A 72,089-nucleotide genomic window follows, 5' to 3' on the forward strand; every position below is an offset into this window, starting at 1 on the left:
TTACAAATCTCCTACTATCATTATATCTTATTCTTGGATTGTTTTCTTTACAAGTATGAAGTGACCTTCTTCATCTCTTCTGATTAATTTTGGTGGAAGTCATTTTTTTTTCTATCTATAGCTACTCCTGCTTATTTGGGGCTAGATTTGCATGGTATATCAATTTCCTTCCTTTCACTTTCAGGCTGTTGCTGTAAGGTGAGTCTCATGCAAACAATGCACATATAATTGAGCCTTATTTTTCAATCCATTCAGTCTTTGTATTTTAATTGGAGAGTTAAGACCTTTACTTCAGTGTTATTATAGAGAGATGTTTATTAATTCCTCCTATTTTAATTTATTTCTAAAGTTTAATTTTGTCCTATTCTAAAATGGAAAGTTTTGGTGGCTGGAGTTTAGCTTTAATCAGGTGCCTGGGACTTTGTGGGGTTGAATCTGCCCTGGAGAGATTAGATCAACACATCCCCTAGTGCTAAGCAGATGTTGATCTCTGTGGGCATCTGGACCTCAGGGACTTCCTAAGAATGCAACTTATAGGGCAGCCCTCTACAGTCTACCACCCAGGAATACCAACTTTTGATGCTCAGACTCCTTGTGTTATATGTAACCTACTCAGTTTCCTTACCCACCTCAGATGGTCATGTGAGCTGCCTTCCCCTCCATGTCTCTAAGTTGACTCCCTCTGGGTATGACCAATTCTGTGCCTTGTTCAATCATGTTCTTTTAGGCACAGCCTAGGCCATGCAGTAGATGCTTCCTGGTACAGTATGCAATATTTTCTATGATCTGGAATCCCACAGCAGCAAGCTGCAATGTGACCTCCTCAAGAGGGTTCTCAGCTCTCTATTTGCTAGTTGAAAAGTACAGAGCACTATTCAAGCACCAGCTTGCTGTCCAGCTTCCGGTTCAGGCAAGTCCAGACTGCTTTCCTGTTCTAAAGGACTCTCCATGCCAAACTTATCCATTGTGTTTCTCTGCGTTTGTGTTAACCCTCTCTTCTATGATTCCAAAATATTCTTTCCTATTCATTTAATGCAACTGAATTTTTTAGTCTCTTGAGAGTCTCTGAGTGTCCAATATTGATTTTCGTTTATTCTCTCTTTTACCCATCTTGCTGAGAAGCAGTATTCTTGGGGTTTGAATCCTGAGCCATGGAGGACCTGGAAATGCAGCCTTCTTGTAATCTGATTTTGAATCTCCCTATGTATTTTTTTAAATGACAAAACTATTAATTTTAGTGTGAGGAATTTGATGAAACTTTTTTTTTGTAAGTGAAAAAATATTTATTGGATGTATTAAGGTACAGTTGTTCTAGTATTTGGTTCTAAGTTCACTTAGTTTCTCTACATGATTCTATTATATGCCATAACTGAAAATGACAGTTCATAAAGGGACATGGGTCTAAATGAGAAAAGTACTTCACTGGTACTACTTAATACACTTATTTACTTAGCTTTATCCTTTGCTATTTATTATCTAAACTTTTATGTAAAAATCAGTTTTGAATGCTGCTGTAATGCTGTTTGAAGCTTGTAATACAAGTGAAACATGTTGCATTTTTTGTGTTTTTACAAAGTAGCTTTGATACTAAGGTAGAATTTTATCATTAGGAACTTCAATGGAACATTTTGAGTAGAGTCGAATCTTTTGTTTTCTAACTAAAATGCATAAACATGAATTTTAAAAGATGACACAGGTGTGTAGTTTTTGGTAACAAAATCATTTAAAATGAAAAGATTGTCAAGCACTTGCAAACTTTCAACAAATTGTGTTTTTTTAAAAATAGTTTTATTCTCCTATGTGGTGAAGTCTTTCATTTTTAACTTGAGAAAATGTTAGATGAATGTTTTTATTTGCCAATATATCTTCTATAAATTAAAGCAAGCCAGAAAAAAAATGGGGTCATATCCAAGGAACACAGAATACAAACTGAATGACTCAGATGACAAATAAGTGTATTGGATCATAGCCCGAAGAATAAATAAATATCCTTATGATATAAATATGAGTATATACTTATATCAATAAATAATTGAATAAATAACTATACAAATAACACAAATAAATGGTAAATAACAGCTCTTCTATACAGAAGAATTCCAGTTAATAAAATAAAAAAATTTAGGGGAGTCTAGTTGATTTCACTATGTGTAGAATACAGTAATAATTGTTACAAGAAAGACTTGCTGATGAACCTGCCAAATCAGTAAAAAAAAAAAGGAAGGAGGAAAATAATATCCATATTGTCTCAAAGTGAATATATAAAACCATATGTATCTGCTATAAAGGGAAACAACCTTAACTTTATAGTATAGAAATCAGGAAAACTGTGTTAACCAGGTGATCAAAATTAACATCACATGCAAAATAAACACTGGTTGATAAAATATGCCTAATAAAGACGCACATAGTTTGTGGTATTCTTGACAAAAGAAGAATCATGAGAAAATATTGGACTACCTCAAACTAACATTCTAGATAAGAGTCATAAAAGGCGATGAAGAATTGAAATAGCTTGGAGGAGACTAAGGATATATGAAAACCAGATGCAATGTCATATCCTAGATTGTATGCTGGAACATAATTATATTATTAAAAGAAAGATAGTGAAATTCAAATAAAATATATGGTTTTCTTAATGTAGTCATTCATTGCTTAAGCTTGAGGATATTTAGATTTTGTAGTTGTGCAAACATCATATAGAGTGTTTACACAAACTTTTATATTATGTTGTACTACACACCTAGGCTACAATTCATACACACAAACACATACAGTATAGACATGCACAGCATACATACTTCATAAAGCCTATTGCTCTGGGGACCATGATCAACAAAGCAACATGAAATTATATCAAGCACAGAAGAACAGGATATTATTAGTGGTAAACATGAAATGTATGAAGCTATTTTTGGCATAATACTATATACCATTCCATAGTAGCTTTTTAAAAAATGTACATTAGAGTACACTCTAAAATAATAATATACAGTACAGTAAATATGTACACAAGCAATGTAATTTCTTATTATTGTTTTCACTAATTAAGACCTGTACGTAATTGTGTGTGCTATAAATGACTCATGGCAAAGTAGGAATTGTCCACACCTGCATCATCATAAACAAGTGAGTACTGCAATTTCACTTTATATTACAAAGGTTACGTGGTCACCAAGCAACAGGGAGTTTTCATCTAATCTTACAAAATAATCATTATATTTATGAACTGTCACTGACCAAAATGCTATTATGTAGTACAACATTGTACCAGTGTTTATTTTGTTGTTTGTTGTTTTGATAATTATTGTTATGAAAACTCTTACCATTAGGAAAAAGTAAATCCAGGTTATACATAAACTCTCTGCAACACATTTTCAACTTTTATGTGAGCTTAAAATCATTTCCAAGTGAAAATCTAAAACTAAGACATCTTCTGGGGAAAATGTGACTGCTTGCTTCTTGTCAGCACAGAAAAGGGCAACAAATTTGGAGCTTGGGCCTTTGTTATAAAAGAAAAATAAAAGCACAAGTCATCCTCAGTTGAACAGTACTTTAACATTACATCATGAGATACCAGTAAACTTTGTGCTTTATGAAGGGATGTCATGATTAACCCAACTTCACTTCAGAGTGCTATAGATATTGCTGTATTTAAAAGGTTTTGTTTTGCTAAACTTAGGCATTTTCCAAAATAACTACTAAGCATTTCATCTACCTGTGACTTCATCTTTATTCCTGTAATGGATTTCCAAATTAGTTCTACTTGTGTTAAAACATTTTAATGTTAGCCCCCCAAAATATTTTATCTTATTCAATGAATTGTTTTTAGTTAGAAACACCCAGTTCTTCTCATAATATTTTCATTAATGATATACCTTACTGTTGTGAATATACTTTCATTGTTAATCTTTCTTTTAGTGCTTACAAGATGCAGTTAATCATTCATATTTATACTTTTATTCAACTATAGGACAAACCTTCCACATTTTGTGATTGGTATGGCACTTCTTACTTCTAGATTCTAGCTGGGGTTTTTTTGATTTTGTATCTTTGTTTGTTTCTGACTCTTCTGACAATATTTGCCTTCAAATATTGTCTTCATTTCCACCATATTTTCTCCTGGTTATTATTTCAAATTGCAGAAATCAAGAATATACTAAAATATACAAGTGTTATCTTTTGTTTTGATGTAAATCACAAATGAAGCATATTTTTGTTTTTCAAGTTGAATATCAGATAACTTAGAAATCATTGAGTAAATCTAATTGTTGAACTTGGTCTTTATGAGCTGGATGCTTGGTTGACAGATCCCAGCTACTCCCTAGTGCGTACTTCAACCATTATCACCAACTTCCAAAGGTATTGTATGATCAGGACAAGGCTCAATCTTAACATCTTGATAGTTCAAGTTCCTTTGCTTTTTGGATTTAATTATGTGGTCATTGTTTCCTAATACCCAGACGGAGGAAGAACTTATCAGCTCAGCCATTTTCTCTTCATTCTCTCCTGTGTGCATCTTTAATGTTATATTCCGTTAGAAGCTCCCTTGAAGGATACTTTCCAAGCAAGCTACCTCTCCATTATTTTTGAGGTTTTGACTTCTTAAAAAGGATCACACAATCTGTAGATCCATTGAGTCAGGCTTATATTGTGCTCATTGAGCTCCAGTGTTAAACCCCTCCTCAATAGGTTTATCTTCTGTTTCTCTCTTGTGACACTTTCGCCTACATTCCTGATTATGGCCTCCTTACATTGCAAGTGTGCAAATTGTGTCTAAATTCTCACAAAATATAAGTAAAGCTTAATGCCGGTGTTACTTTTTAAATAAAAAATTAAATGTAAACTTTAATGTTATCTTTTAGAAATGCCAATGGATGGGTTTGTACACTCTCTGAAATGTTCCTCTCCTACTTTGGGGAAAAATGGCTTGGAGTATGAGTATTAGAGAGTCTATGGGGTTTCAAAAGTTTCAGGCCAGGGCTACTTGGTCATATAACATCTTGACGGGGAGCATGTGGTAGATCAAAGCTGCTCACCTCATGGCAGCTGGGAAGCTAACTATGAGAGAGTGGGGCCCAATATTCCCTTTCAGGGCACATCTCCAGTGATCCACTCTCCCTTCATTAGGCCCCACTTTCCAAAGATTTTACTACCTTCCAGCAACATCATAAGCTTATAACCAAGCCTTTAACACATAAGTCTTGGCAGGGGCATGTAAGATTCAAGCCATAACATCCAGTTTATTAACCATATTTAAGGTTCATTAACTTACTTAACTCCCAACTTAACTAGGGGAAGTGTTACTGTGACTATCCTCATTTTACAAATGAAACCAGAGAAGAGGATGTTGAGAAAATGGCCCATATCTCACAATTAATGGATGGTAGAGCCAGGATATTGCCCTTCCAGCCTGACTTCAGAGCCCCTACTGGTTAAAAACACACTTGACTGCCTCTGCAACATTCATAGATGATAAGGAACAATCAGAATTATATTTCAACAGAGGTTCACCTATTTAACTAAGTGAAGATAAAATAATAGCAAGTTAAAACATTCTGAAAGGCAAGAGGAGGTTAATGGTGCCTACTTCAAAAAGAGAGGTTAAAGAGAGGGGAATGGGAGGGGCTGGCACTTTATTACCTTCTATGTTTGATATTTCTAAGTGAGTGTTCATTATAATAGGGAAAAAATATAATATAAACAAAGAATTAGGGCTGGGGTTGTAGCTCAGTGGTGGAGCAATTGCCTCGCGTACTCGAGGCCCTGGGTTCGATCCTTAGCACCACATAAGAATAAATAAATAAAATAAAGATATTGTGTCCATCTACAACTAAAAAAAAATTTAAAGTGAATTAGTTCTTAATCCTATCTCTGCAATAAATCTCTTCTAGTATAGTGTACTTTGACATACATACATGGAGTATAATTCTAATTAGGATCCCATTCTTATTGCTGTACATGATGTGGAGATTCATTGTGGTGGGAAAGTTATGTCCAATTCATTCTACTGTCTTTCCTATTCTCATCTCCAATCTCTTCCTTTCATCTCCGTTTGTCTAGTCCAATGAATTTATATTTTTCCCTCACCCATGTGTTAACATCTGGATAATCAGAGAAAACTTTTGACTTTTTTTTTGAGATTGACATATTTCACTTAGCATGATGGTCTCCAGATTCATCCATTTACTGGGAAATGACTAATATTTTATTAGTTTTTATGACTGACTAATATTCCATTGCGTGTATATATCACATTTTCTTTTCCATTTATCTGTTGAAGGGAACCTACATTGGTTCCATAGTTTGAGGGTGGATCTCAAATGTCTTTATTGTCCTTTTTTCATTTCAAAGATCTCTGTTCTCAGAAATCTTCTCTGATTAAGGCCCAAAATTTTCAGATGTGAACAACAAAAAAATTATTCTCCCTAACTTTTTACTATTTTGGCATTTAGCTTTCAATTACTATATATGAGCATTCAGGATAATGTGGGAAGAAGCCTGAAGAATACCATGGTTTTAAAAAAATGATAGAATATTTATAATATGGGGATCTTAAGAAAGTCCCACTTTGTTCTTCTACATTAAAAGTCCCTGGTTTTGTGATGCATCTAAGGTGACATAATTAATAATAGATTTCCTAAATTAATTTAGTCTTATGATAACTTCTCTTGACAGCAGTAGCCCCTTTTCTGTACAAACAGCACATGTTATTATTTTTATTAAACCTTCCCTTCTTTGTTTCAAAGTGTTCTTTCCATGTTAGCTCTCATAGTTTTCCTGACAATAGCAGTCCTTCAGTGTTGTCCTTCTTTCAGGGGGCTCTCAAGGTCAAAACCATTTGTCCAATTATAGTAAAATTGTCTTATTCCTTTCTTTCCTTCTTTCATCTGCTTTGTGGAACTTACTTGAAGCTATGGTGTAAGATACTAGAGCACAGTGAATTCAGAAGCAATGAATGCAGATATGAGAATTTTGTCATATTTGAGAAGCCCAATATCAAAGAAATTAACCAAAATGTAGAACAATATTATTCATTCCATGGTGGTTATTTTGTAAAGTATAAGCATTTTTTTTCAATAGGATAGCTTATTTATGTAAGGAAATAATGAATTATAGTATTATTTAAAAATAAATTTATAGGTTAACTTTTTTTTTAACTCTCAACTCTATTTCTAATATAACAAATATTACTATATAACAGTCATATAAACAAAAGCTCCTTAGAATCCTCAAATCACATAAAAATAATAAAATAACAAGAGGAAAACACTTGAGAATTGTTGCTTGATGTCATTATTTTCAAATATCCCTGGACCAAGGTAAAATACAGGGAAATATGTCATAACCATAGAAGATAGTATCTAATGTAAAAGTATTAATTAATAGAAATGTTCATATCTGTCTCATCCATTGTTTTTTGGATCTGTGAAGAGTTATGCATTATTTTTGTGTCTCGGTATCCTCAGCATTGATTTGTAGTTGGTACTTTGGGCAAACTTTTTCACGTATCTTCATCTTAATATCCCAATTTATAACCTAGTAATAATCTCACTAATTTCAATAGTTTTTTTTTACAAAAATACTAAACAAAATAAGACATTGCAAAATGAATCACAGTGCTCTATTTTGTAAATACACACATAACACGCAGCAGTGTATAATATTAAGCAGTATTGAATAAGTGCATAATTGGGTATCATCTGAAGAAAATGATTGCCTTCTTTCAAATCTTGATTCAAGTGTTCATTTCATGTTAGATTATTTCCAGCTACCCTATGTAAAATTATAATTCTTGCTCTGATATTTTATGACACTATTCTTCCAAGTTAATTTTTTCTCATACACTCTTAAAATTTTCTAATAATTTCTGTAATTGTCTGATTTACCTTGGTCATTGTATATCCTTCCCAATAGAATAAAATTTACATGAAGACAGAGTGTTTTATTCATGCTTTTGTGCTCAGGACTTAGAAGATGATATGACTTAGTAATTGCTCTTTAGATATTTGTTTAACAAGTTTTGAAAAAAGGATAGGTTTAAAAAACATAGATAAGGAAAATGAATAATTAAACCACATTATAATTATACATATTAAATTATGAAAAGTGGACATAAGAATTGCTTCGTAGCTTGCTTTCTTTTTATATTTTTGTCTGTTGTAGATTTTCCAATGGTATTTATTCAATAAATTATGTTAAGGAAAAGCAATAATGAAAACATGACAGGGAAGACATGCAGCATGATTATCCTAGTTGCCACATGACCTGAGAATGCATGGTGACAAAAAGCTAATCTGATAATTAATTAATCCATAATGACTTGTCAGGTTCCTGTAGTATGGTAATATCCTAATCCCTCTGCGCCTCAAATGCCAGTATATTTTAACTGACCTTTTGAATTTCATTTTTATCCACAAATTCATGTCTAATGACAAGAACTTTCCAACTCAAAACCAGAACAGATGGATTGTTGCTGAATTATTTTATAGGCTATGTGAAAAAACAAATGGGTTAGGTCAAGAATTTCAAATAAATGAATTCAGAGACAAATAGACAAATTTGTAAAATAGAACTGCTCCAGATGATAAATAATGACTTGTTAGGAGGCTTTGAAATACAAGACGGATTCAACAATGGGCAATGAAGACAATTGTGGTGAGCAAAGTCACACATGACTCATCTCAAGGTTAGAAACTATTGTTCAGCTCTTGTCATCCATTTCCAGGTGAGGACACAGACCCACAGTCACCATATCCCACATTTTAAAATTTCCCAGAAAATACAAAAACCTATGTGTGATATTCCAATCTCTAAATTTTTACATGCAATTTAAATGCACAGTCATGTGGTCAACAGTTTGTGGAGGGAAGAAAGCATACCCATAGACTGGTATAATGTAGTCACAGTCACCCCTTTGGCCTTCTGATCTTGTTTGTCAGTGTTGATTCATAAATGCATGTATAAATTAAACACTCATTCATGTAAACACAGGTTCAAAAGACAGAAAACACAATTATCTAGGGTTGTAATGTGTATTAAAAAATATATTCATAGATTCAAATGACTATTTCAAGAGGAGATACTTTATTATTTTTTTTCTTTTTATTTGCTCTTCACTTAGAAGGCATTCCTAAAATGTTAATATTAATTTCTACTGCCTGCAGTATCTTTGCCAAGTCATAAATGATATATTTGCTCTTTAGATACACTCTTTTAAGTCTACTATCCTAATTTATTTATTCTGATATCCAATTTTTATTCAGATTTTAAAATTAGTGTGTACTTCAAATGATGAATCAATTTAATTGAGCCTTTCTTTGCCTGTTCTTGTGGGTTATTAAGCAAAGCTGATGATATGCCTTATGCGTACTTTTAAATTTTACTTGAAAACACATATTGTCGTTGCATATACTATCTGATTCATTCTCTCTCTAAAGTACAGCCAATTTCCCAGCATCTTAATCATTTTCACTGCCTACTCCTGGATTGTCTCCAAAGTATCTGTATCCTTGAACTTGTAGAGCTTGTGAGGGAGCATAATCTATAGAGATAATTAAAGCAAAAATTAAGTATCACTGAGTCCTCTTTTGACAGTGATTGTAAAAGTCCATATTTCATAAAAATGATGTAAAACACAGTAATTTTTCACTCTCCCTCACTTGCCCTCTACCTTTGGAGTTATCATCTATTTGAAATAATTTGATAATTTGCAATAGCAGGAGGTCAGGATGTAGAGTGTATGAGATGAAGATGGTGAGGAATGAGAAATGATTAATGGAGGGGAGGAGAACTCTGTCTCCTCCAATCAGAGAACCTTCACAAGGAAAAGGGCATTATCTCCTTTCAGTCTCGCCACATTTTTTTTTTGTGTTGTGACTCAGACGTTTATTATGCATGATGAGTGATGAAATACTTCTTCCCTCTCAAAGCACTCCATTTCCTTTTGAATTGGCTGAAATTATCAAAAACCCGTTTCTTACTTTGTGCCCATCCACTTTCTTCTTGCAAGTAGCACTCAGTGATTAAGGAAGAAGGTTGAGAATGATCCCATGGTTGTATGAAATACATCAGACCCTTGGATAGCCTGTCTAAATTCTCACATTTGGCACACAAGGAATTAAATAGCTCACCCATAATCCCAAGCAATTATTACATGCTTTAGTTTTATATGAATACTAGAAAACTCCAGGATGTCTGTTCTCATCTTGCAATCATATAATGTCAGTGTACTCAAAATGCAGAAAACTGCATGAGAAGTCAGAGACAGTAATCATGAACAACTTCCTGATTTACTAAAAATGACCAATTAAAAAGTGTAGCTTTTTTTATCATCGTACTTTCAGTTGAACAGTTAAAGAAAAAAAAAATCAAAACTGTGTTTTCTTAGTGTAAAAGTTACCTATTAAATTTGTAACTCCCTGCTAAAATCCTTTGGTAAGTCTAGAGGCATAAAATAAATGTATATTTGAAACTGAAATATATATATTTTTTCAATTCATTTCTACACTGTATGGTATAAAAATACAGACATAGTGTACCATGGAATGTGACTGTCAGGGGGGATGTTGTCTCATGAACTTGAATAATGAAATCCACAGAAAAAAGGGGTGAGAGCAAATCAACAGCATTTATTCAAATAATAGAAAGAAAGCAGAGCCCCTGAAGAGGGAGGGGTCCCAAGAGGGGGTTGGAAGTGGGTATCTGTTGTCTAAGGGTTTTATGGGCTTGCTCTATCACTAGACTTGATTGGGATGGTAGGATTCAGAAAGGGTCCAATCAACTCTCCCGATTTTGTCTTTTTCAGCAAATCTGAAGAAAAGTGATTCATAAACCTTTATTATCACAAGGATAGAAGGAGGGGTGTCTATTGGCCAAAGAGTAAGTACCTTTTCCAGTTGCTCACAGCTAGGGGCTGTTAAGGAACTGTCTTAGTAGCTAGGAATAGCTGGGGTTTTAAACTTGATTTCCCAATCCTCTATTCCTCCTTTTCTTCTTTAAGACCCTTTCCTAAGCTGACCATGGATGGTCTTCTGTCTTAATAGAAAGCACAGTGTTTAAGCAATACAAATGTATTGTGAGCTGCAAGTATTTTTCTTGTTGAGTGAAAATTGTGCATACATTAAAACTCTCCTATTTTTATTATGCAGTTGTTTCATTAAATTACAGTTGAGGGCATGGAGAGGTAGCTGTGGAGTTGACTTACTAGTACTGGGATCCTCAGCTGGAGCTGCAATATGGCCACAGAAGTTAGTGTGAGAAACACTGCAGTGGATGAATGAGATGCAATGAAACCAAGGCTCACTGATTCCTGGACCTCACCTTAAAAATTCTCAATGGGAATCTTTGGGGTTGAGGAATTGCTATTCAAGATAGCTCCCACAGGGAAATGGAGAAGCACAGAAAAAAAATACAGTGAAAGAACAGCTGACAGGAGAGATGGGTGACAATATAAATGCTCTAAAACACAAAATTTGACAGTCCTATCCTAGACTTAGAGAGCCTTGAAGTTTGGTTACCAGAAGTAAAAATAAGGATGAGGTCCTTAAACCCTAACCCAGGCCAGGGTGGGTGGAGGGGCAACATAGCTAAAAATAAAAATAGCTAGAAAGAAAAGTAGATTGAATTAAACTGTGACAGGGGCAGTAGGATCATTGAAGGAGACAAAGTTTAACCCAAATTGCAGATAGAAAGTCATCCTGGGCATGGCAGCCAATTTGTGGAGCCCATAGCTGGTCAGCCAACCTAGAAGAAATTAAATTAACATGGCATCTCCTCACCTTCAAATAGAACAAATACTCCCGGAGGGACTACACCTGCAATGGAAGGTCTCAATAATCCATCTAGAAGGAACTCATGGAGGAATAACTATTAGCCAAAAGTCACTGGAACCCTCTTCCTCTCCATATCCTGAGCTCCACATCCAACAGACACAGCAACAGAGTTTCCAGAGTCAGGCCCCTGGACTGATAAATGAGAACCCACTGAATGGAAGTCTATAGCAAGTCGGGGAGTGGCTCCTATGCCCCAGTTCCTCTGGCACGATGAAAGCCAAAGAGTGATGGATATCTTCTACAGGTTCCAAATTCTTCTGAAATCTAGACTGAATAAGAATTTCCTTCCCCTTGGCAAGACTTGATACAAATAGCTATAATGTTAACTTTGATCAATATCTACATGTATATCACACTTCATTTTGATTTGATAGTTGTGACACTAGTATTCAATATTGTGCCCTCAACCCATTAGATTGTATTTCTTCTAATGTTTTAAAGCATTAATTAGAAAAATTCTCTGTATCTCTGATTTTTTTTACTCAGATTTCCACTTGTTCAACTTAACCCTCTTTTCTGATATACAAACTAAGGGATGCACAATCTTTTTAATAAAGTAATAGAAAAAGTTCCAAATCTTAGAAATAGATAGAAATACAAATGTAAGAGTCATATAGCACTCAAAAAAGCAATATCAAAAGAGATCCTAACTAAGATACATTATAATGAAAATGAATAATATACTGAATAAAGATAGAATTTTAAGTCAGAGGAGAGAAACAGCAGGTTATACTTACCATTAAACAAATTTAGATTTCAACTGATTTCTCAATCTAGTCCCTAAATACAAGGTTCAATTGGAATAATATTTGCCAAGCCTTGAAAGAAAACAGTGCCAACCAAGACTACTATATCAAGCAAAATTACCATTCAGAAATGAAGATGAAATAAAAACCTTCCATGATGCAGAAAATAAGTCATAACCACTAAGCCTGTAGAATAAAACATATTTAATGAATATTTCATGCAGAAGAAATAAAAATAAAATGAAAACCAGCATAGGGATAAATTACACTAGAATAATAGTTCTTAAAAGTAGAATCAATTTTGAATTAAGCATTAGAAATAAATAAAAAAGGCAGGAAATAAAAATCATATCTCTTTAATACCATTGAATATAAATGGTCTAAACTCTTCAATCAAAATACACAGATTGTCTGATTGAAATAAAAAACAAGACCCAACCATCTTTTGTTTACACAACCTCCTTACAAAGACATCCATAGACTAAAGGTGAAAATGGGAAAAGATATACCAAATGAATGGAAAGCAAAAGCAACAAGAGTACTCACATATCAGGAAACGTAGGCTTCAAGAAAAAAATTGGTCAGAAGAAACAAAGAAAGTTACTTAATACTGGTTAAGGAACTCCTACAATGACAAGAAATAATAAGTATAAATATTTATGTATTGGTCACTGGTCATCTACATATATTAAATAAATCTATCTCAAGATAATGAATCAAATAGACCAGAATTTAATAATACTGGATAATTCCAACATACCTCTCTCTTCATTAAATAGATCATCTAGACAAAAACTAAGTAAAGACTCTTTGTGGGCTGGGGTTGTAGCTCAGCAGTAGAGCACTTGCCCTGTACATGTGAGGCACTGGGTTTGATCCTCAGCACCACATTAAAAAAAAAGTACTGTGTCCATCTACAACTAAAAATACTATTAATCAAATGGCCTGAGAATCCATATAATGTTTATATGTCACATATTTATATTTACATACATATTTATATGTGACATATAAATATTATATATTAACATAATAAATATTGACAACTGAATACTCTTCTCATTAGCACATGGAACATTCTTTAAAATAGATGATATTTTAGGGCAAAAAGCAAATATTTTTAATATGAAAAATAGAGATAATTCATCCCATCCTACTAGATCATAATGGAATAAAACTAGAAATCAACAGTAAGATAAAAACATAAAATATTCTAACAACTGGAAAATAAATGATACACTTTAAAATGAGGAATGGATCACAGAAAAAATCAGGGAAGAAAAATATTCTTAGAAAGAAATGAAAATAATGATACAGCATTATCAAAATCTCTGGGGGAAGTATGAAGGCAGTTCTAAGAATAAAGATTATAGGACTGAATCCCTCCACTATAAAGGAATAGAAAGACATAAATAAATGATTTAATGTCACACCCCAAGGCCTTAGAAAAAGAACAAATTAATGACAAAATCAGTGAAACACAGGGCATAATTAATACCAGAGCAAGAATTAATAAAATTGAGAATAAAAAGTGCAACAGATCAATAAAAGAGAATTGGTCTTTTTAAAAGATAAATAAGATTGATAAACCCTTAGCCAAGTTAACCAAAAGAAATAGAGACAAGATCCAAATTAATAAAATTGTACTGAAAAAGTAGACATTGCCCCAGACACTACTGAAATCCAGAGGATCATTAGAAACTATTTTGAAAATTTATACTCCAATAAGGTAGAAAGCCTTGAAGATATTGACAGATTCCTAGACATATGACCTACTCAAATTGAATTATGGGGTTATAGAATACTTAAACAGAGAAATATCAAGTAATGAAATTGCAGTGGCTATAAAAGCCTTCCAACAAAGGAAAGCCGAGGACCAGATGGATTCTCAGCTAAGTTCTAACAGATCTTCAAAGAAGAACCAATGCCAATTCTCCTCAAATTATTTCATGAAGTAGAAAAGGAGGGAATACTGCCAAATTGATTCTATGAAGTCAGCACGAACTTCTTTAACAATAGCACTGAATTTCAAGAAACAAAAATCAACAATCAATGACGGGAGCCTGGCATGGTGGCTCACACCTCTAATCCCATCGGTTCTGGAGGCTGAGATAAGAGGATCTCAAGTTCAAAGCCAGCCTCATCAATGGCGGGTGCTAGGCAACTCAGTGAGACCTTGTTTCCAAATAAAATACAAAATAGGGCTGGGGATGTGGCTCAGTGGTCAAGTGCCCCCTAGTTCAATCCCCAGCACACACACACAAAAAAAAGTCAGTGAGGGGGGTCAGCATCAACTAGAAATCTTCAGCAGAGTAAATTAAACAAGTGCATGAAGAGAGAGCCTGCAGAATGGGAGGAGATTTTTGTCACCTGCTCCTCAGAAAAAGGATTACTATCAAGAATATATAAACAATTTTAAAAACTTAACTCCCCCAAAACAAATAATCTAAGGAAGAAATGGGATAAAAAACTAAAGAGAAATTTCTCAAAAGAAGAAAAACAAAGATCAACAAATACATGAAAAAATTTTCATTATCTCTAGCAATCGAGGAAATGCAAATCAAATACAATGAGATATCAACGTGCTCCAGTTAGGATGCTAATTATCAAGAATACAAATGATAATAAATGTTGGTCAGAATGTGCAGAGAAAGGTACACTCATACATTTTTGGTGGGACTGCAAATCAGTACAATCAGTCTAGGAAGCAGTATGAATCTTCCTTAAAAAAAACTAGTAATGGATCTACCATCTAACCTAGCTATCCCACGTCTAGGTATATCCAAAATATCTGAAATGAGCCTGCTATAGAAATGCAACCACATCAATGTGTATAGCAGCACAATTCGCAACATCCAAGCTATGAAACCAAAATAGGTGCCCTTCAACAGATGAATGAATAAAGAAAATGTGGTATATACACACAATGAAATATTACTCAGTCATAGAGAAGAACGATATTATGTCATGTGCTGATCAATGGATGAACTGGAGAACATCGTACTAAGTGAAATAAGCCAGATTCAATAAATAGTAAATGAACAGTTAAATTTTTTCTTTCATATGACAAAGAGAGATCAAAACATGGGAAAAAATGTAAAAGGATGAGGGAACCCATGAAAACAGAAGAGAGATCTATTGAGTAAAGAAAGGGGATTAAAGAGGAAGGAGCCTAGTGAATTTCACTGTTATTATATAATGCATTAATAAAAAAACTGTAAATAAAAGAAAGATTAATAGAGGAAAGGGAATAAGAAGTATGGAAGAAAGAGTAAGAGGAAGACCTGGGGATTTAATTGGAACAAATTTTATTCCATGCTTGTATAATTATGTCAAAGTGAACCTCAATTTTATCTGTATCTATAATGAACTAAAAAAATCCCTGCAACTGAATATATGCAATAATTCCTAAAATTAATTAACTCATTTGAATGCAAAGTTTTGTATAGAAATCAGAAGTATATCACTTTATAAAGTATAACTGCTTTTATATGTGATTTAATTCAATATTTAATTTCTGATGCCTCTCAAAAAGAATATTGATTTGTATGTTTGTTTTTTAATGAATGAATCAGTACAAATATCTTGAAAATGCAATTCACTCTTTTACTTTATAAATAATCGACCTGGTTTTGGAGTAAAATATTTCTAACAAAGGAAGAGAAGAAAGAAATCACCTGCATTATTTTCAGGAATGAAAATGTTTTAAAAGGAGCAATGCAGATTCTATAAATTATAGATATATATTTGCATTTGAGATTTTATTTTAACATCAGTGTCATTCTTGGGAACTATGCTTCCTCTGCTGTGAAAATAATTGCAGGACTATTTACTTCTTATTTATCATATACTACATTTCAAATATCATGAGGATCACCTGGTTAAAAAACAATTAGACTGTATTTCTTCCTGCAACCAGTATAGGGCTATATTTTTAATGGAGATGTCACATTTAACCACATTATTATTTTTTGCAATCAATTTCATATTACTGTAAAGAAAATGAACACAATGTGATATATTATCCATGTAATGAAAAATAATAATCTCAAGTAAGTCATTGGAATAATGACATGATCTAAAACTTCCTAATATTGATTAAAAACTAAAAATGTTTTCATACAGAGTGTTTGACTTCCCTCTCCCAGTTTATGTGAGACACAAAAGTTATCCCTCTACTGCTTGAACTTGACCACTTTGCAGTTACAAGAATAAATTCCTGGAAGGGCCCAGAAGCCAGGGAGCAAGTGCAGAAGCTAACTTGCTTGTTCCTGTCATAGCCCAGAGCCCTACCCATAGTCAACACTGCAGTCACAGATAGTAGACCAACAAGCAAGGCAGCTCCTGTTTTGAAGCAGAGAAAAATAAGCTGCCACAAATGCCTCACAACTTTATGATTGCCATTGATCACATTTATGAAGACCTCATAAAGTTGCAAACAGTTATAATACAAAAAGGCAGTTATAACAATGCAAAGTGGTCTATCATCGCCTCTTGATGACAACTTTATTACTGCTGTGGACCAATATTGTACAGGGAATCTAGTAGCCATAAGTTATTTTGAAGTGAAGCAGCACAGCAGGCTAGAGGATTACAGTATAAAATTTATTTTTTATGAGACACAATAATTATATCAAATAGTTACCAAAATGTGTGGGAACTACAGGATCTATTAAGATACCACAACAGAGACATCTCCTTTATGTTCCTTGGGAACGGCAATAAGCATTATTACCTGGAAAGAGAGACAGGCACTCACAACTCATTCCTGGTGTGCCAGCAAGTGACTGTTGCAGGTGACTGACAAAGATGAAGTTTAATAACATGCAATCCCATGGAACTCAGCTGAGCATGCTAAGGGGTCTCCCGCCAGGATAAGGGATTTGGCATTCACAGAATCTAATTAGGCTATTCAATTTCTCATGGTAAGAGTCAGAAGGAAAGTTTATTATCACCTGTAGACTATTGCCTTTTCATTCCTTAGCATTCATAGTCTTTTATTAAAAAGAACAGAAACAAAAGAAACAAAGAAGAGCATAATTAACTTTCTTAGAAGCTTTATTATAAACAAATATTTCATCCTTCTGATGAATGGGATAATTAAAATATTGTAATGGGAATTTCCTGTATGTTGAATGCTCTTCAAATCTTTCTGGGATTCATCCCAGCAATTACCAAATTCCTAGAATTGTGCTGAATTTATTTGGAGTCACTTCAATACTCTTTTCCTAACTATGTAATGATTTAGATTTTTTATTACTCTTTAAAAATATTTATTATTTGTCTACTCTGTGTCATACTTTAGTCTGTGCAAAATAAGCATCAAATTAGATTTATTTATGAAAAGTATGACTACAAGGGGATTTGTATTGCAAAATTTTTGAAAAAATATTTTTTATACTTATCATTTGAATCTTTTGAATGAATATAGTAATGATGTAAAGAAAACAATGGTGTGTTCTTTGTATAACTAACATTGAACTATTATATAAACCTGAGCATATAAATAATCAAATCACATGCCCATAAATTTAAGTAGCTTATATTAACTGCTTTTTGAGTAAATTGCTCAAGTACCTGCCTCTGCTTGATCTGGAGTTTGTCCCATTCTATTTTGTTATCCTGATAACAATTTCCCTTGTCTATATCTTGGTCCCTGTCTCTTTGGTTTCTATTGTATTGGGTAGTGTGACATTCTAATTCTCACACAGACTTGACTTTTGGCTTCTGTAGCAGACTATTTTCTCTATTTTGTGACAAATGCACAGGATCCTCAAAATAATACTTTTGTTTCCCTTAATTTTTCATCTTTATTTTTCCATAAACTTAACTCTATTTATAAATTGTCAAAAATATAGATAATCTCTTTTGTCCAGTTTCTGATGAGATTAATCACTTGAAGTTAAAATGGTGTGTTCTTCTCCTACATCTGATCTAACTCAGGTTGGTCTGAACAAGGGTTCCTCTGTCTGTACCTGACTCTCCTAGAGACTAAACCAATAAGGCCAATAGACATGGAAGTTACTCAGTCTTCAAACACTAATACTAGAGAAACACAAATATCTTCAAAAAAGATATATATTTTTTCCTCTCTTACATTCTCTTTTCAATTCAAAATCCCCAATCATAAAAACATATCAATCGCCTACCTTGTGTAGTTTTCCTGTTAATCATACGGGTGAAAAAATTCTTTTAGACAATTTAAGCCAGGTGTCCAAAATCACACAGATAATTAATGATTAACATGGTACTAAAAGAAAATAGAATTCACAGGAAAGGGTATTCGTTTTAAAAGTATGAAACTTGCTTACATTCTTGCTTTATCATTCTTTTTGATCAATATCATGATTAATTGGCAACTATTCATATTATTCTGTTAATTCAATTTTGAGATTTGAAAATAAGAAAAAAAAATACCCTTACCATAAAGGATTTGACATGGGTGAATTGAAACTATGCACATGGAGACCTGCAAACTCATCAGCCAGTTGATTCCCATGCTTTTCTGCCTTAACATGCTGCTTATTTCTTCTATTCTTTATGTATAATCTTTGAGTGCTACCAGTTTTAAGATACTACTCATTTAATAGGAATATTAAGTTGATCATTATCATTCAGTATGTCACCTATGTTAATGTCTATTTTATATGACAGTGATAAGTTATTTAATCCTTTTATATATTTTTATTTTTTAAAAAAATTGATTTAGTAAAGAATCCTCAGAGTATTAAAAACAATTTAATTTCATCACTGTCTCCTATTGCATAAATGTTTTCTGTTTATGATTTTTAAAATTATTTAATCTGTACTCTGATATACTCAGTCCCAACAATTATGTTTAAAAGAATATGCATTTTTATTGCTGATTTTACCAAAAAAAAGTAATTATTGGTGAAAAATATAGTTTGATAGTATTTTGAAAGAATATAATATATATATATATATATATATATATATATATATACACATAAATGAATTTTTCTCTCTTTTACTTTAAGCTTGATGATATAAAATAAAATGAGCACTTTCAACATGCACTTTTTATTAAACTGCCTCAGGGAAATGTGTCAACTAATAAATATTAATTAAAGTTTAATATAAAAGCTATTAAGAAGAATTATAGTCTTTGGAGTGAAATAGGTCTTGTTATGGGGAACACTTAGATGGGAATTTAACTTTGCCATGCTTTTGAGGGATTTATATTTTTAATCAATATGCCATACCTGGGTGTGACACTTTTCTTGGAGCCTATCATTTCAAACTTTCATTTATTCATCAGACGCATTCATTGTCTCAGATAAATAAGTACACAGATGGCCTGTTTTTCATTCTTTATTTTATTCATTTTTTCCATTATTTTATGAGTAAATTTTAAGAATACATTTTTTCATTATTTTATGATATCAAGGTAACAACTAATTTTGGAAAAAAGGGGCGAATAATCGGGAAAATTTATGGCTTTCTTCAGGTTGGAAATGAGAACACAGGGTAAAGTTTCCTATTGAAATATTTCCTTTTTTCTAGCTACTTTTAGTTCACTGATTACGTTAAGGCTGCAACCCAATCATTTCTCCTTCAAACTTTCTTGCATTCTCTCACATGTGAGCTTTTGAGGATACCTCACATCCAAACCATAACGAATGTGTAAGTACTTCCCCTGACTCAGAAGCATGGGTATATGTACCATCAGGATGCAAGATACTGGCTAAATCCATTACAGCAGAGCTCAGCTCCACTCTGATCCTCTGGAGTCCAAATATCAATTTAAGATCCTGTGTTTGTTCAGGTTGTTCTAAGGTTATGATCCCTGAATTGCTTTATTTTTAAAATTTTCTTTTTTCATTGTTGCATTATAAGTATAGGTAATAGTGGAACCCATTGTTACATATTTGTCCATACACAAAATATAACAATATAATTTGGTCAATTTAATTTCCCCATACCTGGATTGTTTTAGAAAACTTCATCTTTCCCCCTCTGGGTTAAATTTATTTCTAAGATCTTTCTCTTTAGCTACTTTCAATGGGATTGGTTTCTTGGTTTCTTTTTCAAATAGTGCTCATTAGTGTACAGAATACTACCAATTTTTGCTTTTGAAATTTGTTTCCTGCAAATTTACTGATTTTCTTGATTGATTCCAACAGTACTTTTTAGTGGAATTTTTAGGATTTTCCATACATGCCTTAGTGTCTGCAAACAAGTACAATTTACCTTCTTTCTTTCTAATTTGGATATATTTACTTTTCTGTGCCTAGTTTCTCTGACTAGGACTTTCAGTACTTTGTTGAAAGGAGTACCAAAAATGTGCGTCCTTATCTTGTTCCAGATCTTAAAGTAAAAGCTTGCAACCTTTTTCTGTTCAGTCTGCTATCACATGTGGCTTCCTCAGATTTGGCTTCTGTTGTTATGAGGTACATTCCTTCTGTACCTGAATGATGTTGAGTTTTGTCAAATGCTGTTTTGCATCTGTTGACATGATCATATGTTCTTGTTTCATTATTCTGCAAGTGTGATGTGTTGTGTTTCATTGATTGCATCTCAAGTTAGAAAATGGGTAAGAAACAACAATAATACACATTTCTCCAAATAAGTCATATCAATTGTCAAAAATATATGAAAAATATATACTGATCATCAGGGATATAATTGCAAGTCAAAAACCACAATAAGATACAACTTTGTCCCTATTAGAATGAGTATTTATGAAAAAGGCAAAAACGAACACATGCTGGCAGGGAAGTGAAGAAACAGAAACTCTTATACTCTGTTGGTGGGAATATAAATTAGTGTTGTCATTATGGCAAACAGTATGGAGAATTCTCAAAAAAATTAAAAATAGAATTACCATACGATCCAGCAATCCCTCTATTTATTATTTATCCAAAAAAATGAAATCAGTATATTAAGGATATTTTTGTTTATTGTAAACTACTTATAATAGTCAAGATCAACTCAAATGTCCTACAACTGATGGATGGACAAAGGAAATGTATATGTACAAAATGAAATATATTGCAGCCATGAAAAATAAGATCCTAACTTTTGTGGTAACATGGATGAACCTGAGGACATTACATTAAATGAAATGATCCAGGTACAGAAAGACAAATACTGCATGTTCTTTCTCATCTGTAGACTCTAAAGAAGCCTATCTCATAGAAGTAGAGAGTAGAGTAGAAGAGTGGTAGCCACATACTGAGGAGGACAGTCAGGGATAAGGACAGGTTGGCCAAGAGATGTAGAGTTATAGTTAAATTCTGGAGGAATACATTCTGATACTCTATTGCACAAAAGACAAAGTAGAAAGTGATTTATACATAGAAATAAATATGTTTCCTATGTTTCCCCTTATTTGTGGGGTATTACATTCCAAAATCCCCACTGGGTTCCTGCAACCTCATATAGTACTGACCCATGTAAGTACTATGTTTTTCCTACACAATCATGCAATGATTAATTTATAAATTATGCACAGTAAGGGATTTTCAACAATAGTTCACAATAGAGTAGTACTAATAAAAATTATATGAATGTGGTTCCTATTTATCTCTGTCTTTCTGTTTCTTTCTCTGTCTCTCTTAAAATATGCTAATTCAGGCGGGGGATATAGCTCAGTTGGTAGAGTGCTTGCCTTGCATGCACAAAGCCCTGGGTTCAATACCCGCCAAAAAAGATAAGCTAATTCATCATTGCACTATAGCAATATCTTTAGACCACTGTTGACCATAGCTAAGTGGAACTATAGATAACAGAAGGAAAATTTTATTTATGAAATCCCTGCCATGAGTAAAATGACAGGATCTTGCTGCAGTATCCAGAAATGATTCCCAGCTTAGCATCTAGCCAACCAAGGCAACTAGAAGGGGGAATCCAAGTACAGCTAGAGTCCTCTTGCTTTCTAGAATGTGCTTTTGTAGCTATTGCTGCTGCTACTGCTGCTGTTCTCACTTCTGATACCATGTTGCTGAATCACCCTTGGACTCTCAGAAAAATAGTCACTGAAATGCTGCTACATAAAGACCCTCCCTGTCTCTATTATTCAATAGCAGTTGTAAAAACAACTGCCAGATGGCCTATTCTCCCTTTCTGATTTTATGCAAGCACCTCATTTGTAGAAACATATTCCTGTGCAGAGTTGGAGCTCTAAGGGAGTCTAAGAAATACTCATTTGAGCTTTCAAGAGTCTGCAGTACGGGGGACAAATCTAACTGTACAGTGAAATTAATTCCATCAATTTTTCTTATACAGCATGTTCTTTGTGTTCAACATGGTGTGTCTTTGTTCAAAGGCTTCTCAACAGGTTCCATACACTCCCAGAGAATTCAAGTACAGCATCAGCACCATAGCCAACAAGTTGACATTATTTATCAATTTTCCCCCTCATCCTCTTGTTATGAATATTACCACACACTCTTTTGTGGAAAATCTCTCTGTTCCGTGCACTGAGATGCAAACTTTCTAGCATAAAAGCCATGAAAGCCATCCAGGGAAGTAAATATTTGTGTCACTACTTCGAAATATTTCTTCCCACTTCTGTTACACAAATAGACCTCTGTTATTCTGGGGAAGCATGATTTCTTACAGGTCTTTAGTAGTCTTGAGTCACTACTTTATTTTTAAGTATTAACACATGAATGACTGTAACGACCACTGTAATTATAGCTGTGATGTTTATACCTGGTAAACTTGTTGATTCTGATCTGGAGGCAATTTGATATGAACTTCATTTGTAAACTTCTTTGTTTTTTCCTTTCCATACTAGAGATGAGATAATATCTCTGTGGGTATGGGATATTTACAGAAAACACAAATATTTAGAGGATTTTATTTTTTGCAGGACATAGTGAAGAATATGGAAGTGAAGAGGATATTGTTGTTTAGTATTGATAACCTCAATATCAGACAGTGAGTCTACTACCATAACCTGTCATGGAAAGTGTTGGCTGTATTTTGGACTTCCTCCCACATATGTCAATCTTTCACTTACTTCATGACCTTTTCTTTTATTTATTTATTCATTGTATAAGAGATGGGACCCAGGGGGGCTTAACCACTTAGCCACATCTCTAGCCGTTTTTAATTTTTATTTTGATACAGGGACTCAGTAAGTTGCTGAGGCTGCCTTGGAACTTGTGATCCTTCTCTCTCTGCCTCCCACGTCACTGAGATTATAGGTGTGCACCACCATACTCAGGCTTTTTCTATTATTGTTTATTGATGATATCACTGATCATTTTTTTCTAGAGTAGAGTCCTATCATCAGAAAAAAAATTATACGGCATAGAATATTTACAGTCCAAAAATATGAAGAACATTCAGGAGTATGGATTTTCCCTTGCATGCTGACAAATTGATAAGAACAGCAATTCTCATTTATTACAGTCCTTTTAAACCAAATGGAAGAAATAAGAAATATGTTTACCTAAAACAGAAGAGGTAATTTGTTTCTACATAGGGCAGTGAAGGAGATGAAAGGAGATGATGTTTTGAGATTAAAACATTCTGGTGACCACATAGAGAGTTTAAGAAGAGACACTAGTATGTGTGTGCACGATCAAGAGAATGATATATTATTGTGATTTCTTCTCAGTATGAGTTCCAAGGGTGAGGATGTTCTGGGAATCAGGGAGAATTGAGACTGGATTTCAGTCCTGACTCTCCACTACAACAAATCATGGCACCTCTGTCTTTCCAACTGCACATAGTAGAAATGTGGGAGTCATCCTGATTTTGCTTTGTCTTCACAACTTGCTTTCAATCTATCATGAAATCCTTTGGACTGCACCTTCAAAATTTCTACTATCTCAGTGCTACTTTCAGCAACCCCAGTTCTAGCTTTCTTGCTGGCATTACTATAGGAAATTGCTGTTTTTCTGGCTTTTATTCTTGCCTCCCTGATCCAACATAATAGCCAGAGTGATCCTTTTAAAATTTTACTAGTCCTTTAAGCCTTAGCTCGCTACTTCCTGTATTAGTTTGCTAGAGCTGCCATTACATATTACCCCAGACTTGGAGGCTTAAACAACATAAATTTATCAGCTTTGGAGTTAAACGTCCAAGATCAAGATGTCAGCAGCTGTGATTCACTCTGTGGGCTTTGACTGACAATCAGTTCCATGTCTCTCTCCTAGCTCTGTTGGTTTGTTGATCATGTTTGACATCACTTTGCATGAGAAGCATCAACCCAAAACCTGCCTTCATCTTCTTTCTTCCTCTGTGTATCTGACTCCAAATTTTCCCTTTTTATAAGGACACTTGGATTAGTGGCCACCCTAGTGAGCTCATGCTTACTAATTGCATCTGCAATGACTATTTTTCCAAGTAAGATCATATCTGAGCTTATGGAGGTTACAACATTAGTATATTAATTTTGTGGGAACACAATTCTCAATTCATAATGTCTATTTGGTGTTCTCACGCAGACTAGAGAGCCAACATCCTTCCAGTGACTTTAATGTGGTACTTCATGACTGTAATCTCCCTTACCCCTCCAGCCTATACCCTGCAACCCATTCCGTCAGCTCTAACCACTCTCTTACTTAAGTTCATTGCATGGACTGTTGCCTGTGCTTACAGCATTGTTCATTCAGAAAACAAGCAGTCTCTAAGAACCTTGCTTTCCTCCTATTTTTTGCAGTGAACCTACCCTGATCACCTGAAAAAAAAAAATGAGAGCTGCCCCTTCCTCTCCAGCATTGCTAAGCCCCTTTGTTATTCTATATTTTTCCAAGTGCTATCAAATTCTAATACGCTTTATTGATTACCTTTTTACAATTAATATTTATTACTTTTCTCTTCCATAGAACATAAAACTTTGTTCCTTAATGTACTCTAGACATTGATAACTGCCTGACATGAAAAACGCTCAATATAAATAAATCGATGTTGAATCAGTGGTCCTTTGCGAAATCAAGTGCAGAGTCACATTGGTTGGTAAAGACTGAGTCCTCTGGGACTGATCACTGTTCTCAAAGGCTGAATGGGGACAAGAGTTCCCTTGGTAACAAATCCGGATTTGGCATTCAGCTATAATTTGGGATTGTTTCCTTTTACAGAGATAGCAAGTGTGTTTCGCAGCATATTTTAAGTGAGGGCATGTTGAGATGTAGGGGAAGAAATGTGTGTGCCAAGCAGTAAAAGGTAGAGTTTAATAGAAAATTCATGGAACAAAGAATTGGTTCAAAATAATGTTTTCCTATTATAGAAATGGGTCTCCATTCCTACGAGTTTCCAGTCATTAACAATTGATACAGAGTCACCTGGAAATTTTGAACAGATGGAAAAAGTAAAAGAGAATTGAGGAGCTGAATCACATTGTAGAGTTATGGGCAGGAAAGTCGATTCTGCTGCTGGAGTTTGGATAGGTCCTATTGTCTTTCCTCCTCGTGATGTGCATTAGTGAAATCTTCCATGAGATATCAAAACACTTTTTCAAGCTACTGCCACAGTCCTTTTTATGTTTAGGTGATCAGAGAAAATATTTTTGCTTTTTAAATAAAATTTTGCTTTATCTGAAAAATTTTGAAAAAAACAACACAGTAAAAAAGAAAAAACCCACATTGCTCCTTGTATTTTGTGTGTGTGTTTTTTTTCTCTTTCCACTTTTTTGATCTTGGATTTACCTTTCTTCAAAAATAATTTATGAATATTAGTTTGTGTATAATTTATATGCATAATTTAGAATTCAAAGTTGATTATTTTTCATCAGCATTTTATCTTATTCCACTTTATTCTGGGCTCTATTATTACTGGAAGTCTGTGATTGGTCTAACTTTCATTTTTAGACAAAATATCTTGACTTTCTTGTCATTAATTTTTAAAATCTCTTTTAGGATTCCTCAGTTTGATTATATAATATCTCAGATATGTTAACTTGATTCATAGTGCTCAGAAAAATGTCCAGAGAGAATTTTAAAATGTATGTTGGTGATCAATTCTGGAAAATTCTCAGGAGTTATATCTTTAAAGTTTGTCCCTCCTATTATTTGTCATTACAAAAACAATAGCATATTCTATATTCTATAATGCTTCCTTTTGTATATTACCTTTCCAGTTATTTTTTCTTCTTTAATAACTATATTTTTCTTCTCTATTATCTATTTTCTTTTCAAATATTCTATTTTTTTTCCTCAGCTTATTTTTTAGGGTATTGATTACCTTTTAAAGCTCTTGAACAAGTGTCCATATTCATGTTTTATGTCCTGCTTAAGATATCTGCTCTATTATCTGATGCTCTTAGATCTCCCATCCTACCTGTCTATGGTATCTGACTCTCAATCACAGAAAATCATCTCCCTTTCCTAGGGTGATTTTGTTACTCTCTCTCCTATTTTGATGAGTGGTATTCCCCCTGGAAGGAGTCGGGAAGTGCCCCTTCTGTTGAATTATAGATAAGCTTCCTAGCAAGCACCCTGGGAACATTACTTACTTGGAGCTCATCATCATGTTGGTTTCTCATATTGAAGATTCTGGATTCACATGGCTGCTACAAAATTATTCCCAAGTCTGATGGCTGCACAGCTGGGGGATTTTGTGTGTTGTGGGAGGGGGACTCTAGCTTTCTTTTTTCTTAAAGATGAAGCCTACTATAAAACATTTTAAAAGTATTTTTTAGTTGTCAATGGGCCTTTATTTTATATATTTATATGCAATGCTGAGAATCGAACCCAGTGCCTCACACATGCTAGGCAAGTGCTCTACCACTGAGCCACAACCCCAGTCCATCTAGTTTTCTTTTTACCAAGCAGAATCTGAAGATTCTGTAGATTCTTATCCTTATCATCATCCTGTGCAGGAGGATGGGTTTCATTCTATTTCCCTATTGGCAATAGCCCAGCCTTGTTCAGGCATCTCTGACTATCAACCCTGCACTAGTCAGTGAGACCACAGCCCTAAGTACCTGAGTTACATAATTCCCTGCAGTGGGAAGTCACAGGGTAAATTTTCATTCTTGCACATATGATTACCATTCACCTCTACAGACTTTGTTTTCTATAATCTCCCCTTTTGATTAGGATGTTAGCTAAAACTTTAAATATTTTTGTGATATATTTCTCCAGGATTTCTTATGATTTTACTTTTACATCATGCTCTTTTTTATCCTGAGAATATCCGGGACATAATATCAATGCCTCCTTCTACACTGGAATATCTTTTATCCTGCCCTTTTGAATTTTATTCAAGTAAATAGTCTTTTGGAGAAATATATTACCTAATAAATTGACTGTACTTTTAAATAGGGGAAATGAATTAGCTGCATGTTTTTTATTTGTTCCACAGACCTAATTCTCCTCAGATTCACCAACATGCAAAACAACCCCTCCTCCTTTTGAAGGCTGGAACACAACCAGGAGTGAGCAGAATTTATGGCAAGACTCCACATCCTTCTTTGCAGGTGAGACTCTTGTTACAGCTTGGCTAACAGCAGATGGCATTATTTTAGCAGAGAGAAATGCTGAGTGAGACACTCATTCTCTCTCAAGAGTAGTGACAGCCTGAGATTCTTGGCTCAAATGAGACCCTAGTGATTGGAACTCATAAACCTGGACAGGAGAGAGACTGATTGACTGCCAGGTACATAAAACATCTTTAATGACAGTCACATTGCTAAAGGTTAAATAAGCTCCATGTAAGTAAAAGAAAAAAAAGAGAAAGACAAATATTTTGCTTTAAAAATCTATTTAAAGTTACCATGTTTTGTTTCAGTAGTGTGAAAATTCTGAAATAAAAGTACAGATATCAATAATAAGGAATGCATTGAAGTTGAGAAAACAATATTTTTTTATACATTTAATTCCTTCAGTAGTACTATTTGCTCTATGCTTAAAATATTTCCAGAAACTGGATCTATTTTAAATATCTATATTCACAGATCTTGTCTATGATATGATCATTTCTTTCCGGAATCATTGTAATAGGCCTCCACGGGTTTCCTTGTAAACACCATTTCCGAGTATTTCTCTTTCATCACAAAATATTTATTTATTTACATATTTATCTTTCATTTTATTTTCAAACATCTACAAAATATATTATAATAAATTTCTGTCACCAGCTTTCAACAATTATCAACATTCTGCTAATCTTGTTACATCTATTCTATCCTTCCCCATTTCCCAGTCCTCCGATAGTTCTTTTTTTGGTAGACCAGGTTAGATCAAGTTGGCATTCAGAATGTACTGAAGGCTTCTGAACTTGGAAGAAGGAGAAGGATTAACTCCACCAGTGGCCCACACACCCTACGTAACCTCCCACTGCTGGTTCCTCTGCCCTCACAGACATCCTACTCACTTCGCGTCCAGCCACTGGCCACTTTGTTCTTATTGAAGAAACTTGACTTACACATTTGCACTTGCTATTCACTCTGCCTAAAATTTTCTATTCAGTCTTCTCATCCTCATTCAAATATACCTCTCCTTCAACTATTTAAAACTTTTGCTCAAAGGTTACTTTTAAGCAAAACATTTTCTGGGCATTCTATTTAAAACTTCAATCCACCTAAAAGCACTCCACTTCTCCCTTGTTCACTGTGTTTCCATCACAGCACTTATTTTATCCCACTAACATAGCCTCTCTGCTGATATATGCCTAGTGTGTTGTATATAAGAAGTACTCAAATATTTGTTGAATATTAACATTACTATACATTGCAAAATAAGGATAGCTAAACATATTCTTATCATTGATCTAAGAGGTATGTGGAGCCTTCCCTGCTCCTATCGAACTCTGCTATTTGACAGCACAACAGATGCCCTGGGAGAAATAGACTTCTTAGGAGGGCAGTAATTTCTTGTTCCAAGTTTGATCAACAATATTGGTGTTGGTGGTGGCAATAATGAAAAATTCCATTGAGCAAAACTTAAGTAAGTCTCTTCTAAACCTTTTGATTTACTCTGCCCAAACCTAGGTTTCCTTCTCTATCTTGTTTGCATCAGTTTAGGAAAAGTCACCATTGGTATCTGCCCACATTCCAGTATCTTAACATCTGTCCTGCCTTCTGTAATAATCTCACCAAGTAAATTTACCCAGGAACCTATTGCCCTTAATGTTTCCTCTTAGTGATTTTCCATCCCCTGAATACTGTCCTTTCTCCTAGGTTATGAATCCTCATTTGTCCAGCAGGTGGAGCTGAGTCTAATCTTTCTATCTTACCACAAGTCTTTGTTGCACTGGTATCTGTGCCTATCACCATGATAGCTAAAATCTATGTTACCATTTTAAACAATGGGCAGTTTTTTTCCTGACCAGGGATAAGTATTATGTGCTGGTATATTTTCGATGACAAGGTTTCTGTATGGAAATAGAATACCTGAATATAGCTTTGCTAAATCGAATGGTGTACATATTCCCACCATAGCCAATTTCAAGTTACCAACATGAAGTCTCAAAAAGTGGATTTTAGAAAATAATACAATCTCATGTGAGTTTAGAACATCTCTACCATGTGTATATGAAAGATGCCAGGATCCTGAAAAACTAGAAGAGATGTCAGCTAATGATGGGCTGATTCAAGTCTGACATATTGATTGATTGATTGCAGTGCTGAGGATTGAATCCAGTGCCATGCATATGTCAGGCAAGTGCTCTCCCAGTGAGACACACACACCCTATCCCCTATCACTTTATAAAGTTTTATTGAACACTGTCATAACCTTTCGTTCATATGGTGTCTGTGGCTGTGGTTGATTTCATACCACAAAGATAGAGTCAATTAGTTGTGACAGATATTGTATAACACACACACAGCCCAAAATACCTTCTGCCTGGTTCATGTGGATTTGTAAATTGTCACATTATTTTAAATATTTAACACATAACTGCTACAGCAGGCCCTCTGTATCTGCTGGTACCTTATCTGAAGATTCAAGTGAGGATAGAAAATATTTTGGAAAATATTTTGTCTGTACTGAACATGTATATATTTTTTCCTGATTATTATTTACTAAACTACACAGTATGGCAAGCATTTATATAACATTTACATTGTATTAGATATTATAAGTGATCTATAGATTATCTAAGGTATATAGGTAGATTTCATAGGTTATATGCAAATACTATGTAATTTTATATAAGAAACTTGATCATCCATAGATTTTGGTATCCACAAGAGGTCCTGGAGCCAGTCCTTGTGTATACTATATTTGCTTCTCCTCCAAAATAGTCCACTTGATCATAGAACACACTCTAACCTACATGGTTGAGGTCTTGTCATTATTTTGTGTTCATGTAGCCCCAACTTTATCTGGCCCTCTGGGTGGACTTGTATATTTGTGCCTCCCCTCCACCTCCATAATATCTTCTTTCCTAGGATGGTTCTAGGCAAAATCCAACAATGTGAATTGCCTGTGTGAAATAGAAATATATAACTGAGAGCTCATTCCAAAGGAAAATCCCCATCTGGCATTTTGGGCTACCGGACAAGAACAGAAGAGAAGGAAATGCTCCATTTATTTTCTTTTATTGATATAATTGTAATGTTAATTTTTAGAGACAAATCTAATTTGCAGAAGGAAAAAAATCACAGGAGGAATATATAACATAACAGTTTTAAAATTTTTTTCCTCTGCAAAGAGGTCAGCTCATTTGAACTATTTTTGTCTTGAGCCATATTATCAGGGAGATGTAAAGAAAAGAGAAAACTTCGTAGGCTACAGATGTCACTGTTAACTGTTTATTATTACAGTTCAAGCATAGGTGTTGGTTTAAGAACATTTCTAACCATCTCATTCATCCCCCAATTCTTATTTGTGTGGGTAGTCAACACCATTCACAGTGCTATGAATAGAGAAAATTGAGAGTGTTTATTCTCTAGACCTGATCTATTCTTTTACGTTCTCTTGTGGGTCATGGCTGATCAATGATCTGCACAGTATAAATCATAACACAGTATTGATCAAGGGTCTAGTTAAACCTAGTTTAGTGTCATAGTGACCTCGTTTTGATTTCTGGTTCTGGTTCTTTCTAGGCGTGTGACCTTAAGTCACTTAACCTTGCTCGGCTGCTATTTCCTTATGTTCTACTTCACAGGTTTATTTTGCATATTAAAAGAAATAACAGTCACATAGTGCTGAATACATAATAAATATTTTTATATTTGTTTTTAGGTAGCACATATTGCAAAATCAGGGATTTCATTACTCCGGTATAGAAAATATGGTTAGGTTTAATATCTCCACAATAAATAGGAGTATAAATCGTCTGGAGATAAAAGACATAGAACAACATTTTGAAGATAGCAGAAGGGGTTACTTTCCCTGTAATAATATCTCTTGACTATATGTTCCCACCTCTGCTTCATTCTATAAATATCCTTCTTTTCAATTTTTTCAATATAACCCAACTGGGGGAAATTTTCCATGGTTTTAGCCAGTGATTAAGATCATGGATTCCTTTGAATAAAAAGGGAGTTACTAATCACAGGTAGTGACTGAGTTGTTGATATTGGGCTAGTGATGCTAAAAGTTTGAATTTTATGTCATTTCAATTACTTTAAGTTTAGAAGCCAATGCTAAATTCAATTATGAAACAACTGATGTATGTGAATCTATTTTTTAAACTGTAAATTTGTGAAATCTAAATACCAACCAAATATTTCCAATTCAAATTTAGTATTTAATTCAAGTATTCTTTAACTAATAATATATTTCATTTATTCCTAAAAACTTAAGCTATCATCAAATCAATAACTAACCAGAAAATAACTACCAATGAACTATTTACCTTATAAATTTTCAAAATAGTTCATTGGTAGTTATTTAATGATTAGTTATTGATTTGATGATAGTTTAAGTATTTAGGAATAAATAAAATATATTACTAAAATTAATTGAATGTATTTCCTTTTATTTAAAAAAATAACTATTGAGTGTTTATGATTACATCGTGACCAAAGTTATTTGGTCATTGTGACCAAAATATTTCTATTTACAAGCACTGCTGTAGCTCTTCATAAAGAGATAAAAAAGGGATTTTATAGTCTACACACTCTAATAGAGTGGATTTGTATGCTCTTTCAAACTGATCTAAGAAAGTTAAGCTTCTAGCTTAATCTAAGATTGGATTTTTTCTTTTTATGTTTCAATGAGTCAAGTAATTTACCAAATTTGAAGAGAAGGTAAAAATTATCCAATACATGCTCTTCTCTAAAAAAAATGTCCGGCAACATCAAAAATATTTATCCTTCTACCCTAACACAATCTCACCAAGATGAAAATTACAATCTCAAAAAGGAGCTCATTGCATTATATATTAGTGTTGATTTTTGTAAATGTTCCATTTATAATAATATTTGACATTTATTTATTTTTCCCTTCAACTGTAAGAATTGATTTAATTCCTTTTTTTCATATAATAGCTCTTTAAGATAGCTGTCATTCTTCCTGTTCTCAGTGATACAGTACTGGTACATGACTAGTCACAAAGAGCAGCCCACTTCATTACCAAACCATGGTGCCCTCTTCCTGGACAAAGCTGGAAGAGACATTTTGATCTTTGCTCTCCTAACTTCCCTTTTCAAAGCTCTCATTGTTTGGAAAATTCCACTTCTAACTAACATCCATTTTTTTTTTTTTCCTGAGTAATCAAGGTCTTTGTAAACACGGGACTTTCAATGACCTTTTCCTAGATGGTACATTTTTTTCTAATCACTGCTATATCCTATCTTTGAGCCATATTTATAATTTTCTGTCTGGTTTATGGTCTTTAGTGTGATTCTTATAAATTTTTAAAAATCTATTTTCCATTGATAGTCCTAAACATGTTCTTAGGCATGCTTTTAACACCTTGGTCATAGCCTTTTTCTGCTTCTCCCTCCAATATGTATTTTTTCTTTTTCTTTTATTTTTTTGGGGGGGTGGTAATGATTTCTGGTATTCTTTAAAATTATATGAATATTCCATAACCATTACAGAAAATTATAAGAAAAATGAAGAAAAGGTAATTTTTAAAAAATCACTAATTTATATGTATAACCATTGTTGTACTTTAATTCATACCTAATCAAAATTTTGTCTGTAGCTACAAATTTGCATGCATTCATAAAAATTTGGGGGAGTGGTATCGGGTTTGAACTCAGGGACACTTAACCATTGAGCCACATCTCCAGCTCTATTTTGTATTTTAATTTAGACACAGGGTCTCACTGAGTTATTTAGAGCCTTGAATTTTTGCTGAGGCTGACTTTGAACTTGCTATCCTCTTGCCTCAGCTTCTGGAGCCTCCAGGGTTATGGGTGTAGGCCACTGTACCAACCAAAAAATTTTGATGAGTTAATGCCATACATGACTTGTTAAATAGTTTTATTTACTAAGTAGAAATAACAAGTGACCATAAGAACTACCACATATCTACAGCATTTTTTATTGTTTGTAGAATATAATCATTTATTTAATCTAATGTTTTAAATTCATGTGGTATTTTAATTAGCCTTTTCACACTTGTGACCAAAATACCCAACAAGATAAGTTTGAGACCCCTGAAATTTTTTCTTTCTCTAAGTCTATAGATATTTGACTCCATTCCTTGAGACCTGAGATGAGGCAGAACATCATGGCAGAAGAGTGTGACAGAGGAAAGCAGCTCAGGACATCACACCAGGAAGCAGAGAGAGAGTTCTACTCAACAAGCACAAAGCATAAACCCCAAAGCCATGCACCCAGAGACAGGTCTCCTCCAGCCAGACCATACCTGCCTATTGGTACATTCAGTTAATCCTGTCTGGGGATTAATTCACAGATTGGGTTAAGGCTCTCATAACCCAAACATTTCACCTCTAAATCCTCTTGTATTATCTTACATATGAACATTTGGGGGATACCTAATATCTAAACCATAGCAGATAGCTATTTTGTCTTGTATTTAAATAACTATTAAAAGCATCACTTTAAATATATTTAGAGCACTTGTAAAAATTTTTCCTTAAGGTGAATTTTCAAAAAATAAAATTATTGAGTGAGATTTGGGAATTTTTCAGTCTTTTGAATATTTGCTGTCAAATTCTCACCAAGAAAGTCGTATCAATTTCTAATCCAACCTGTTGTGTGTTGAGCTACTAAGAGCATACCATTCTTTCACATCTCTATAACTCTTTCACAAAAAGTGTAATTGTTTGTTTTATATAACTGATTATTCATGATATTGAATATTTTGTGTCAAATACTTTTTGGTCATATTAATTATTTTATATTGCATGTTTGGACCATAATGTTTATCTTAATACATTTTATTGCTTAAATGTTTAATTGCAAAGGTTTTCCCAGCTATATTTTGAATCCATATGTTATTTGTTAATTTATTATTTTGTTATTGTTACAGTTTTTTAGTTTTAATTAGCCAAATCTATCTTCTCTCTTTCCTTTATATATGTAAAAGATTAGTGAGACAATCAGTAAAGAATCAGACAAAAGACAGTGGAATTTAATATTCCATTTTTAAAAAAAACTTTAAAATCCATGAAATAGTCATATTGCATCACATAAAATTATTATTCTTTGCTTCATAACTTCGCTTTAGGCTAGAATAAGAAAGGATGTCCAATGAGCATCATAAAAATCTTGAGTAATACTTTTTAACATCTCACATTTATTTAATACAATCAAAATTTCAGTCTAAGTTAATGATTTAACATTTCTGCTTTCATGAAATTCATAAAAAAGTTTTTGGATTTGCTATTTTATAAGGTCAGATGTCCTTTATTTGGAGGAAACCTACATTAGATAGTCCCAATCAACTTCTACTAGCATTGATGTTTAGAGACAGAGGCAATCAATACACTTCTGCTCAATTTTACTGTAATTACAGGAACTAAATGCCTATGGTTATACATAAATTATCTTGAAAATGACATGCAATAGATAAAATACCAACAAAAATAGAATGTATTAATTCTTCTCTGGTGCATTTTTGTTTGCAATACAAACAAAAACATATCTTGATAAAATTATGTTTTAACTCACAACTAAATTGTTTTTCCTTGATGTTTTATCATCTAAAAGCCAATTATGAAAGCTGAATGTTTATAAAAGGCAAAGATAAAAATTCTCTCGTTCTTAGACATAATGCAACTAACTTCCATAAGTCATTTACTTGATTATTATAAAGATGACTAACTTTTTGTTGTCTGTCTTTCCTCATATTTAATATTCCCATTATATTTACATTCATTATTTTAAAAAATATTCAATATTAGAGAAATCATTTGAGTAAAAATGAGAAATAGCTGAGATGTAGGATGAGACTCAAAAGAATGGTTTATCGAATCTGATAGAATTTTTTTTTAAAATTTTGTTTAACTGTAGTTGGACACAATAGCTTTATTTAATTTTTGTGGTGCTGAGGATTGAACCCAGTGCCCTGCACGTGCTAGGTGAGCACTCTACCTCTGAGCCACAGCCCCATCCTCTCTGACAGAATTTTATTAAGGAAAAGTATTGTCAAATTTCATAGAAATGAAACCAAAAGGTAAAAACTAAAAAGAACCCACAGATCTAAGACTGGACACTGTTCTCCTTGAGTCTAGAATGGCTACAAAGTTCATACTGCTGTGAGAATAATCTTTGTCAAAATGCAAATCAGGCTGCACTGCATCTCCACTGAAACCCTCCAGCAATTTTCCGTCTCTTTTAGGACAGCATCTGAACAACCTTAACATCTCTACACCTGCAAATCTTTTGAACCTCATCCATCATCAATTCCTGATTACATTTTCTCTCACATTCCATCTGTATTATGTAAAACTCCCTGTTAATTCCAAAATTCCTTCCTGATTTCTTTCCTGCCTTAAAAGTTCATCCTTCAGACCCTGCTCAAGATGGTACTTAACTACAAAGCTTTCCCAGATATTCCCAGACTGTAGCAGAACTGATGACACTTTTTATTTCCTCCCCAGCTTATCCCTTTAACTAAATTTAAATTTTTATTCTTTGGTTATTTTTGTCTCCTACAACAGACTATAAATCTTTAAGGGCCCAAACTGTGACTTATTAATCTATAACAGCTTAGCACAATACTTGGCATATATAAGAACCTAATAAATATTTCTTGAATGAATACAAAAATAAACAAATAAATGGATAAATAAATGAGAAGATAACTGTTCTTAAAGACCTTGAGGAAATTAAATGACTTTTGAAGCAAAATAAGTTATATGACTAGCACACACAATTTGGTCTTCAATGTTCCTTTGCCACAAAATTTGATTTAATGTCAAGTGAGGAAAGTAGCTATGGTGGCTTATTTCATTGACTAAGCAGTTTGTGGGCCAAAAGAAAGCAGATGTGATCATTTAGGAGGGTATTTATCTTACAAAGGGCATTAGGGCTGTAGAGAAAAAGCTATGAAATCACTCTTTTCAAAGAATGCAGAAGTAAATTGACAAGGAGTTTAGTAAGTGGCAATTTTGTAGCTGGCCATATTCCTCCAGTTTGTCATTGTCACCAAAGTAGTTGCCAAACCACAGTTCTATCCCAATATGAAATTAAATATAATTTGGTTAACTGAAAACATTCAGTATATCCCCAATTGCACAGAAATGCTGACATCTCTAGCCAAAGTTAAAAATCTCAGGGCAATTACATTTAAACCATAAATTAACAAATATTGTTATTACTTGTTCCAGTAAAATAAAATTTTCATCACTGCATATTCAGCAACACTCCCTAAAGATAAGAAAACACTCATTTTTTTTTAAGTTCTACCACTATTATTAATCAAAAAGAAAGTTTAGGAAAGTAATATAAACAAACTTGAAAATGATATTTATATTATAAAACCTGTTATGGTTTGGATCTGAATGTTCCCCCAAGGCTCATTTGTTGAGGGTTTGATCTCCAATGCAGCACTGTTCAGAGGTGGAACTCTTGGGAAAGGATTGGATCACGAGGGTTCTGATTTTATCAATGGACTAACTCACTGAGGGATTAATAATTTGAATGACATTTTGGGAGATGGTGGAAACTGTAGGCTGTGGGGTCTAGTTGGAGAAAGCACAACACAGGTGGTGTGCACTGGAAGGTTATGTCTTGTCCTTGTTATTTCTTGTCCTTGGCCCCTTCTGCATGTGGGCATTCTTTCCCACTTTCTCTGCTACTTGGCTATTAGGATCTTAAAAGATTTCCTCTGTGTTGCCCTTCAGTCATGATGCCTGGATCACCTTAGGCCCAAACTGATTGAAACCTCAGAAAACTTCATGCAGCTAACTTTTCTCTGATAAGTGGATGCTAATTCATAATAGAGGCAGGGTATGGGAGAAGTGGAGGAACATTGGATTGGGCAAAGGGGAGGGGAGGGAACATGGGGCTAGGAAAGATGGTGGAATGAGATGGATATCATTACCCTAGGTACATGTATGATTGCACAAATGGTGTGACACTACTTCATGTACAACCAGAGAAGTGAAAAAGTGTGCTCCATTTGTGAACAATGAATTAAAGAACATTCTGCTATCATGTATAACTGATTAGAACAAATTTAAAAAGAGAGAGAGAAGAAACAAAAAAGTCGTGAAAGACAAATTTCAAGTGTTTGTGATTAAGTTGACTATAATCAGTACACTCAAAGTTATTTAAGAGTTTTTCTAATGTCAACTTTTAATGCACTAATATGAAATAAAGTCCAATTCTCTATGTTTTGAAAAAAGGAAACCTCAATGACTATGAGCCAGAACAAATATTTCCTTATTTAAGTAATTTTTCACAGATATTTGTCACAGCAATGGAAATCTGATTAATGCAAAGCTGAAATATTGATTTTTGAGAGGAATTACTATTAATATAGAAATAGATGAACTTTGATGAAAAGCGGGTGTCTCTTCTCTCTACTTTTTTTTTGTTATTTTGTTTTTAACTAGTATTCTTAGCTAGGATAAGAACTAAAATGTACTAAATACTGAATTTCTTGGCTTTTTTGAATTGTCCCCTTTTCTGTTGGTTAAAAGCTTTTGTGGTAAAGATACAGTCCCAGAAATCTGCATTTTCTTCCTTCTCTTGAATAAGTTCATGCAAAAAAATGTTGTATTTTCTTGGGATACCTCACTGCCTCTTTTTCAGGAAAGGTGAGGAATGACTATTTTACCTATCCATATGATAAATTGCAATGTGGGAAGATAATTTACTGAAATATTAATGTGTATATTTTTTGTTCTTACAGTTCTCTTTCCTTCCTATCAAGATGACAGATGGGTACTTTTGGCATCCTTGCCGAGGAGGAATGGGCTGGTCTGAAAGGGCTCAGGGATCATGCTTATGGAGGGAAGAAAATAGATAGAAATGCAGTGGTTACATTGCCAGCGACAAGGCATGAACAGAAGTCTTCAAATTCTGTGGGCAAAGAAATCTATATGCCAGGTCCAGGGTCCTGGAAGGAAGCATGTTTTATAAAGTGCAAGGAACTATTTGCATGTGGCACCCAGAAGCAAAAGCATAAATTTGTGCTCATTAGGGAAGCACAGCCCCTTAGACAAGGAAGATATCTTTGACAATGCATTCCCCAGACAAGGATGATTTCTATAGCTGCTGTGAAGGGTTAGATCCATATATGTGACCTCAAGGAGGGTGAAATGACTAAAATGACTAAATTCTGACAACCCATTGTTCTAAAAGGAGGAAGCCCCATTGTCAGATTTATTTGATTTGATTGAAACAAAGTAACATAATATTTATTTTTTCACTCATAAGTTTGTGAAGTAAAATTTATCCCTGCTAAATCTATGACATAAGATTATGTAGTGGATTCATATATTAGATGTACATGAGTATTAAGAAGGCATATATTTGAGATATCATGGAGTGCTTGAAAGTTTGGAAAGAGTTGGAGTATAATAAATTTAAATTCTCACATTAATGCTCTCGAAAATACCGGGATTAGGGCTTTGGACTTGTGAGGCAGGTGTTGTATCAGGGCTTTCTCCTTCTTTTCTACCTACCTCATCTTTCCATTTTGTATTCTAAAACTCGGTTTGTATGTGCTCCCCATGATTTTGGATTCCTGAATTCACATCATTTTCTTCCAACCTAGTAACCTGTATCATGTCAGATGACTTTGGGAATAATTTTGAAATATGTCTGTAAGGAAAATAAAAGGGGACACAGAGACAAGATCTAGAGACAGTAAAGAAAGAGGGCAGAAAGACAGAATGGCCAAGCTGCCAAGGTTTATTTATATTAATAGGTTACTTTAGGTCATTGACATCATAATATTCATTGTATTACTAGGCAGGTTACAGACTTAGTAACATTATGTAGCTTATTCCTCAGTTACATACTAAGTTGCAATGTGAAGTGTTAGGAGCTTTATGTAGGTCTCAAGAAATTCCAGTGTATAAAATTACTGTTATGTGGACAGATTTAGGTTCAGTGAAAGATTGTGGTTTTCTAACAAGAGGCTCCCTATATTCCTAGGAGCTGTGTGCCTGCGATCAAGATCGAGGCTGATAAGACTCTAACACAGAGTTTCCTCCTAAAAGACATTGCCACAGCAGCCAGGCAACCTGTGTCTTTTCACAGAAGTTTTCCCAGCGGCCAGGCATTCTGTGTCTTGTACAGAAACTTCCTAGCCACCAAGCATGCCACAGTCATGAAGCTATCAGAGACCTCAATCCCAAATACAGAACCCCTACACATGTCAGAATGAGGCCTTCAGCATTGCACCCAGACACCTGGTTGTAGAACTATCCTGAATGAGGCATGTTGCCTTCTTATCTAATTGAGGCTTAGGGAATATCATTAGAGCAGGACTGCTTTGTTGAAGTTTAATAGTGGCGAGCATATGAACAGGTATAAGAATTTTTAATGAGAAACAAATAAATCTCAAGAATACACATGTGATTGTGCCTGTTACCTTACATTGGGAAACCATAATCTATACGATTAATAAATGATATTTATATTGTCATTTCTATTGATGTTATGATTTGTTCATTTAAATGTTTTTAATGATTTTCAATATCCTGATGCGTATAAGAAAAATTAAGATTTGGGGGCAAAAATGTAGCCTTTCTACTGTGAAAGATGTTGGTAAGACCAAATTATTTATAGGGTGACCATAAAGTCAGAATTAAATTGACAAGGCAGGATTCATTTTCTCAGAGTAGCAAATTTTCCTAAATATCTCAAGATGACTTTTCATTTTAGAGACTAGCAAAATTATACAGTGAGGTTTATTGTGTTGAATATATATTTGTGAATAACTTACTATGTTCCAGGTGCTAAGATTGGTGCTGGAACCTTAGTGGTTAAAGTTGCAGATCAAAGCATGGAGTTGGAAGCTTAACAAGAACTATAAATGTAACTATAATCATAAATTTAATCATAATTATAAATATATGGCAATTATGACTATGAATATAATTATGACTATAAATATACCTATAATTATAGCATTTACTATTCAAAATAATTTACAACTACCAATAAAAGATATGCATTACATTTTGGTGTCTGTTATCCCTCACTAAGAATCAGTAATAATCCTTAATAAGTTGATAAAGGAACATTCTGGTTAGGAACTATTCTGTTTGGAAAAAGGGACTCTTCTCCCAATGATGGGTGACACTGAGACTGCCTGAGTATCAGAAGGTCCATCTTTTCAATTTCCATTTTCATCTTCTCTGAGACTCTTGTACTAATAATTAATTTCATTGCTGTAGAAAACTGAAGCTTCTAATATTAGTTATTAATGGCTTCATCTTACAGGTCCCTCATGGACTAGACATCACCTTAATATGATACAACATTCCCAAAATTCATTCATCAGACATGCACAAAAAATAGAAAAAAAAATGTAACTTCTCATTATAAAGAGGCAGCAGAAGGCAAGGAACATTATTGCTCCAGGAAAGAGGCACAAGTCCAGAGAGACAAGAGCCTAAATTTAGGGTTTTGTTGCAGATGTGGGAACAAAGGATGGATATCTAAGAAAGAAAAGACACTCTTTGTGACTTTTGAGACACGGGGAGGGATGGTGAAAGAGCAAACAGAAGGCTTGGAAACTTTCATTCTTGATGCTTAGCAGAGAGGGAAGTTGGTTTTATAAATGAGAAATTCAGGAGAGCCAAGATGTGTGTGGGATGTGAATAGTGAACTGTTTTAAATACGTTAAGCACCTGAGGTGTTGGTGAGTAGTTCAAACATATCTCCAAAAAATTAGAAATATAGGATGAGATTTTTTAAGATAAGTCTGGAGACTTAGTTTCCTAAGAACCTCATTTCAGAAAAGTCATTGAATGACCTCTATCTGGAGCCTCTAAATAAGAACTCCAGGATTTACAGTTTTAATCCATTGCCTAATTCATAATTTTCACATCTACTTTCCTTACTAAAACATTCCAATCATATCTTTGAACATAGAAAGAATGAGTTTTAATTTAGTGCTTGGAAAGAACAAGGTGTATTGGCCATTGATGTCTATCTAAAAAGAGCTATAAGAACTGAGAAATTGCATGCTTTGGAGATACTAAAGAAAATTGATTTCTTACTTGCTAAGGTGAAGTGCACATTTTTGCTGAAAACACCCATCACTTTAGCTGCAGAGTGGTAGCAGATGCTTTACTCAGACTCCCAGCACTTTAGTATCTATCAGCCCTTGATAGCAAAGTTTTTAGGAATTTCCTAGGTCCTTGCCAATTTACTTCTCCACTTTAATAATGTATTTATGTTCTTCTTCACTTGTGGATTCAGAACTCTTGTCTCTTTAATACTAGATTTTGAAATTTTGCCTAAGTCTCTGACAACTTTTTATTAATACTCATCTCCATTCCCATCCTTGTGATCTTATGATTTTTAAGTGATTGCTTATCATACTTCAATAGAAACCCAACTGTAGTAGTTTGTGATTTTCCTCTGAATTGTCTACTGGTGTACTGATTCACATAATCACCCTTCGACATATTGGATCATCATAATTTTGGCTCTTTGATGCACCTTCTTTATAATTTGGGAAGGTGAGGTTAGATAAAATTAAGGATTTTAGTTTATTTCTTTAGCAGTCTAAGATGCTTCCTATGTCATATATAAGGTGTAAACATTCTGGAAAAGGTGTTGACAATATATTCTATCTAATCTGGAGCAATATTTCTCAAATTTCTGTGGTGAGGAATCAGTTTTCTTTTTGTTATTGTTGTTGTTTTTTACTTTCCAATATGTTATAGATTGCTATTTTTACTAAATACTTCAAAAGTCAAGACCACTAATCACACATTGGTTGTTGGGACATTAGGTTGTTATATATGTTTGTAAAAATAGTTCTCAATTTTATTCCTATTTCATTGTAGACAAGTAACACACATTTTTAGAACTACTGTAGTGTACGGGCTGAACTTTGGCTTACACTGTATCTAGGACATGTGCAAATATATAGCAGGTGCAGTGAAACATTGGGATTGATTTATCTAAAGGGTAAAAATAATAAATTATATCTAAAATCTTTCAAATTTATAAATATTGACTTGTGATTAAATGTCATTCTTCAGCCATTTTATTCCTCTATGGAACCCTATTCCTGGGTACTTTTAAATAAAAAAATAATAATTAAACATAATTATATCTCACACTATTTGCTTACTATACATTAGGGACTAAGATAAGCAATTTAGAAACATTACTGTATTTCACTCTCACATTGACCTTATGAGGTAAGTAATTTTATAGATAAGGTCCTGGGGTGCAGAGAGGCTAATTGTCTTTTCAAAGTCACACAACTGTACCACTCCTGTTAAAACCAACATCTTCAATTCACAAAATAAAATTTAGATTACAGCCCTGTTTACCAGCCTTGAGAATTTATTTGGAGTATTGTATTGAATTTCATAATCCCAGTTTCTGGTAGTGATGTATTACAGGCCAGATTTCAAGCTCTGGGTTATAAAACCATGGCCCTTTTTATACTTCTTGTAGCCTAATTGACTTCCAAACCCAATCTAAAATATAAGATAGCATGAAACGTGAGGGTGATATGTTAATCATGAACAATCATGGAAAAAATAGAGAAAACAAGATTACTTTAGAACTATTAACTTTTTCCTAAATTGACAGAAGGTCATGAACTATTTTATGGTAGTCTTCAATTTTCACCCTGTATCCTCCTCTTAGTTTGCAAAATGTGCTAAAACACAATTTCTACTTTTCGTAGTTGAAGGGTGAGACCCTTAATTTGGTGAACTTTCCATCAGAGGAAATATTAAATATAGTCTGAAGGAGACTTTTGTTTTTGTTCTACTTCACACATGTCTAATTATGGAATAAAACTCAGCAGTAGTCTGGACCCCTATGGTAAATAACAAAATTTTACCAGCGAAATGGAAATGATGAAGATGTTTCATGCCCCAAATTCTGTCAGGAAACACAGGGAAGAAATTTGCATATTTTTCAAAGTTGGTAATAAACTGCCTGCTTTATCACAGACTCACAGAAACAAAATTTTGTTACTTGGTAAGACTGGTTGACCGGTCTACAGGAGACACTTCACAAAAACAAATTGGTTAAAAGCAACAATATGTTCAGGTAATTTTAAAAGTTCTAGTTTTTTTTTTCTTTTTAGGCTATCACAGGACAATTTCAAACTTAAAGACTCAGCCAGCAAATTAAGTACATTTTTATGTTTTATAGGTAGATAGCCTTCTGGGTTTGTAATAGTTGCTGACAGATTTGCAAGTCACATATAATTACTAGGGGAAGGGGGCTAGGGCACCATATGGCATCCACTCAAGAAATACTCTTGCAAAAACAAAGCACATCAAGGAGACCTTCAGTCACATGAGGAGAAAAGAGGACACTCCAGAGCTCTTCTGATTGAAACATGAACAATAAAACAACCCAAGTGTAAAAATGAAAAAAAAAAGGAGACATGCATCCAGTAATTAGTATTATTGGAGAAAATATTTTATTGCTTTTTTCTGGTCAGTGAAATAAATTAAAGAGTGAGAGTGTATGGATAGTGGCCATTAACTTTCATCAAATTCGGTTGCCAGGACATGGGTTGGGGTGGACTCAATAATGTTTGCAATTGTATATGGATTTTTTTATTATGTCCAATCTTCTTCTTTTTCTCTTTTTTAATTAAATTATTTATTTATTCTAATTTGCTATACATGATGGCATAATGCACTTAATTTCATATTACACATATGGAGCACAATTTTTCAAGTCCCTGATTGTACACAAAGTATTTTCACACCATTCATGTCTTCATACATGTACTTAGGGTAATGATGTCTAACTCATTCCACCATCATTCCTACCCCCTTACCCCCTCCCTTTCCCTCCCTCCTCTTGGCCCTATCTAAAGTTTCTCGATTCCTCCCATGCCCCATCCCCCTCACCATTATGAATCAGCATCCTTATATCAAAGAAAATATTTGGCCTTTGTTTTTTGGGGATTGACTTACTTCACTTAGCATTATATTCTCCAGCTCCATCCATTTACTTGGAAATGCCATGATTTTATTCTCTTTTAAGGCTGAGTAATGTCCCATTGTGTATATATACCAAAGATTCCCTATCCATTCATCTTACTAAAGGGCATCTGGGTTGGTTCGACAATTTAGCTATTGTGAATTGTGCTGCTATACACATTGATATGGCTGTGTCCCTGTAGTATGCTGTTTTTAAGTCCTTTGGGTATAAACCAAGGAGTGGGATAGCAGGATCAGATGGTGGTTCCATTCCAAGTTTTCCAAGGAAATCTTAATTCTGCTTTCCATATTGGCTACACCAATTTGCAGTCCCATCAGCAGTGTATGAGTGTGCTTTTTTTCTCTACATCTTTGCCAACAATTATTGTTGTGTGTATTCTTGATAGCTGCTATTCTGACTGGAGTGAGATGAAATCTGAGAGTAGTTTTGATTTGCATTTCTCTAATTGCTAGAGATGTTGAACATTTTTTTTCATATGTTTGTTCATTGATTGTATATTCCTTGTCTGTTCAGTTCCCTGGTCCATTTATTGTTTGGGTTAATTGTTTTTTTTTTTTTTTTTTTGGTGTTAAGGTTTTTGAGTGCTTTATATATCCTAGAGATTAGTGCTCTACTGATGTGCTTGTGGTAAAGATTTGCCCCCATTCTTTAGGCTCATTATTTACTTCACTGATCATTTCTTTTGCTGAGAAGAAGCTTTTTAGTTTAAATCCATCCCATTTATTGATTCTTGCTTTTAATTCTTGTGCTATAGGAATCTTATTAAAGGAAGTTGGGACATAATGACATAGTGGAGATTTGGGCCTACTTTTTCTTCCATTAGATACAAGGTCTCTGGTTTAATTCCTAGGCCCTTGATCCACTTTCAGTTTAGTTTTGTGCCTGGTGAGAGACAGAGGTTTAATTTCATTTTCTTACATATGAATTTCTAGTTTTCCCAGCACCATTTGTTGAAGAGGCTATCTTTTCTCCAATGTATGTTTTTTGTGCATTTGTCTAATATAAGATAACAGTAGTTATGTGGGTTAGTCTCTGAGTCCTCTATTCTGTACCATTGGTCTACAGGTCTATTTTCATGCCAATACCATGCTGATTATGTTGCTATTGCTTTGTAGTATAGTTTAATGTCTGAAATAGTTATGTCACCAGCTTCACTCTTCTTGCTAAGGATTGCCTTGGCTATTCTGGCTCTCTTATTTTTCCAGATGAATTTCCTGATTCTATGAGGGAATGTCATGCATTTTGATTGAGATTGCATTGAATCTGTATAGTGCTTTTGGTAGTATGGTTATTTTGACAATAGTAATTCTGCCTATCCAAGAACAAGGTAGATCTTTCCAATTTCTAAGGTCTTTTTAAATTTCTTTCTTTAGCATGCTGTAGTTTTCATTGTAGAGGTCTTTCAATAATAAGTTTATCCCCAATTTTTTTTTGAGGCTATTGTAAATGGGAGGATTTCCTAGTTTCTCTTTCAGAGGATTTGTCACTGATATACAGAAATGCCTTTGATTTATGGGTGTTGATTTTATATCTAGCTAATTTGCTGAATTCATTTATTAGTTTTAGAAATTTTATGGTGGAATTTATTACTGTTATGCCTTGTTTATGTATGAATCTCTTAATCAGTATGAAATGACCATCTTTATCCCTTTTGATTAACTTTGTCTTACAGTCTACTTTATTTGTTATAAATATGGAAACCCCTGCTTGTTTATGTAGACCATGTGAATGGCATATTTTATCCCAATATTTTACCTTCAGTCTGTGGGCATCTTTTCCTAAGAGATGAGTCTTTTGAAAGAAGTATATTTTTGGATCTGTTTTAATATCTAATCTACCAGAGTATGTCTTTTGATTGGTGAGATTAGAGTATTAACATTTAGGTTTATTATTGAGACATGAATTGTGTATTATCAGTCATTTCTGTTTATTTTTGGTATTTAGCTTGACTTGGTTTCTCCTTTGGTTGGCTTTTCCTTTATTGTAGTTCTTCCCTTTGCAGATTTTCATTGTATTGCTTTTTATTTCCTCCTCGTGGAATATTTTGCCATGAATGTTCTGTAGTGCAGGTTTTCTTGCTGTAAAATTATTTTATTTTTTGTTTATCATGGAAGATTTTTATTTCATTGTCAAATTGGAAGCTTAATTTTGCTGGATATAAGATTCTTGGTTGGCATCCATTATCTTTCAGAGCTCAGTATATGTTGTTCCAGGATCTCCTGGCTTTGAGGGTCTGGGTTGAAAAATCTGCTAAAATCTGAATTGGTCTTCCCTTTTAGGTAATCTGATTTTTCTCTCTTGTGGCCTTTAAAATTCTATCCTTATTCTATATGTTAGGTGTTTTTATTATAATGTATCTTGATATAGATTTGTTGTAATTTTTTACATTTGTTGGCCTATAGCCTCTTGTATTTAATATTCCAATTCATTCTTAATGCTTGGGAAACTTTCTGATATTATTTCATTGAAGAGATTGTGCATTTCTTTGGTTTGAATCTCTGAACCTTTTTCTAGCCCAATAAATCTTAAATTTGATCTTTTGATGGTATCCCATAATTTTTGGATGTTCTGTTCATTGTTTCTTACCATTTTCACTGTGAGGTCAACTTTATTTCCAAGATTGAATATTTTGTCTTTGTTGTCTGAGGTCCTATCTTCCAAGTGATCTAGTCTCTTGGTGATGTTATCTATTGAGTTTTCTATTGAGTTTTTAATTGGCTTATTATTTCTTTCATTTCAAGAATTTATTTATTTATTTATTTTATAGTAGCTCTATCTCTTTCTGGAAGTAATCTCTTGCAAATTGTATTTGCTCTCTTATATCCTTGTTGATGTGATCGATTTTTGCCTGTACCTGCTCACTTAGGTCATTCTTGAATTCTCAAGTCATTTTAGTTATGCATATTCTGAACTCCTCTAACATTTCTCCTACTGTGCTATCTATGGTTTCTATTATTGCGGTATCTTGGTTTGTTAGGGGAACTTTCCTCCCTTGTTTTTTTTCATGCCATATTGTCTTATAGTGTCCCTATAGGTTACCAGTATCTCACCTTTAAGGGAGAGATCAATATTATAGCACTCAATGTACCCAACATGCAGCCTTATATCAGTTAGCTTCTATTTTCACATTTATAGTTTTGTCATTATAATCAGAAATGATGAGTTTGGTTATCTTCTACTATATAGTCAGTAGGTTTGCATAATGGTTTACAGTTTCTTATGGTAGAAGGGGGAACTGAGGGATTGGCTGAGATGTTTGTGAGGTAGGATGTGAGAATATGGAAGTATTAGATTATATGACTAATGAGAGGGCAATCATAGAAGTTGGCTGTTAGTAGAAGAAACAAGAGGTAGGCAACCCCACGCAAGACTTCCTGTTACCTCAGCAACAAAATAAATATTATCTCCCCTAGTAGAGAAACCTCTGGTGCAGCTAGACCCATAGGGAGGGACCTTGTTGACATCTTACCAGGTCCTTATTGTTGTCCCTTGATAGAAGCAGGGATATCCCAGTTTTATGGTGGTGGTAGCCTCAAGCCTATATATACCCTGATGTTGGGCTATGGAGCCACCCTTTGGTGCATAAGGAACACTGGAACTGAGTAGGTGATGGGTGGCTCATGGGCCTCTCTCCAGATCTCCAGGCCACGGTGTGGTGGAGGGGGCGGGCCTCTCTCTTTTTTTTTCCTCTCTCTTCATAGTGATCCTCTCCTTCTTCTTCTCCTCTTTGCCAGTGTTTTTTCTTTCTTTGTATTCTTGGAATGATTTCTAATGTGGAGCATCACATAGTAGTTATATATCCAATTGCTTCTAACAGAAATGCAAATGAATTTTAAAAAGTCTTTAACATTAAATGTGTGCACATACATATGTAATGCAGTTTGATACACAAATTGGAAATACCTGTGATCCCACTATATTTATTCTAAAATATATCCACAGATCTTTTTTGATACTCTTCAAATTTATTCTGGTGAATCATTCTACACTAAGTGGAATTCAATGCATAAATCTAAATGTGGGGCAACTCTTTGATTCAGTTATTGTGTCCTGAATAGCTAATACATATCATTATATATTCTATATGTTGGTGATATAGATATACAAAACCAAAAAATAATTCAGCTTCTTTCTAACAGGATTGTCTGGTTAAGGGGTATTTAAATATACCCAAGGTATTTCTATTTGGGGATTGATGCAAAATATATTTACTGTAAAATGCAGGTTGTTCCTTAAATTAAAACATTGAAAAGTTAATCTATCCTTCTTTATGTGTGTGTGTGTACTCACACATGTATGCCCACATGTGAGTATGTAACAGAATCATTTGCTTTCAGGAATCATCTTCTCAATTTACCATTTCCTGTATCCCATGGATGTGGAGTTAGGATGACTCTAAAAAAGAAGTGACTATGATAAAGCAGAATGATCAAGAGACTAGTCATGTGTCTTAGAGTAACAACTGTTTCTGGAAGATGTTCATGGCATAATGCTTTTGTTATGATTTGGATACAAAGTGTCCCCCATAAACTCCTATGTTAATGCAGAAGTGTTCCAAGGTGAAATTAATGGATTATAAAACCTGTCACCTCATCAGTTCACCCTAGTTTGAATAGACTAACTGGTTGGTGACTGTAGGCAGGTTGGGTGTGGCTAGAAGAAGTGGTTTACTGGGAGTGTGCCCTTTGAGGGTTTATCTTCCCTCTGTCCCCTTCCCTTCTCTCTCTCTACTTCCTTGTCAACATGAGCTGAAGAGCTATCCTCTGTCACACCTTCTGCCATGATGTTCTAGCATACCATGGGCTGGACTTGAGTCACAATAAACTTTTGCTCCTCTATGTTGTTCTTGTCAGGTGTTTTGATCATTGGAATTAAAAGCTGAGTTACACAACTCCTTCCTATACCCAGTGTTTTGTCTTAAAATTATTATTGCTGAGTAGGAATTGATATCACTACTCATAATTCCCAGTGATGTTTCAATTCCAGGATTCTTATATTTGTAAAGTAAAGGTGCAGTTATTCATAATTCTTTGTGTTTGAAAGTACCCCTCTCACTCGCTTCCTGCATTCATACTCTATCTTTTCTGTTTGTATTAATGTGTGTCATTATTACCCTCCTTTCCATTTCTCCCTACTTACAATAAGAATCACATATGGGGTGGCTGTGTGCAGTGGTACACACCTGTAATTCTAGCAGCTCAGGAGGCTGAGGCAGGAGGATCACAAATTCAAAGCCAGCTTCAGAAAAATCAAGTCCCTAAGCAACTCAGTGAGACCCTGTCTCTAAATAAAATACAAAATAGGGATGGGGATGTGGCTCAGTGGTTGAGTGCCCATTGCTTCAATCCCTGTTATCTCCAAAAGAATAGAATCACATGGGGTGGAAAAGTTAACTGATTTGTAAGGATATGCAATCCTCAATCAACACAACAAGAGAAGTGTTGACATTAATCATAAAATGGAATCTCTGATCTTTAATTTTCTATTGTCAAAATAGGGTCATATCCCCATGAGTCAAGCAATTTTTACAAAAATCATACATTTATTGTGAGTTGTATTTAGTCATAACTTTGTGCTATGATATCATAGAAAGTCCTATCTGTATTCTTTGTAATTAAGTCATTATCTGAAAAATGTGAGATTGTTACTGGTGTCTATCATTTTTTTAATAGATGTCTTCCTGAAACTTGTTTTCAAATTTGCATATTGCTTTTCTTGTTTTAGTCTGTGTGAGTGTGTGTGTGTGTGTGTGTGTGTGTGTGTGTGTGTGTGTGGAGAGAGAGAGAGAGAGAGAGAGAGAGAGAGAAGAGAAGAGAAGAGAATAATTGTTACTATAATACAGAAATATATATTTACATGATTGCCATAATACAGAAAAATATTTTGAATGTTTTTATCGCCTGAACTGATGTAATATTTTCCTCATATTCTGTGTAGTCTTGACTGTTTTTGTTAACTGAATAAAACTTTTGTGTCTTCCAAGTAGTGGATGGCAACTCTGAATCTGGTGACTCAGTTCTCAAGAATAAATAATCAAGGGTTGAAATATAATGAGGCATGATAGGTTGCAAATAAAGAACCAAAAAGTTGAAAAGCAGAAAACAAACAAACAAAAAATCACTGTCATATGATTTCTCTGGAAGAAAAACTAACAGAGTCTCAAGAGAAAGCTACAATATGGATAATTATATGCATGGTAGTTAAGAAGGGAATTACCGAGACTGGGCTGAAGTTATTGTGCTGTTCTAGCTGGCGGATAGAGACTGAGGGAGTAGTCAGTGCACAATGGGTAGGAGCCAGCGGATTTGTAAATTACGCCTGAATGCCTCACATGCCCACCTTTGACAGGAAGTGACAAATACTCATGGCTGAGTTACATTTTACTGTGCAGAAATCATTCATTTGCTTGACGTTGCTCTCCCACAAAGGGGGCCTTCTGTTGTTTCACCTTTGCAATTTAAAAATTTATAGTGAAATTATATTCTGTTACTTATTATGGCTGTGTACCACCTTAGACTACCATTAATCACAAAGGCAGAGAATAGAATAGAATGATTTCAATGGTGTGTCTCTTCTGCCCTGAAAAGAAGCAGGAAACCAAATGCACAACAGGAAAGAATAGGGACTAGACAAAGGCGGGAAGAAAAGGACACATATTTTGAGACCTTTTGTGTTAAATGTTATAATAAATGACTCTGCAATTTGGGGCATCTGTATTGAATTTGTAATATATTATTTTGGAAAACAAAGCCAAAACTTGATTATGTAATACTGTGTTATTTCTGCAGCTGGCACTATTGTTAGCAAATAAAAAAAAAACTTAATAAGATCAGGAAAATGCCTCAGTTGGGCTTATTATTAAAAAGGTGATATTTTCATTTAGAGTTTTCACTTAGTCTCTTGATCTTACTTGATCACATTGGAAACTGAGAAGTCCTTGGCTTGGAAGAGCCCTTAGTTTTCATAGACCAATTTCTCTGAATGCTGTATGCATTCTGTGTGGTGCTTTTAAAACATAGTCGTGGATTCCTTTACACTCATTCCATCAATAGGAGGTCTCTATATATCTTATCCCCTTTGAAAATGGGCACATTTTGTGATGTTGGAAATGGAATGGGAAATGATAGAAGTGACATGGTGCCACATACCTTCTGAGAGCAGGTCACACAAAGGCACCCCAGTTCCTGTACTGTCTGCTTGAAGACTCACTCTTGAAAGTTTTACCTCCCATGTGAGCAGTTTGATGACACTGCCTCGCTGGCACTATATAAGGAAGTCTAAATTGATACGCATTGGTGTACAAAAAGAATCATAGGCGCCAACTCTCTGAGTCCAAAAGGAGAAAGTTTTGCTCAGACAACCCCAGTGTTAGCATCCAATAACACTCACTTATAGCCATCATTTTGCTTTGACTAGATGAGGCACCCAAACTGTTACCACCCACAGGACCTCTTTATGAATAAATTAGTTCAGAGAAAAAAAGTGAATGATGTTTTTTAAAGCAATAATTTTGGGATGAGTTGCTATGCAGCAATAGATAACAAGAACCCTCTCTGAAACTAATAAAATGAAGTTGTTTCCTGTATTGCAGGATGGGTGAAGGCTGCAGGTAACGGTACATCATTGACACAAAGCAGGCACTCAGTCAATTAGAGCAATTTTACTAACAATTTTTTAAATTCTATCAAAGCTTTATGAATAGAGAAAAACATTCAGTCAAAATTCCATCTTCCCAGTGTTAGAGGCATGAAATTCTCTATGACACTTGAGTTGGATAAGTTGAATGGATTTGTTTCAATCAATAAAATCTGTGTCAAGTCATAAATGTCTGGATTGGAAGTGTAACTATGTCTCAGTTGGTCTGTGCTTTCTCCCCATTTTGGATAATCCCAGACAACAGAGGGAGTATATTGTTCTGAAAGGAGTTTCCCTCCTCAATTGGGAAAGGCCTCCGACATGCTCACTTTGCTCCTGGATGCTTTTCTCTTCCTGTGTGTCTGTCCACCTCTGTCTGATGGAGCTGTCAATGGCAGGGTTCTCAGTGGTCACTCAGGGATGTTCTTTACTTGCTCTTGGGTTTTCCATCCCCAGAGTACCTAGGTCAGAGTAGGGCCCCTCGTGGAATCCATAATACTGGTTCATTTCTTCACAGTGTCAGCTAATATGTTTTCTTCACACTTAAAGCAATAAGTATTCACACCATTTTTTGCTACCTCAATATCCTCTGAAGATTCATATGAGAGGCCAGTGATCAATTTTACAGTGATGCCTGGAAGCTCAGCACAATGAAGAGCTTATTTTAAGTAGAAAGAGTCATAATATCATGGCTTTCTACATAACAACTGTCACTTAATATTTAATAACAACTTGATATTTTAAGATTGATTTTAAACTTGTAATTTATCTTCCTGTTCTATTTTAAGTGCTTTATAAATTATTTACTTTATATCTTAATATAAAATTATGAAACAAACTCACCTAAAGAAAAGTTTGTCATACTTTGTAAAAAACAAAACAATAAAACATTGGTTTGATTCTTTGGTTTAGATTAAATTAGTCAATATTTAAAAATAGTGCCAGGCATATTGGTGTACTCCTGTAATCCCAGCCAATCGGGAGGCTGAGGCAGGAGGATAGAGAATTCAAACCAAGCCTCAGCAACAGGAAGGTGCTAAGCAACTCAGTGAGATCCTGTCTCTAAATAAAATACAAAAAAAAAAGCTAGGGGGGGCTGGGTATGTGGCTCAGTGGTTGAGTGCCTCTGAAATTAATCCCCACCCCCCACCTCTAAATGTTACATTTTAATACTGGATACAAAGATGTATACTTTATATCAATTTTAATTTGGTATGTATGTATTTATACAACATATATTTATGTGTACAGATACAAATTTAGCATCTTATATGTTAGACACTAGACCAAAAATGGTAAATTACTTCACAATAATCATGATGTTTTAGTAAATGCAAAACAATAGAAAACAATTGTTTTACTAATCAGTTGTTCAGTTTGGGGGCCAACTTAATTTGGATTTCAGTGTCATGTCTTGCAATAGTTTTAATACTAAACAGCTAGTAATGATGACTTAAACAACCTTTTGAAAATATGATTAATGGATTCAATAAGAAATAATACCACATCATTGCAAATTCAAAGAAAAAAACTTCATCACTTCCCAAAAGCAACCTAAAATTTGAAGACCCAGTAATGATATGTTGATTGTTGGGCAATTTATTCTATTTTCTGAATTAGCCTCAGGGGAAAGATATGGATGCAATTGTTGTTGACTATTCTTCTTCTGAGTGATATATGTTTACTTAATGTGGTCTCATGCCAGAAAAGAAAGAGAGAGAGAGAGAGAGAGAGAGAGAGAGAGAGAGAGAGAGAGAGAGAGCGAGCATTAAAAAGGAGAATTCTGCTCAAAGAGTCCTTTGGAAAGCAAGCATTCATAGAAAATATTATTTTTAGATTTAAGCAAAAAAAATCTTTTATTTTCTTCCAGTTCCATATTACGCACAAAACATTTGCTTATAGTTATACAATTTAGAGGAGTTCTGCCTTAAAAACTCCATCTTGACAAGAATTGAATGAAAAGAATTTTGTCTACTGTTTCCCCCAATGTTTCACACAGCCAGTCTGTTTCTTGCAATGCTTTTATTCACTAAGGCTCTAAATTATTTGGTTTTGGTTAGAATAAAAGAAAAAGAAGCAGCATGACTCAATAACACAAGCTTCTTTTGCTAACAGATTACATTTCAGCAGGCTATTGTCTTGTGCCTCTCTTCTCACACAGATGATTTCTTTGGCCTTATGGTCATTTGAGTTCCATCATTCTTTGAATTTCTTGAGTTTTTCAATAGTATCTTTGATTACTTCTTGCTGTTACACTAAATAAGGACCACATGGTTCTTTCAAATAAATAATGGAACTAGGAGTGACTGTGGCTGATCTGTTGACTCATGAAATCATAGAGAAGATGTAGTATAGCTTTTTTATATTTGCAGAAGTCAGAAAATACTCAAAGCCAAGTGGCTAATTGGTGGCCAAATCAGAGATGCTGGCATTTTGACATGACAATTGCCACTATTTTGATATGTCAAAAATGAGACTATAAAAAAATGGGACCATGCTTTCTACTCAGGAATAATAAAATTTGTTAGAAGCAGTTGCTACGGAGGATATTGAGGATATTTTCAACCATGATTTTATTGTCCTATGTCACCTTTCCAGTTTGCCAGAGCTGAGCTACTATTGATTTTCAATTCACAGACTGGACTCTGTTGTTTCCTGTTCAAGTGAGACTGAAGAGCATTCCAGCAGCCCCCTGCCCCTCACTTGTTGGGATTTAGTGCAAACCACTTTTTCCTGTCACTAATCACCGGTCTGTGTCATTCACGATATGAACGTCCAAGATTGCTGTTATTCACCTCTAGCCATTATCCCCTTAGTTGCCTCTGAATTATCTCCCTTCATTTCTGCATAGTTATAGCTGCCTTCTAATGCTTCTGAACCTGCTTGTTAGGATGATAATTTCTTCATACTTCTACCTGAAATCCCAAGATGAAGGTGTGGATTCATCAAAGTGATGGGTATGTTCATGCTTTTACTAAACAGAGGAACTGGATTTTCTTTCCACCTTTCTAAGTTCTGTAAATTTCATTACCGAGAGCCACTTCTTTTTCCTTCTTTGGGCATTCATTAATTTAATTTGGGCTATATCAGAGATGCAAATCCATACCATAATCTTTGCACAGTACACTCAGACACCATTTTATATCTCCCCTGTGGCTGCTGAAGCAAGCTCTGAAAAAAAAAAGAATCCTTTGCTAGTTCACATTTGAGCCGTCTTCATTTATTTCCACAGTTAAAACCATGTTGTGACATATTCTGAGAAAAGAACCTGTTCTTATTAAGGGTAGTTCTTCTTTTAATACAACAAAGACAAGGCTGCTTAGGGATGTCTTGAAAACCCGGAAAGCTCCCTTTGGCAGGATCATCAACGTGGGCAGCCGGCAACAGTGGATTATATAAGGACTGATTGACAAATACCTAGTGGAGATGCATCACAATCTCTCTGAACTTTAAATGCCTTACCCGGAAAAAGGAAGATAAAGAGATCTATCTCATGGGTCAGTTGACAGAAAGAAAGTGATGAATGTAAATTAACTAGCACAGTCTTCCTACATGTTCCTTTGATTTCTTTCTAAAAGTATCTGGCATCCATCATCACTAAAAGTGTATGGTGGACTATCATTTTTCAGAAGTTGTTTTTTTTTTTGCTGGTTGAAGATAATATATATTTATTTCGATATTTCTTTTTCTGAAAAAAATATTAATTCAAATAATACTTGTTTTAGTCAGTGCCTATTGTAAGCCAGATTGTTGCTTAAATATCAGGATGAGGGAAGGGGAGAAGCATAGTTACTGCAATATTATAGGGCAGGTTTAGGAAAGTGTTAGGCATAAAATGATAGGAACACATGCTGGAGAATATCATGCCAAGTGAAATGAACCAACACCCCTCAAAACAAAAGCCGAATGTATTCTCTGATATGCAGATGCTAATTCACAATAAGGGGGAAGGGTTCTAAGGAAGAATAGTTACTTTAGATTATGTAGAGGGGAATGAAGGGAGGGGTATGGGTATAGAAAGGATAATAGGATGAACTGGACATTATTACCCTATGTACATATACAACTATATGACCGATGGGATTCCACATCATGTATAACTAGAAGAGTAAGAAATCATCCTCCATTATACATACGAAGTATCAAAGTACATTCTACTGTCTCATATTAATAATTAAATTTAAAAAATTTAAAAAAGGGAAATATACAAAATACTAATAATTTCTACAGGGGAAATCAGTTCAAAATTGCCCACTGAGAATATACCTACAAGTAGGATTGAGAAGATCATATTTCATATTTTTCTGGAAAATATAAAAGCATGTCCTTAACTTACAAAGATTTTAGGAAATGGAAAATACTCCTGAACAACAGAGAGTAGATGGATGGGATGAAATTAGTAGGATTATCAAAGAAAGAAGAAGAGAAACCCAAGATATCAGGAAGTAATTGATGCTGAGTGTACAAGGCACTTTACATGTATTATTGTTTAATCCTTAATGAGGTAGATGCAGTTACTTTTATCTTAATCTTTTAAGTGTTGAAATTGAATCCCAAAGTGATGACATGACCTGTCTAACATCACAGCCAGAAGTGGAGAAGCTGGGTTTGGAAACCATGCAGTTTGGCTCCACAGGCTGTGCTCCTAACCACTGCATTTTACTAGCTCCTGATGGAAATGTAAGCAAAAGTGTAGCCAATTATCCCCTGTAGAAAAAAAATAGAGATTTCAAAGTCAGCAAACATAAAGAGCAGGAAGTCTTTTTGAGGTTTCTATTTTGGCAGTTGAGTAGGTGCTTGTGCAAGTTAATAAGGTAAAATTCTGGAAGCGATGTATGGAGATTTTTAGATTAGCAAAAGACTCTCGAGTGTTTTAGCAAGTATCTATAAAATTGAAATAATAATTTAATATTCATTAACACGTTTATAGTAAAAGTATAGTTTACATTACAATAAATTTTTACATAACCTAGGAGCTAATTCTAATAATTATTGTTGAATTATTTATAATGTTACAGATATGAAAACCTTAGTGCATGTTTTTTTAAAGAAGGGTCAGTGAACCTCATGATCACTGTGGTTCATGAGAAAAAAATGACACAGGTCTAAAAGGATTAAGCACTCTACTGAATCTTTTGTGAATAATCAAAATGTTTTTTCGTCTGTAAATTATATTGCATTCCATTCCATTGCCTTTGTGGTCTACAATAATATCTGGAGAATAGTGATTGCTCAATAAAACACTTGAATGATAGATTAATTCAAATATGCATTTGTTTAAATAAATAAAAAATTGGTAGAAACCATAAAAAAACAGTTTTTCTGAATTTGAATTTGTATTCTTTCTTTCTCATTGTTTAGTTTTTGAAACAAAAGATGAAATATAGTACTGTTTTAAAAACACTAGTACAATTCCTGAAGGAACCATGCTTTTAACTTGTTAGTGAATTTTATTGAGCTACTTATTTATTCATGTTTAAAATTATTGAAACTTGCTAGTAATAATTTTTTGAAAGATTTACTTTGTAGGTGTTCAGAGTTTCAGGCTTTGACATCTCTGTGTGTGTGTGTGTGTGTGTGTGCATACACATATGCACATAAAAACACATAGTTGCATTTGCTTCCTCTTGACATTTTCAAATGTCATCTTAATATATTAAATGCTATTATACAATAATAAGAAATCTCGTTTTTCCTCCTGAGAAATGTGCTTCAGGGAGTCTGAATGAATTTTTTGGCTGAAAATACTAAAAATGAGCCAAGTATAATTAAAATAGTTTGATAGCAACAGGGAGTAAGACAGATAATTTCTTTGCTGTGTTTATAATTCTTTATTTTAAAAAATGGAGAATTATTTTTCTCTGGCAGAGAGGATGATGAACATTCCTGCTAAGAAGAAAATATTCAGATTACCACACCTGCGTTAATTTTGTTTTCTTATACATTGCAAAGACACTGTGATCCAATTTTAAACAACCTGAAGGGAAAACAGGTGGTATTAAAATTTTCAATTCCTTAAGCATTGCATATATGTTTTGAACTTTTTGAAATATCATATGAGTAGTGATTAAGATCATCTGTTTTTCTTAGTGTTCTAGAATATCTTAAGTTGATTCTTAGAATATTAAGATATTTAAGTCCTTTAACTTTCCACAACTTTGCACAGGTATTATCACTTTTCCTTGATCAAAACAAAAAACAAATAGAATGCATTATTTTAAAACCATTTTTAAACCATATCTTTGATTGATGGAGTCACTCAAATGTTTAAACTCACTATTCTATGAGCTTGCAATAAAGTATTTGTGCAGGCAACTACCAAAAAGAATTCTAATTCAGGATTAATAAGACTGCCAATGTAAAGTCGCCGTTCCCTATTTATGACAAAACTTTGCCTCCACAACTGACTATAAAATGGAGAATGGTAATACTGTTTTTGTGCCTGTGTTGCAAAAGAGTCCATGTAAAAAGAATGAATGGATCTGTATTTATTAGGACAACAATCCATATAGAATTCTGGAATAAGCAAGGGAACAAAATTGACAATGGAAAAAAATAACTAACAATTCTTTGGAAAATAAAAGATGTTAAAATGTAAAAATGTTTTCTCATTCATTACTGAGTGCATTTCCAAAACAAGGAAACCATATTTTTGTCTTGATGTCTTTTTGTAGTCTTAGGTCATAAAGCTCTTAGCTATGATGTCATGTATCTTACAAAATCTCCTGGTCTGTCTGCTCAACTCAGTACTTTTGAACTCCTAATCACTCACCACCTAGTTTTTCATATAAATACAGCTATTGAAGGACCCATTCATTTTAAGATATCTGTTGATAGTTCACAGTGACCACTGTTAATAATTCAAAGGTGATTGACAGCATCCCTCTCCTTCCAATCAAACACTTTAGCTACATATATTAGGAACAGAATACTGTCATATCATCTTTCATCTTCTCCTTAAATAAGGGGTGACTTCACTCTGTAGTAGAGTCTGTAGATAGAGCCCTGTCTTTAATCTCTGCTTTGTGATAATGAGGTGTGTCCCTCCCAATCCTAATCTTAGTGTGGCTAATGAGACTGCAAAGTGAATTCCTGACAAACATCTCTACCCTGCACAATGCAGAGCAAAGATATTTCCTCTACTCACTGGCTTCTTTGGATGCTGTGTGGGTGGATACCTGTCCTCTTCTGTGTAGTATGTAAAGGAACACCTGTGTGGGGAGACCTGTGGAAGAGGTGCACAAAGGACAGACACACAGGGAAGGTGCAGACAGACAGAGGATAAAAGGTGCTTACCCTTCTCTGCTGTCATCTTTGATAATCCAAAAAGTTACATGTTATCCACTACCAATGACTACACTTTAGCCAGTATTCCTTTTAATCCTGAGTGCTAGCTAACTGAGATAAGGACCAGGTTAATGCAAATACAGAACCTCTTTCCTTCAAAGGACGTCATTATGTAAACCAGGTAGTGCATTTGCAGTTATCTTAATAGCCTCAATAGGGAATTGCTGGGCATTCCAATTGTGGGAATCAGGGCAACAGTTACCCCCTGAGAGTTTGCTCACCAGGGGAACACTTCCCTGTCTATTTCCATGGTCAGAATACCTACAGTAGCACATAAGCAAAACTGAACAGAATAGCAATACAAAACTTTGTATAATTAAATTGACAATTGAAGCACCACCAACAATGATTGACCAGCAAATGCAATTTGAACCTGAATAGGTTAACTACCTTCTAAGAAAATAGGAGGTTTAAATAGAAATCAGAGTTTCAAAACAAAAAATCTCAAAAAATATAAGACACATGCCCAAATTGTTTGTCAAATCCAAAACTAGGAATGTCTCTAATTGAATGTGAGAAGATAATTAAGAGAGCAAAATTGAGTAACATATATGTTGGGATTACCAGGTTAAGTTTAAACAGCAGCTGTGATAAAAATGGTCAACAACCAACTATGAACAGTTAAAATAAAATAGAGTCTTGGCAAAGACTTGATAAAGTAGTAGCAGGTTGAAATTTTAGAGCTAAAAAAAGTATAATAAGCAAATTAAAAACCTCATTAAATGGTTTAAGCAGAATAGACATGACAGAGGAAGTAATCCGTAAACTGGAAGATAGATCTACCAATAAAAATTATCTTATTTGAACAACAGAAAGAAAACAGATTGAAGAAGTGAACAGTAAATTATGTGTAGCAATTAAAAATACCTAATAATTGTGTCATCCGAGTTTCTGAAAGAATAATAAAAGAAAGATAAGACTGAAAAACATTTTTGGAGAAATAATAGCTTAAAAGTTACCAGTTGTGACAAAAAAAATCACAAACTTATAGAACCAGCCCAAATAGACAAACTCAATTTCATGCTTGGACATGACATAAACAAACTGCTGAAACTTTAATTAAAAAAAAATCCTGAAAGCACCCAGAGAGAAATGAGCCTTTCATTACCTATCACTATATTTGAATAACAGTTCAAAATTTTATTGTTCAAATTTTGTTGTTCAGAAACTTGAATGACAGTTCAAATGACCTCTGTCTTCTCATTAGAAACTAGAGGTCAAAAGTGAAGTGCACATTCTTGTTCACTACCTGAACAAAAGCACATGATCACCTACTGAGCTATACCACAAGCTATCCTAAAGTTTATTTTAATGCAGGATTTCTATAAAGGTCCTATTAGCATTACTTTTTTTTGTTAATATGCATATTCCTTCTACAGAATGTAAATTTAAATGTATTATTTTGGCCATTTAGAATCCTGAAGGCATGAAACATTCTGTTAAGGTTTTAAAATAAGTACATTTAAAAATTTCATCTTTCTTTCATAGAAATTGTATAAGTGAAAAAATTCAATCTTCAGAAATTAATTGAAAACCACTAGTTTAGAGATTTAAACTAAAAAAGTATATTCTAGCTTTTTAATTCTTTACAGAAATAAAAAAAGTGTGTTGCAACTAATATATGTGGAAATGTCCTTAAAACTTTGCCTTCGTATTTATTCATTTCTCTTTGATATGAAGTACCAGTAAAGAAAGGACACATTCTCCTTTACGAGGCCACCAAGGTTCTTGTTAGGGGAATGTGTTAGGTTTTTTCCATCAGAACACATCAAGGCACTTATCAGTGAGTTATAGAATTCAATAAGAACTTGATAAGCATCATTTTGTGAAGAGCCACTCAAGAATTTGTGTTGGAATTAAAATGTGTGGATAAAAACAAAAAATAATAATAAATTAGAGATATCTCTAGGCAAGAATAAATCAAATATGTGATCATGACAGATAAAGTAGCTAAAGTTCATACCCTGCAGAGAGAAAACTGATTTGACTTGATTTGAAATTGGAAAAGAAACAAAAATGTAATGCTGACAACAGTGTTGAGCAGTCAAGGGCTATCAACACTTCGTGACAGAGCCGTGTAAATGTGTGCACATTTATGTCTTTGGTAACCATGCACAATCAGCTCCTGCATTTGGTTTAATTTCATGGCTGTGAAAACCCACAGGGATGTCAATTACCAGTCATCAACTGAATGCTTTACTTTTGGAAAATGGAGATTTTGTATTACATAAACCCAATCATAGAAAAATTTCCTAATAAATCCTCAGCAAACAAACAAAAACATGACCAACATGACCAAATATCTATCTATCTATCTATCCACTCAATTTATATATATATATATATATATATATATAAATAAATTATATATATATATTTAATGAATCAGAGCACTGAAAGCCTTCAATAGCATAGCCTTTGTGTGCTTGTTCTTTTATTGTGCTCCTAACAAAGGTAGGTCAATAAAAGGAGGAATATGTTCAATTCATGCTAAAAAAAAATCAACATAGAACCAGAACAAAACAAACAACATAAACACAAACAAATGCACACTTACCAAAAAAATTTATGACACATGAAAACAATTTAGAAATCAGCTATTAATAAAATCTTTATTTTTGTGGCAATGGTATTGAACTCAAGAGTCCTTGATGGACATCAGACTATACTATAATCCTTTTAATTTTAATTTTGAGACAAGGTCTCACTAAGGTGTACAGACTGGCTTTGACTGTGCAATTCCCCTGCCTCAGTCTCCAAGTTGCTGGGATTATGGGCATGTGCCACCAGGTCCTATTTAATTTTTATTTAATGTAACAGCATATCCAATTAAGATGCTCAGATAATGAATGCAATTAAACATAGTTGCTGTATATATTTTATTAATTTTAAAGCAATATATATGGTTGTAAAACATATATTTTAGTTTAATTTGTGTTTTTTCAGTCAAATGTTTTCCCTGTATAGCACACAAACTGGGTTATACATTGTGCTTTATGATAATTTCTTTAATGGTAAAGTTTACATTTTATATTAATGTTTCACTTTTGCAAATATGAATTTTTATGATCACAGAGTAAAGATTTGTTAATAATGTTTTTTGATATATAATATTTAAAATTACCACTTTTATAGCATTTCTATAACTATCCTTTGTGTAAGCATTTTAAATTTTCACAAAATGTGCACACCCATCCCACCACCACCCAGGTGCACAGGTAGAGTGATACAAATATCACAAAATGAGTGTTCTACCTCTGAGTGTGTCTAAATACTTTTTCCCACAAGTAACTACTATTCAGATTTTTGTCACTAAAGAGCAATTTTTCCTAGTTTTATGTTTATTTAAATTAAATTATTTTGTAATTATAGATCCTCTGCTCAATGTTGTTTGTGACATTTGCCATTTTATTGCTGCTTGTACAGTAGTTTTGTTCTTGTCTTTTATAGTGTTGCATAAATAAAATAAATAAGCACATAACATTTTTCATTGAATTATTGATAGACATTTATCTGAGTTTCTTAGAAGTAGAATTAATTGACATAAGGCAGAATCATACCAAACTTCAGTAGAATTTACAAAAGAATTTTCCAAACTGCAGAAATCGATTTTTATTGCTACCATCCATGTGTATCTTGGTTACTTCATTTCCTTGCCATTTTTTGATTTTAATAGTTTTGTCTAGTTTTTGTTTGTTTGTTTTGAGTTATAGCCATTTTACTGGGTTTGTAGTGCTACATCATGGTGGGTTTTATTTGCATTATCTTGTTATTGGATGTTGTTGAACAATTTTTAACACATACATTAGCTATTTGAATAACCTATTTTGTGAAATGGCTGTTCAAACCTTTAGTGGATTGTCTATGTTCTTATTAATTTTGTTGAAATTTTGAGTATAAAATACCAATGACGGGGCTGGGGATGTGGCTCAAGTGGTAGCATGCTTGCCTGGCATGCGTGTGGCCTGGGTTGGATCCTCAGCACCACATACAAACAAAGATGTTGTGTCCGCCGTAAACTAAAAAATAAATATTAAAATTCTCTCTCTCTCTCTCAAAAAAAAAATACCAAAGACTTCCTTATTTAAGGTATATAATGAACATATATTATCTCAATATGTATCTTTCCCTTGTATTCTTTCAACGTTCTCTTTATTTTAAAACATTCTCTTCATTTTAAAACATTCTCTTCATTTTTAAAACTTTTTATCTTAAAGGAATTGAGACATATATAGAAAAATCACAAAAGTACTTCAGGAAAGTTTCTATATACCCTTATTACAGCTTTCCCTAATAATATGTAACCATAGGAAATAAAATCAAACTAAAAAATTAATATTAGTATGAAATTAATAGCTAAATTAGATTTTGTTTGGGTTTTAAAATGTTTTCACTAATATTGCTTTTTCTGTTCCAGGAGTCAATTCAGAATTGCAATTATTTTTTGTGTCTCCTTAGTTTCCTTCCATCTGACTCTTTCTCAGTTCCTTTTCTTTCATGAGTTTAACGTTTTTTGAAGAACACTAGTAAGTTAATTTGAATCCTGCCCCTCAATCTGGTTTTCATTGATGATTTTTAATGATGTAATTGTGTTCCTTATTTTTTCTTGAGAATACCATAAAAGTAACTTTTCCTCCTCAGTGAATTAAAAAAAAAAATCTGCTTGCTTGTCCGCATGCATTGAACTATATATATATATATATATATATATATATATATATATATATATATATATTTCTTGTTTGTTAATTTGCAAAATTGCATTGATTACTGTTCATATTTATAAATCTTATTATTATTGACACATAGTAGTTCTACATATTTATGAAGTATAATGTGATGTTTTGATTCATATATATATATATATATATATATATATATATATATATGCACATACATACACACATTGTATAATGATCAACTGAGGGTAATATTTATCATTTTTATTGAGTACATTCAAAATCCTTTCTACATTGCTGTGTCCCCTACCCCCAAAATCTCTGAACGACTTCTTCCTCTTGTCTCACTATATAAGTCTCTGCCTGTTGGCTGGTTTCTCCCTATTAGCCCTTTTCTCTTTTCTCCCCAGTCTCTGTAAATACTATTTTACTCTCAACTTCTATGAGATTAACTAGTTTAGATTCTACTCATCAATGAAATCATATGGAGTTTATCTTTCTGTTCCAAGTATATTTCACTTAACATATATTCTCCAGGTGTATCCATGTTGTTGGAAATGAAATGATTTCATGTTTTGTTATGGCTAAATAATAATTTCCACATTGTGTGTGTGTGTGTGTGTGTGTAACCTATTCTTTATCAACTCATTCATTGGTGGTAGATTCTAAATTGTAGCTATTGTGACTGTTCAGTTATTTTTTAATATTAAATAGCCCTCGTATTTTAGATTAAACCTAATTTTGTTGTGATATAGCATGCAGTTTACTTTATGCTTTTTAATTAGCTAACTTAGTTCATAGAAAGCTTTACGTTGATGAGAGAAATTGCTTGTATTTTTTTCCTGTAATAGTCTTGTAAATATTTTTACTATAATCATTAGCACATTGATTTTACAAAGTAATAGGATTCACTGTGATATTTCTGTACATACGTATATAGTGCACTGATCATTCACCCATTTTTTTCCACTCCCTTCCCTTCCCTTTCTGCCCTTCTCCTGGCCCTTCCCTCTTCTCAGCTTCTAATAGCCTCTGTTTCTACTCTTGGTACTTTCAGAACTGTGTGTGTGTGTGTGTGTGTGTGTGTCTGTCTGTCTGTCTGTCTGTCCATCCCCACATTTGAGAGAGAACCTACAATATTTACTTTTCTGTGTCTGGATTATTTCTCCCTAGCATGTCCTCCAGTTTATCCTTTTTCCTGAATGTGACAGAATTTTATTCTTCTATATGGCTAAATACTACTAGACTACGTATATTTACCAAATGCCTCTGATCTATTCATCTGTTGACAAACACACAAGCAGATTCTATATCTTCACTATTAATTACACATACTGCTGTAATAAGCGAAGGTATGCAGGTATTTTTTTGTATGCTGATATCATTTCTTTCGAATATATAACCAGGAATAACCAGGAGTTTGGTAGTTGGAACATATGGTAGATTTATTTTTAGTTTGTTTGTTTTTAAAGAAACTCCATGAGTTTTTTTTTTCCACAGTGGCTATACTAATTTAACCCTACCTACCAACAGTATATAAGAGTTTCATTTTCTCCAGGTCCTTACTAGTATTATTTTATGTTAATTTTCGATAATAGCCTTTCTAACTAAGATCATTATACTTTTGATTTGCATTTCCCTTATGGATACAGATATTGGGCCATGCCATATATTTATTGGATTCTGGTGATTTGCCATTTTTAAATTGGGATAATTGTACTTTTTGTTCTTAAGTTGTTGAGTTCATTATATATTCTAGATATCAGTCCTCTCCCAGATTAATAACTAGTAAATATTTCCCTCCTGTTCTGTAGGTTGTCTTTTCACTTTGTTGATTGTTTCCTTTGCTGTGCAGAGTTTTTAAATTGTCAATTCTTGATTTTGTTTCCTGTGCTTTTGGAAACAATGTTTTTTTTTTCTGTTGAAAATAATTAAAGATATTGCCTGTGTCAATATCTTGAACCTCTTTTCCTGTGTTTTCCTCTAGTAGTTTCAGATCTTACATGAAGTTCTTTTTAAAATGTTTTAAATTTAATTTTAACTTTATTTCTTTTAAAATGTTTGAAGTTTAATTTTAACTTTATTTATACTCAGGATTGAACAGGGTATTTTACCAAAGAAGTATGTCACAGTCTTTTTTTTTTTTCTTGTTTATTTTGAGATAAGGTCTTAATAAGTGGCTGAGGCTGACCTTGAATTTGTGATCTTTCTGTCTCAATCTTTTAGATTATAGCTGTGAGCCACTGTGTTGAGATATTAAGTTCTGATCCATATGGAGTTGATGTACAGGGTGAGAGGGTAGATATTTATTCTTCTGTACATGGATATTCAGCACTATTTGCTGAAGAAGGTGTCCTTTCTCCAATGTATGTATGTGGTAACCTTGTTGAAATCAGTTGGCTGATGATGTGTGGATTCGTTTCTGGGTCTTCTATTCTTTTGCATTAGTCCACATGTCAGTGTTTATGCTAATACCATGTTGTCTTGATTACTTTGTCTCTGTAGTAAGTTTTGAAATCAGTTATTGATATGCTTCTAAATTTGCTCCTTTTGCTTAAGATTTACTTAGTATTTTGGCTTTTTTGTGTTTTCATATGAACTTTAGGGTTTTTTCTTCCTACTTCTATGAAGCATGTGATTTTATTTCTCCTTTTGGAACCAGGGATTAAACCCAGGGGTGCTTAACCACTGACCCAAATCTCCAGCCCTTTTTTTTTTTAACACATTTTGTATTTTGAGACAAGGCCTCATTAAATTGCTGAGGCTGCCTTTGAACTCATGATCCTCCTGCCCAATCCTCCTGAGCCACTGGGATTACAGATATGTGCCACCACACCCAAAGTGATTGATATTTTGAAGGGGATTTTATTGAAATCAACACTTTAATAATGTTGATTCTCCTAATCCATGAACATAGTATCATCTTTTAGTATCTTCTTCAATTTCTTTCTTTGGTGTTTATGATTTTCATTGTAGACATTTTTCACATCCTTGGTTAAGTTTATTTCTAAGTATTTCTCATTTTTTTATTCCTTTTTTATTGTTTTATGCTTTGTTTCATGTTTTTTCTTTTTCTTTTTTTTTTTTTTGGTATGTCTATTGTGAATAGAATTACTTTCCTGAATTCTTTCTCAGCAAATTCATTAATGTTACATAGAAAGCTAAATGATTTTTGCATGTTGATTTTGTTCTGCTACTTTACTGAATTTATCTGTTCTATTAGTCTTTCTGCAGGGTCTTTAGTTTTTTCTATGCATAAGATCAGTTCCACTTTAAACAGGAATATTTTAAACTCACCCCTTCCCCTTTGCATATCTTTTATTTCTTTCTCTTACTTAATTGTTCTGACTAAAATATCTAGAATGATATTGAGTAAGAATAGTGAGAGTGAACACCCTTGTTTCATTTCTGATCTTAGAGAAAATCATTTCAGTTATTTCACGTTCACTATGATGTTATAAATAGATGTGTTATATATAGTTATTATGTTGCATTATTATCATTCCATATGCAATCCTTCAAGATGTTTAGAAGGGATGTTGGATTTTATCAAATGTTTTTCTGTATCTATTGAGACAATCATGTAAGTTTTATATTAATTCTATCTATGTGTTGTATTATGTTGTTGATTTATATACTTTAAACTATCCTTGAATCCCTAAAATGAAACAAAATTCATCCTTGTGTATGATTTATTAATTTTTTTATTTTAAACTTTTTTTTGAGGTGCTGGGGATTTAACTGGGCATTTTTTACCACTGAACTATTTTTCCAGTCCTTTTTACTTTGAGACAGGTTCTAGCTAAATTGCTGAGGATCTCACTGATTTGCTGAGCCTGGCCTCAAATTCATAATCATTCTGCCTCAAATTTAGATCCTTCTGGGTTGCTAGGATTATAGATGTGTACCATCACCCCTTGCCTGGTGTATATTCTTTTAATGTGTTATTGAATTTGATTTGAAAGTACTTTGCTGAGGATTTTTATATCTGTGCTCATCAGAAATATTGATCTATAACATTCTTTATCTTTCTTTCTTTTTATTTTATTTTGTTGTTGTTTTGTTAAGTCTTTCTCAGGTTTTTAATAGCAGAGTAATGCTGACCTTGAATAAGTTTGAAAGGGCTATTTCCATTTTAATTTTATAAAATATTTTGAGGAAAACACTAGTTTTTTTTTTAAGTTTTATAAAAGTCAGCAGGGTGGGAGGGAAAGGGAGGGAGAAGGGGATAGCATGGATGGTGGAAGCAGACCCTCATCATTATACAAAATACATGTATGAAGATGTGAATTTGTTGTCAACATATATACAGAGATATGATAAATTGTGGTATAAAGGTGTATTAAGAATTGTAATGCAAATAATAATAATAATAATAATAATAATAAAGCTCATGTAAAAAAATAAATAAAAGTTAAAAAAAAGTTAGCAGGGAAGACATCCAGTCCTGGGCTTTTCTGTTTTTAGACTTTTTATTATTGATTAAATTTCATTACTTGTTATTTTATTCAGGTTATTTATGTCCTCTTGATTCAATTTTGGTAGGTTGTATGTGTCCAGGAATTTGCCCATTGTTTGTAGGTTTTCCAATTTGTTGGCAAAATAATCCTTAATGGTCCTTTGAATTTTTGTGGTATCAATTTTAGTGTTTTGATTCATTGTATACAAATGGAGGACAACTTTTCATTTCTCTGGTTGTATGTAATGTAGAGTTGCACACCATATGTGCAGTCATACGTGTACCAGGGTAATCATGGCCATGTGCACCTCATTCTACCGTCTTTTCTGCCCCCAGGTCCCTTCCCTTCTTCTCCCTCCCCTTAGCCCAAAGTTTCTCCATTCTTCCCATGCACCCCCCTCCTTATCTATTTTTAGCCTTTTTATCAGAGAGAATATTTGGCCTTCAGTTTTGGGGGATTGGTTTACTTCACTTAGCAAGATAATCTCCAACTCCATCCGTTTACCTGAAAATGCCATAATTTTATTCTCTTTAAATGCTGAATAATAGTCTTGTGTGTGTGTGTGTGTGTATATATATATATATATAGTTTTCTTGTCCATTCACTTATTGAAGGACATCTAGGCTGATTCTACAGTTTAGCTACTGTGAATTAAGCTGCTATGAACATTGATTTGGCTGCATCACTATTATATGCTGATTTTATGTCCTTTTGAGGAGTGGGATAGCTGGGTCAAATGGTGGTTTTATTGCCAGTTTTTCAAGGAATATCCATACTGCTTTCCAGATTGGCTGCACCAATTTGCAGTTCCACCACCAATGTATGAGTGTGCCTTTTTCCCTACATCCTCAACAACACTTATTGTTGTTTGTGTTTTTAATAGCTGCCATTCTGACTGGAGTGAGGTGAAATCTTAGAGTAATTTTGATTTGCATTTCTCTAATTAAAAGAGATGTTGAATTTTTTTCATATATTTGTTGATTGATTATATATCTTCTTTTGAGAAGTGTCTGTTCTTATACCATTTATTGATTGGATTATTTATTCTTTTGATACGAGGAGTTTTGTTCTTTAGATATCCTGGAAATTAATGCTCTGTCTGATGTTCATGTAGTCAAGATGTTCTCCACTCTGGGTGCTCATTCTTCACATTGTTGATCATTTCCTTTGCTGAGAAGAAGCTTTTCAGTTTGAATCCATCCCATTTATTAGTACTTGATTTTATTTCTTGTGCTTTAGGTATCTAGTAGGTGAAATGTCCCTGGTTCAATTTCTAGGTCGTTGATCCACTTGAGTTTTGTGAAAGGTTTAATTGCATTTTGCTGCATATATATTTCCAGTTTTCACAGCACCATTTGTTGAAAAGGCTACCTTTTCTACAATGTATGTTTTTGGTGCCTTTGTCTAGTATGAGATAATTGTATTTATGTGGATTTTTCTCTGTGTCTTCTATTTTGTACCATTGGTCTACAAGTCTATTTTGGTGCCTATACCATGCTGTTTTTGTTACTATAGCTTTGTAGTATAGTTTAAGGTCTTGTATTGAGATGCCTCCTGCTTTTCTCTTCTTGCTAAAGATTGCCTTGACTATTATGGTCTCTTATTTTTCCAAATGAATTTCATAATTGTTTTTTATATTTCTATGAGGAATGTCTTTAGGATTTTCTTTGGAATTGCATTAAATTGATATAATGCTTTCGGTAGTATTATCATTTTGACAATACTAATTATTCCCATCCATGAACGTGGGAGAATTTTCCATTTTCAAAGGTCTTCTTCAATATTTCCTCAAATTATTCCATGAAATAGAAAAGAAGAGAACATCGCACACTCATTCTATGAGGTTAGTATAACCCTGATACCTAAGCCAGAGAAGGACACATCAGGGAAAGAAAACTTCTGACCAATATCCCTGATAAACATAGATGAAAAAAATTCTCACTAAAATTTTGGCAAATTGCATACAAAAACATATTAAAAAGATCATGCATCATGATCAAGTGGGGTTATCCCAGGGATGCAAGGTTGGTTCAATGTATGGAAATCAATAAACATAATTTATCATATCAAGAGACTTAAATATTAAAATCCTATGATCATCTCAATAGATGCAGAAAAAGTATTTGATAAAATACAACACCCATCCATGTTAAAACAGTAGAAAAACTAAGGATAGTAGGAACATATCCCAACATTGTAAAAAGCTATCTATGCTAAGCCCAAGGCCAACATTATTCTTAATGGAGAAAAATTAGAAGCATTCCCTCTAAGAACTGGAACAAGATAGGAATGCTCTCTCTCACCACTCCTATTCCACATAGTCCTTGAAATTCTAGCCAGAGCAATTAGATAGACGAAAGAAATTAAAAGGATACAAATAGGAAAGGAAGAACTCAAACTATCACTATTTGACAACAAAATGATTCTGTACTTAAAGGATCCAAAAAACTCCACCAGAAAACTTCTAGAATTAATAAATTACTTTAGCCAAGTGGCAGGATATAAAATCAATACCGATAAATTAAATACATTTCTATATATCAGTGATGAGCCCTCAGAAAGAGAAATTATTAAAACTACTCCACTCACAATAACCTAAAAGAAAAATACAATACTTGGGAATAAATCTAATGAAAGAGGTGAAAGAACCATACAATAAAAACTACAGAACACTAAAGAAAGACATTGAAAAAGACATTCTTTTCTTAAAGCTCATTTTTTTTTGTAATTGTTTTTCAATTCTGTTTGCTTGGAATATATTTTTCCATCCTTTTATTTTTAGGTTATTGTTGAGATTTGTTTTTCAAATGATTCAGCCAGTTGGTGTTTTTTAATTGGAGAATTAAGAACATTTACATTCTCAGTTATTATTCAAATGCATGGACTCGTTCCTGTCATTTTTAAAATTGGTTTCTAGTTGTTTCAAGTATATTTATTTTGTCCTGTATTGTTCATCTTTGAGGTTTATTGATTTACCATTTTG

The 72,089-nt window shown here is 33.7% G+C and overlaps 1 long non-coding RNA gene across 1 annotated transcript; it reads left to right on the top strand.

The window, feature by feature from the left end:
• The first annotated feature begins 10,777 nt into the window (after nucleotides 1-10,777).
• Nucleotides 10,778-34,498, top strand: LOC144369588 (uncharacterized). The gene is made up of 3 exons (XR_013429371.1): nucleotides 10,778-10,881; nucleotides 27,860-27,974; nucleotides 34,079-34,498. It is a non-coding gene; the product is annotated as an uncharacterized LOC144369588 (long non-coding RNA).
• Nucleotides 34,499-72,089: the final 37,591 nt, after the last annotated feature.

The sequence above is a fragment of the Ictidomys tridecemlineatus genome, chromosome 12 (genome assembly GCF_052094955.1).
Source record: "Ictidomys tridecemlineatus isolate mIctTri1 chromosome 12, mIctTri1.hap1, whole genome shotgun sequence".
Lineage (NCBI taxonomy): Eukaryota > Metazoa > Chordata > Mammalia > Rodentia > Sciuridae > Ictidomys > Ictidomys tridecemlineatus.